This window comes from Helianthus annuus, chromosome 9 (genome assembly GCF_002127325.2).
Source record: "Helianthus annuus cultivar XRQ/B chromosome 9, HanXRQr2.0-SUNRISE, whole genome shotgun sequence".
In the NCBI taxonomy this organism is placed as follows: Eukaryota; Viridiplantae; Streptophyta; class Magnoliopsida; order Asterales; family Asteraceae; genus Helianthus; species Helianthus annuus.
Genome location: NC_035441.2, coordinates 17,463,741 through 17,535,829, shown reverse-complemented (window position 1 = coordinate 17,535,829; position 72,089 = coordinate 17,463,741). Strand labels below are relative to the sequence as shown.

Here is a 72,089-nt window from a genome sequence, read left to right as displayed (position 1 = left end):
ACCTAATCATACGTTGCCATGTCATTTCCTCTCTATAACTTTCCTCTTGTCTAAAAACGTACGGGGTGCACCCCTCTTAGGGGAATTGTTTTTTTATTAAAAAAAAGGATAGTTTTCATTGGTTGAAAAAAATGGTGGCTGGTTGAAAAAAATGGTGGCCCACCTTCTCTCTCCTTCCTTCTTCGGTGCCTCCTCCCCGAAATTGGTCCCTGATTTGGCTCCCCGCCTGGATGGCGGCACCGCCCCGCTCGGCAAAATTGGTCCCCGCACGGGGTCACCGAGGGTGCCCCGCTCCCCCTTAGATATTACTATATATATTACTTCTTGGCTTGTCAAACTATTTGACATGAGACAAAAGTCTGTTAAGTTCCCTATTGGCTGCAACTAGGGGTCTAATCGTGCCGAGCTGAGTCCGAGCTCGTTTAACTTATGAAAGCTTGTGCTAGAGCTCGGCTTGAGCCTTGTTTCTGAAGCGCGAGCTTGGCTCGTAGGTAGTTTTCAAGCTCGAGGTTAGCTCGATTGGACCCTATGTGTATGCATGTATGATAGTACTTTACCATTTGAGTTTAAAGATTGCATTTTATACATATGTACACTTGTGTATACATTTTAAGCTTCATTTTGTGAATGTAACGTTATGTTTTGTTAGGCAATTATATGGTTCCGGTTCCAAGTATGATTTGAAGACGTCCATTTGGGTTGCAAGTATGAAGACATTAGTTCGGGAAGTTATTGTATATCACTTTCATCTTTAGAGATAAATGTATTTGTGTTACATTCAAATTTTGTAATTTTGTGTTACTTTGAAATCTTTGTAATTTATATTCTTGGGTTATTTTATATTGATTTTAATTTAATTTGTTTTTTATATATTTATTTTCATTTTTAAATAATTTTAAAAAATTTGTTTATAATGAGAATTAATTGTGAAGTTTGACTATTTTTTTTTTATAAATTGAACAAAAAATATTTTCTTTAGCTTAAATACCAAGAGATGCGGTTCTAAATCCGCATCTCTTGAATAAATTGAAAAAAAGAAGTAGTTTTTGCTTAAATTGTCAAAAGATACGGTTTTATAACCGCACCTCTTGTAACCGCATCTTTTGGCTTATAGCCATAAGATGCCATGCTATAAGATGCGGGTCTAAACCGCATCTCATAGTCAATTTAATCGCATCATTTGATCACTTTTGTACTATTGGGGGTGCTTTGCGGGGAGGGGTTCGGTGAGGCGAGTCCCCGAGCGGGAACACCGCCGCCGACCTCTCAGGGAGCGTAAGTGGGGAGTGGGGAGCGGCGGGTGTTCACCGCATGAAGGGAGAGAGGGAGAGGGTGGCCCACCATTGATTCAACCAATCAAGTATTTTCCTTTTTTTTCTTTTTTTTTTCTTTTTGATTTTTTCAACTTAATTAAAAAAATAAAAAAACAAGTCCCTAGAGAGGAGTGCCGCCATCAAATTGAGGGTGTGGGGGGAGTTGACGTGGCGCGTGCTGATTGGGTATGTGTAAGAGAGGTCACTCCCCCCTTAGGGTGAGCGGGGCACTTCTCGGGAAGGGGTGCGGGGTTTGTAGTCCCCGAGCGGGAACACCGCCGCCGACCCCTCGGGGAGTGTTTGCGGCGAGTGGGGAGCGGTGGGTATTGCACAAAAAGAGAGGAGAGAGAGAGAAGATGCTCAGAGAGAGAGAAGATGATGAGATGTAAATAAGAGAGGAGTGTCGCCATCAAATTGAGGGTCTGGGAGGACTTAAGAGGGAGTTGACTTGGCGCGTGCTAATTGGTTTTTTTGTAAAAGAGGTCACTCCCCTAAGAAAGTAGTGCCCCTCTCACCCTTAGAGGAGTGCCCCTTACACTCTTAATTTTAACTCATAAGTAAGATAAAATTAACATAAACATCATCATTCCAAAAACTCTGCAACTTTTTCATTCCATCATTCTTTAAATAAATATGTGATAACAAAAGTTTTCTTTAGAGATAACCGGCCCACTACCCATGATCTAGTAATAAACAAAAAAAAAACAAATGTAAGAAAATAAATCTCCAAGACACACATGAAAATAAATGAAAACAATAAATTTACATGACTTCACACGCATAAACATAGAACATTATATCCCCTTAACTTGGTTAACAAGTAATCACACACAATACAATAATTAAATATAATGAAACTAAATATATATAATTATTTAGAATAATTATTCTCCCTAAACCGAATTTATTATTTATATACGTTATAAATAATTTAACTAAACTCTAATTTTTGGGCTTCGTGTGTGTATGGACTTAGACATGTGTAGTGGGGCGTTTTTTTTTTAATTTCAAAAATATCGCTGAACCCCCCCCCCCCCAAATTACATAGGGCGTTGTTTGGCGTGTTTTTTGAAAAAAAAAATTGAATTGGCGTTATATAAAAAATGATGTATATGTCCATTGATGTCTTCTCCATTCATGTGTTTGGCCAATAAGAATATTACAACTGATATTATTTAGTTTATTTTTATTTTTTTAAATAATTGGGTAATTATTGATGGGGCATTATTGGGCATTATCCCACTACACCTATTTGTGAAAAACGCCCATAATGCCCCTTTGCTGACTGGGATGATACGTGTCGCACAATGCCCATAAGTGGGAGCATTATTCATGTAAACCACTACACATGGTCTTATAATTATAAGATAAAACCTATTTAACTATTATATATTTATAATTCATAATTATCTTTTACAACCTCCTCAACAAATTTCATCCCCAAGTTAAAGGTGATATAGGATCATGCTAATTACACACGGCCAAAATAATTTTCACACCCCTAAGCGCCGCGCTATGGCCAAAGCGGGGCGCTTAGGGCGACAAAAGTTGATACGAGGTTTCGACTGACTGACAGACATAAAGGTGATACGAGGTTTCAGTCGCCCCGTGAACCCTAAGCGCCGCGCTTTGGCCATAGCGCGGCGCTTCGACCCCAAATGCTGCCTTTAAATCACTGGCCAAACTCGAGATTCATAACTCGGATTGTTTTTTGTCGATCTTCTTTGCTCTATTAGTTACATTTTTTGAAAAAACGATGTTGTGGTTCAGTAACTATCTTTTCGGTCAATATTCTGACGAGTCAGTTGTTCCTGATTCTTACGAGGGGACCGCTATTTCTGACTCGTTTGAGAAACCGGTGTCGTCCAACTTGAGGGAGACAGAGGTTGTATCTGGCATTCGTTATCGTGATAACACGGTGAAGCTGGATTTGAATACCCCTGTGGAGGACCCTTACGCACAACAAGGTTATTCGAATTTCGGTTACGTTGGCGACTATAGCTTTGTACAGCAGGAGTGTTATCCAAATGACAGTTACGGTTGTCAACAAGGTTATTCGAATTTCGGTTACGGTGGCGAGCAAAGCTTTCTACAGCAGGAGTGTTATCCAAACCAGAGTTACGGTTGTGAACAGAGCTTTGAACATCAAGTCTATTCGAACCTCGGTGACGATGGTGAGCCGGAGGATGTGTCTGTTGACGAGGAAGGTTGTTACCCGGTTACATTTTCGTTTGATACAACGCAGACCTTTTCGTCACGTAAAGAGTTGGTTCGTTGGGTACAAGACACGACAAAAGACAATGGTTACCTCATTGTGACAAAGAGGTCGAATAAAAGAGGAGAGAATTACAAGATTTGGTTTCAATGTACTTTTGGTGGGGAGCATAATAGTGTAGCTACACAGAGGAAAACGGGTAGCAAGAAAATAGGCTGCTCGTTCAAGATGATCTGGTTTTCGGAATCATCCGGAAGTGTTTGGAGGATCGAGGTGACGAAGGCGAAGCATAACCACACTCCTATTGAAAACTTCGAGGGTCACGCGTATGCGAGAAGGCTTTCTTCGGAGGACAAAAAACTGGTTAAGGAGTTGGCAGAGCAAGATATTCGCAACCAAAGTATCTGGCGAACGCTGACAAAAAACAATCCGGCTAGAAAGCTTATTCCGAAAGATATACACAACGCTGTTCAGAAGATCAACGCCGAAAAAAATGTCGGTAAGTCTCCGATGCAAAAACTTGAAAATATTCTTATCGAAAAAAATTACACTTATTACATGCGCACAAATGAGATATCGAACGAAGTTGAAGACGTCTTCTTTGTTCACGAAAAATCATTCACTATGTGGTGTGCCTTCCCGCATGTGCTAATGATTGACGCCACATACAAAACGAACATGTACAAGCTGCCATTTGTTCAGGTCGTAGGCATGACGTCGACAAACAAATCGTTTACGGCTGCTTGTGTGGTAATTTCCGCTGAGAAGTCAGAGAACTACCTATGGGTGTTGCAGAGGATCAAGTCTATGCTGGCAGGATGTATGGAACCACGCGTGATTTTAACAGACAGGGATTTTGCGCTAATGAATGCGTGTGAACAAGTTTTTCCAAAAGCGCATAAGTATCTTTGTCGGTTCCATATTCAACAAAATATTAATAAGAACAGCAAGAAGAAATTCTCTGACAAGGAGTGGAAAGAATTCGTACGTACATTTTGGACATTGTGTGAGTCTACGACCGAGGAAATATACAGGTATAACTTGGAAAACCTTGAAGCACAGCTGAAAGAAGCTGACCGTGAACGTGAGTATTTCTTACATAATTATGTTCAAATTTTATATAATAACAAAAACGGACTATTTACGTTTTTTTAATTTTAGAGGTTTTTGATTATTTGAAGAAATCCTGGTTGGATCCGTACCGTGAAAAGTTTGTATCTTGCTGGATTAACCAAACTATCAACTTTCACCAGACTACGACCAACAGGGTTGAGAGCATGCATGCAACATTAAAAAGTCACTTTCCAAGTCATCACAACACACTGGATAAACTTGTACTGTATGTTGATCATGTTGTTGATAAACAATACGCCGAGATTAGAAGTAGCTTTGAAACAAGCCTCCGAAAAGTGATGACGCACCACAAGAATCAGCCCATGCTTGCGGCCCAAACGAAGCTGAGGAACCTCACCTGGTAGTTGCGGTTGTGTTCGTCGACAATGGGCATTTCATACATGTAGAGCTTGGAGGTTGTTATCCAATGCCTCCCCCAAACCTACTCTAGACAGCGAACAGAACAGAGCGCGCAGCAGCCTGGCATACATTATACAGGGATCAGATCAACACGTACGAAATGCTTACGTATCGTGCCCCTGACCTTAATGTAACCCCATATGTTCAAGATGTATCTTGAATGTGTTTAATAATAATCATGTTTGTGTTTGTTCAATATACGCGTTACATCACGTTAAAAATCGAATGTCACCGACACGACCCAATCAGATTCAATACGCACTTGTACGACCCGAAATGACAATATACATCATAATACTGCAATTAATGAAAAAATATGTCATGTTCATGTACGGTAGGCGGCTGATACACATAACACTTCTCACAGGAGTACTTGTGATTTCAAACCTAAATGATACGAGATAACGGAATAAGACATCACACGTAACCGATTTGATCCGGAACTTGCCGTATAGTCCATATATATTAAAAAATGATGTATAATGGAAAAAACGGAAAATTTAGACTATTTATGGACGCGTTTGTGAATTAAAAACAATTTTAAAAAATTTAAAAAATGCCCAAAACGCCCCGCTATGCTCATAACGCGGCGTTTTGGACCCAAAGCGCCGCACTATGGCCATAGCGGGGCGCTTTGGTCCCTCGTTATACACTGAAGCGGGGCATCATCCCCCCCACTTCACCCAAACAACAAAAACACACACAAAGGTGCGATCCTCACACACTCGAGCCGGATTCGAAGATATTTCGAGATTTCAACCGCTAACAGACAGAAGTCAGTCCTTGTCTGTTGACCAAAGCCAAAGCGCCCCGCTTTGGCCATAGCGAGGCGCTTTGGATGTGCAAAAAGATAACAGCCGTGTGCGAATAGACCCAGCCGTGATATATTCTGATTATTATCAGCACTCTTATTCTTGGACGGTTCCAGTGATGAAGCTGTATTTCAAATGATGATGTCTGATAATGATTATGACTGATTATGTTTAACGTGAAGATGATGGTACTGTTTTAGCAGGTCAGGTCGCACACTTTAATCAATGCAGCACACCTAACAAAATAGGTCGCACACTCCTCCCTTTTTGAATCCTGTACACAACAGATATGAACCCGTACACTAGATTTTAAACCATTCAAAAATCAAATCCCGAAAATCAAGGAACGGATTTCGAAATTTAATTCTAAAAGATTATTTCCACCAATAACTTCCAAACAATCAGCAAACAAATTCTTTTCTTCTCAAAACAGATCAAATATGAATTTTTTAAATTGTTCTTGACGTCATCAACAAGTTCTTCGTGTTCTTCAAAAAATATGAGTTTTTAATAGCGAAGACTCAACCCTTTTAAAAACTTCTTCGAATCAGCACACTGAAACAGCCAATATTCTTCGAATGTAAAACTGCAAAACAACATTTTTCTTTTCTGTTTGTTCCTCGAAGCAACAAACAGCAACAGTTCTTCGTACTTCGATCTTCAAACAATGTCCCATTCAACCGAGCCTTTCGTGAGACTACTTAGGCTCTGATACCAATTGTAAGTCCCAAAAATTCAATTGGATATCACAAAACACTAATCAAAGTGCGAAAAACTAAGAAAAGTGTAGAAGTACAAGAACTTGTATCGATTATATGATCAAACTGCACACGGTTTCTAAGAACCGTCTGGTAGACAAACAAACAATTCGAAATATGATAAGAAGAACAATGATGTGAACAGCAACCCTTAAAAAACCTAGGCTCGCCCTATTTATAGTTACGGGTAACCTAGTTACAAGCTGGGGCAAGCTCATATGCATACTACTAACCAGGCCCAAAACATTTAGTTATCCCACATGGCTTATCATAATATTATCTAACCCACTAGGAAACTAAGTCCAATAGCTTATAATTCTGTTTGATAAAGATAAGCGTAAACCTACTCAATTATATGGCTTTATACTATTTATACTAATTGATGGGAGCAAAATGGTTCAAGAAACCTTTCGAAGAGCTTTATAACTGCTATTTAACAACTAGTAGGTTTTTTTTCCAAATGGTAATAATAGGTTGTTAATCGCTAAAAGAAATTGCGGTTAACCGGTCTCAAACTGATCACACATCCTCAAAATTAAAAACCAGTTACAAACTTGACATGAGTCGCCCGAACTACACCGGTTCATGACAAACTATAAGAAATAACGATAGATAACCGAGTCATATGGATACAGATTCACCACCAAATGAACAAAATTGGACTCAAACGTTACAAAATGAGCGGCCAGGGACTCAAGATGTCAAACTTTTTTATTTTGTTCTCAAGTGGTTAAAACCACTAAAACACAGAGACTCAAAAAGTAATTTACTCTTATTAATATCTATATTAATAAACCATTAATATTAATATCTATTAATATTATTTTATTTTAATTTTATTATTATTAATATTTTAATTTTAGAGAAAAGTGTCTGTATAGTCCCTGTGATTTGCCCAGATTTCACCTTTAGTCCCTACATTTTCAAAATTATAGCTATAGTCCTCAACTTTGGCAAATTCGTTCTCGGATAGTCCTTGGCGTGGATGAGGGTTAATTTTTTGAGTTAAGTTGGTGTGAAATGATGTAGGTAGGGTCTGAGTAGGGTAAGATGTAGACAGCCTTACCTCTACCCGGTAGGATAGAGAGGCTGCTATTATAGAGACCCCCGGCTCGATTACATCTAACTTCCTAATGAGTGTAGCAAAAGGATTACCCTCACCATCGACCATTTTATATTACCAAACAATCACAAACAAACAGAAAATAGTGAACAAGAAAACTATAACATATATACAACAACAAATAGGGAACAAGAAACCACAACATGCAATTAACACAGAGCAGAATCACAACAAACAAAGGCAAAACTGTGCCAAGGGCCAAATAGTAGGATCGTCACTCTGAGGTGCCTACCCAAGTCTTTGCACAGAAGCCAGGCCTATGTTAACAATAAGAAATCAGACACAAATAGGACTATCACCAGTATACACAAAGTATTGCAACATATAAACAACCAACCAATCCTGACAATGCAAACAAAGTGAACCCTCTCTGATTTCCCAAACAACCACTGGTCGAAACTACCTCGGCAACAAACAATGTCTAATGCAAAACAAACAGAATTAAATAGAAAGAACAAACTTATAGTGGGAGCATTTAACACCTAGCAGGATCAATCTTGTAACCTTCTAGGGTTACAAAGATATGATTAGAAAATAAGAAGATATAGCCAACAATCTGTTGGTTTGCCTTGTAACCGTCTAGAATTACAAAGACCAGCAAGATATTTCTTCACTTTGGAATCGGCAACTACAAGTACAACAACTACCCAGATTCCATAGATCTAACCCAAGATCGATCAGATCTGAACAAGAAACCCTAAAGAAAGGGATCTTCACAAATCACAGCTCGTACTTCGAAGGGACTCGATCTTCCAGATCTGGAATCGGCAAATACAAGTACAAGACCTAGCCAGATTCAATAGATCTAACACAAGACCGATCAGATCTGAACAAGATCTAAAAGGAAACCATAACGGATGAACGATTGAAAGCCCTAGAATCACAGATTTAACCCCAAGAGCTATATTAGCTTTGATTCCATGTCAAAGAACATGGATCTAAACTCAGATTTTTTAAGAACAAAAAGTACTCATACCCAAATATTTTATTAACCCCTGAAAGGATAATTAAACGATTACAGGCATCACAACCATCAACTAAAAACTCTTCACAGGATTATCAACTGGATAATCTCTTGAACAACAAACGGATTACAACAAACACAGATTCAAGATGTATCGATTTCAAACAAGAACAAACCTAACTGTTTGTGATGAGAGAGAGTGTAATATGACTGAATAACGAAAATATCAGTACACAACTCTCTATTTATATGTATATAACTAGTAGTTGCCCACCCACGTTGCGGGGCGATAGCAAATAATTCTCAATCATATAAAACACTAATATAATTTTGCTAGAAAAAAAATAAAATGATGATAAGATCGTAATTTTCGGCTCAGGGTAAAATGTATTTTTTCAGGATTAATGAGCGAGTATTAGGCAGCTCTTTGACACAGGAAAAAAAATTAAATGGAGTTAACCAATTAAAATAAAAAAACTTTTATAGGTTTGCTAAAAAAATGAAACGATGGGAAAACGTATTTTTTAACTAAGGGAGAAATCATAATTTTAATTCAGCGATAAATTCGTAAACTAAATGGACCAATGGGGGATGCCAGGCAGCTGCCAGCATGACTGTAATTTTACACTGGGGCAAAATTGTAATTTAACTAGGAAAACAAAGAAAAGGAAGGAGAAAATGTAAATTTAAGTTGAGGGCAAAATCGTAACGTAGCTGTGAGAAAAAAAATCTAATGGCAAATCTGTAAATTTAAACGGGGCAAATTCGTAATTTTGATCCGAGAGGAAAATTAGAATTTTTAGCTGGGAGCAAAAACGTTAATTTATTTTTAAGTGTGGGTAAAAACATAATTTTGAACTGATGGCAAAATCGTAATTTTAAGGGAAAAAACTAATTGCAAAAGTGTAAATTTAAACGGGGCAAAATCATAATTTTGAACGAGGGCAAAATTTAAATTTTTAGCTAGGAGCAAAAAACGTAAATTTATTTTTATGTTGGGGTAAAACCGTAATTTTAAACTGATAGCAAAATCGTAATTATAAAACGGATAAAAGCGTAAATTTGTTGGACCAATGGGTGAGTGCCAGGCAACTGCCTGGCACTAGTACCTTTGCCGCCCATTTCAACCAATAATTGGCCAGCACTATTACCGCCATCTTGATAATGTAGATATTGAAAGTGAAAATGAATATAACGTATAATACGCTTAATGTCATGAATGCATCATAATGTGGTGACTCTTCACATATGTAACCTCCATATATTTATTACCTTTGTATTAATGTAAGAACACTATATATAGAGGTTTTTTGTATTGTATGTTGACAACTCAATGAATAAGAATTCACATTCTCCATATTCTCTTTTTCTACTTGATCTCTATAGTCTTGTTCTCATGTTGCTAATAGACCGTTGTTTTACAACACGTTATCAGCACGATGCCACTACGTTTACAAAATAACATCGGTGGACCTTAATCATGATACAAGTTGTGATTGTATACGGTGATACTGGGTTTTGCTGACATTCAAAGCTGATGTGCAAGGACTGCTAGAAACTCCACAAACATCAGCGGCCAACTCTCTTATAAGTTCTAAATTGATCAGGTGAGCTACTTACTCTTTGTCTTTTTAGTTCTTATTTTTTTTCCATGGTTTAAATCATAACATCACACTTCACCTCTAATTTCATTAATGGTGAAATTCACCATCTTAGGTTATATCTAACAAAAACCTTACTAATCTTGGTTTATTAAATAATTTGTTGAATGGTAGCGATCTAGATTTAAATGGGTTACAAAATCTTGAAAGTATTGATTTATAATATTCTTTCTATAGAAAAATTGCAAGAGCCCGGATTTTTATTTCGCTTTGAACCACCAAAATAGTTGAGTCGGCTCTGAATTGGATGCGTTAGTCATATTATTATAATTAACATATACCATCATATTTAACAGTTCTTTAATGCTATTAATTATACTATCTCGGTTACAAAGAACTTCTTATAGTAAATTAATGAGTTAATTACTGTTTTCATCCCTATGGTTTGTCAAAAATCACTATTTCAGTCCATTAGTTTAAAAATTGCGATTTCAGTCCCTATGGTTTCACTTTCGTAACCATTTCAGTCCCTGTGGTTTCACTTTCGTAACCATTTCAATCCATTCTTCTGTTAAGTACAGGGACTGAAATGGTTACGAGTTGGACTGAAATGGTTACAAAAGTGAAACCATAGGGACTGAAATCGCAATTTTTAAACTAATGGACTGAAAGAGTGATTTTTAACAAACCACAGAGACGAAAACAGTAATTAACTCTAAATTAATTAATAATACTTTAATGCTATTATGCTATACCTTTTAGAAAGAATTTCTTATATGTATATATCTTGTATCTACATTTATATATAACCGTAAACTTTATTATTTCAAATATGCATTTTGAGTTCCTAAACTGTGTAGATGTTAATTAATTATTATAAATAAAAGTTTCTTTTCGATTCAATAGTAAATTAATAAAATTTTGAAATGTAAAATGAATGAGATGATAGAAATTAGTTAATAACACTTTTATCTAACACCTTAGAAGAAAATTGAAATCCTATTTTTTTTCCTTTCACAAATTGCATAATGTTACATTAGTGTTTGATACTTTAAGATGACATCTTTCATATGGAATTATTAGTGTTAGCAAGATAGACTTTTTTTATGATTAGTGAGAAGGTTATCTTCTGTTTAATTTTATTTCCATTTTTGTGATGAGATGCGTTAGGCTTTATCCCAGTTTAAAACTATTATTATGAATTTAACTTGAAAATTTAACTTTATGAAATATATAGAAAATTGTTTTTAATCTATTTCTTTTGCTTCTACTTCAACAGCATATGCCTTGAATGATATGAATGATCAAACCATATTGACATATTATAAAAGTTAATATGATTTTTTATTACACCTAAAGTGCATTATTTAAATTGTTGATTTATGAACCAACACTATTTTCTCACATGTGTGTTAACTGAATTGCATATTATTTCAATGTTAATTAAACCATCTAAGATGTTGACAACTGAGCATGATATTATCACACATTATTTGGTGTAAGTAATAGGTTACTTTATTTAATATTATATTATATTTTATTCAAGTTTCTATATTATTTATGTTTTAAAGGAGAGTGACAAATATTTTATATGCATGTAATTGGTTATGCCAAGATAGGTTAATGCATGATTTATATATTTTGCTTGAAAGTGATGGATAAAATTATTGTGATTGTGTTTTGGTTTTAAGAACTAGAACCTTGTATTCCGGGCACAATTTAATGCTTTAAGTTATGTGTTAAACATAATAAAAAGTTCATGAAAATCAATAAAGAGCGGGTTTGTTTTAAGGCTATGGGATTGGATACTTGTTTTTCAAGTTTTCTCTTTTAGTTACCACTTGCATCTGTTGTTGGATATCGTCATTCTAAAGGGAAATCAAACGAAAAGTTTTCATAAAGTTTTATTATACCTTATTTATGGTAACATGTTATAATATCATGTATTGTATATTATGTATTGTATATTTTGAATTCGTATATACTATAATGTATTTCCACATGCTATTATTCGTTTTATATTGTTAGCATTGAATAGAGCAACAAAACCAAAGTTGTGGTTTATTATAACTCTCATGAAAGAGTATATATATGTTTATATATGACACCTGAAGTACCACACTCTTCGAATCTCATTATCAAAGGTCGTAAAATGTTAGACCGGCAATATTACATGACTCAGACATATAATTACTTCTCAATTGATGTTATGTGAAGAGAAGTTTATCAATAAGGGAAAATTGGATTAAAAAAAATTATTACAATTATCACACATGAGATATGCTCATGAAGTAGCAATATCGTTAAGAGAATATGAAAAGATTGAAATGATTTTATATTCGTGTGACCGAGTAAATGATGAAAAGCTATGAAATTTTTTCTAGTTGTTTAATTCACTGAAGTGAATGTGATTATATAACGATCATTGAAAATGTCATGATCATGGACATAGTTGAGAAATTTGTAATGGTCATGTTAATAATGAGATTGATCATTAGAAGTGCTTTGATAGACAAGTTGATAATGAGATTGACTATTAATGTAGACCAACTATCAGAATTGTAATAATGGTCGTAATGAGATAGACCACTATTGGAGTGATTATTTGAGAACAAAACGTGAAAGGATAAAAGTGATATAAAATGATAGTTTGCAATGATAATGCATTGTTTTCACGTATAATGCAACTAATACACATACAACCGAAACCAGAAGTTTATTAATCATAATTATTTACTTAATTAGCATCACCGGTTAGACCACACCAAATCAATGATGACGCGAAACTTAATGAAGAACCAAAAGATTCTTCCTTACAATTAAACATGTCATGTTTGCTCTTAAGGGAAATTCGTTATTTACCAACCAAAGTTGGTTGGGAATCCCTAAATATTCTGGAAGTGACTAAAGGATACGCATATCCCAACATGATACCATTTAGTGTTTTTAATCGATGCATAGTCTAAATGGTTATCAAATCCACAACCTGAATCTTGTGTAACAGTGGCTTATCTAATGTGATAGCAAGCATATTAATCCAGATTGGTATATTTATTTTGGTAATAACGGTGAATTCAATTCCCAAGTTATTAATGATTATTGTAATAAATGTTAAACTTCATATAGCTTATGTTTATACAAGAATTGCTTTGTTGAGACGATCACTAAACGTTCACAATTGATTGCAAAGCCAATGATCATGAGAGCAAGAGTTCATATTTGTATTTGGGTACATGTGATTTTACATGTACAAAATTAATTCACATCAAGCCAATATGTCATCATACTTCCCCCATTATAGTTGGTTTTTGGTCAGGAAACAAATACGTCACTTTTAAGATTTTGGTTATGCGGTGTATATATATAATATTGATCCACCATTAGCACAATGCTGGGACCTCTAAAAGGGTTGAGAATATATGTTGGGTAAAAAATAATTATCTATGATTAAATACTTAAAGCCATTGGGAGAGATTTGCTTACAGCTCATTGGTTTTCACTTTAGTGAATGAATGTTCCCAAGCAGTTGGAAAGTGAAAATTGGAATGAATTATCATGTCATCTTGATCCTCAAAGTATAAACGGTGAACCAGAAGTTCAAAGGATAATTCATTTACCAATATTAAAGAACAAATTACCAGACAAGTTCACTGACCTAAATAGAGTGACTAAGTAAGTCACATAATCAACTGTTTATGTTCCAGTCATATTTGTGTCCCAACGGGACAACCACATATTTTGTGATGAGTCTATTGCATGCCTAAAGCATGGTAGACTAGTTGATTCCAATAATAAAATTCTTCGAAAATTGGAGCAAGTAATTAAGATGGTCAAGTCGAGGTAATAGTAATAAGATCTCCTGAAGAGACAGTAGACATGATGGTTCAAGAAAAACCTCAGGTACCTGAAAATAAATAGATCTCGATAAGCTGTATCATGTCTAAGATATGTATGGAATCGAAACAAAATCGACATCCTTATACTTTTGTATATAATATAGCGCTTGAAATAATGAAATGACGAGGATCAAGATTTAAGATCTGCCTATGAATGAAAATACACAAATGATTGGCCAAAATGGAAAGACGTAAAGTATGGCAGATTCAAATTCTCTAATGAAATGGAAAGTTTTCAGACCAACAGTCCATACAACTGAATTTGTAAAGTATGTTGGATATTAATGGGCCTTTTATGCGAATCATGTGAGAATCAAATTAAATGAGATAAGGCAAATATGGTGCACAAGGATTTTCACAAAAACCCATGATTGATTATAATGAGACACATTCTCTAGTGGTGGATGTAATGACTTTTGAACATTTTATTAGTCTGGTAATATAAAGAGAGAATTGATATGCGTCTTATGAATGTTTTGTATCACTTGATACTAAAAGTTTACATGAAAGTCCCTCAAGGATTTGAATTATCAAAAATCATGTAAAATGAGTTCTCGAGAACGATATGATCGTTGTATACAAATTCATATTTGAATACGTTGAATATAATTGGAACTCCTGATGAGTATCGTAAAGCATTTAAGTTCTTAGAAGGTTAGTTGAAACATCTTAAGGATGTAATTCTTGTGCACCAATAACTATACATAGAAAACTTGTGTCTGGTTATTATGGCATCTTAATGTACAATGTATAAGCATGGTACAGTATTGATTAAATATACAAAGGACATCCTTGCATATGATATAGATATCAATGAGGAGGTATATGTAATAGAACTCCTAAAGAGTGAATGCACATATATTGTTTGTCAAAGTTGAAAGAAGTATGTATATGATTGCAAATGCCTGAAGCATTGATTTGAAGTCCTCAAGAATGTATCTTTATAAAGTTAAAGATAATATGAACTAAAATAGTCAAGTTGAGTGTTGTACAACTCATGATATATTATGATAAAGAGTAGTATAAGTTTGATAATATTATCCATCTTTATCAAATGTTCTTTCTTAAAAGTTCACTGTAATCGCAATTTACAGTGATGATGTCTAAGCATCATCAAGAGAAACTGGCGAGCTTTTAGAAGGGGATTTTTTTAATGACCCTAGCACAGTCTAATTATTACTCGACTTGAAGTTCGAATATACTTGTAATCATACTTTTATTCATCTATCAAACTACATCTAGAAGATGTTGGTGGGGACATTTTAGTATGTAGAGAGCTCAACCTTATAGTATGTTAAAAGTTGTTCAGACATGTTTTATAAGAAATGATTATTAACATCTCCTACCAAAGTAGAGATTCTCATTTCAAAAGTACCATGGCTAAAGTGCAATTGTGCATTAATTTAACTTTCTAGCTATGCATGATAATATATATTTTTTATTTGAATTGATCAACATGATATAGCACATGTCCAATGAGGAGACATTTGAATGGTAAAGCAGATATGTCGATACCCTAAAGGTAAGAATGATATGTGTCTATATTTTACTAACCAATGAAAGCTAGTTCTAGTCTTGTAGAAATAAAGAACGTAACACAAATAGTCTTGGATCTTATGGTATTTGTTCGCAAGAGGAAGCACTAGAAGTCTCACAAGAAGATTTTACAACATTACTCAACATAAAGGAGGATTGCACATCAAGGCATCAAACGACAAATCATTCTACAAAAGGTTTGAGCAACTTTCGAGGATGATTACACACTTTACTTAAAGGATACCTATTATAATGAGGGGGAGATTTATTCAAGTTGCACTCCTTTTCCCTTAACTAAGTTTTATCCCAATGAGTTTTCTTAGTAAGGTTTTTAATGAGGCAACACACCTGATCCAAAAGTATCAGGGGGAAATACGCGCTGGACTCTTTTTTCCTTAGCTATGGTTTTATCCCACTGGGTTTTCCTAGCAAGGTTTTTAACGAGGCAGCATCACCTAGCGTATTAAAAGAACAGTAGACTATTATATTTCAACATGTGGATAGTCAAAGGGGAGCGATATGAATGCATCATAATATGGTTACTCTCCACATATGTAACCTCCATATATTTATTACCTTTGTATTAATGTAAGTAAACTATATATAGAGGTTCTTTGTATTATATGTTGACAACTCAATGAATAAAAATTCACATTCTCCATATTCTCTTTTTTTACTTGATCTCTATAGTCTTGTTCTCATATTGCTAATAGACCGTTGTTTTAAGTGTATATGCGCAAATAATGTGCCAAGGCCATAGTAGGCCCACATCTCCTGTCTTCGGTATCATCAATCCTCAGCCCTTATATCCAGCCCATGATATGTAGCCCATGACATCTACACCTTGTAACAACCCATTTCCACTCCAGCATATTACCTCGCAACATATTAACCATACTAGATTATAGAAAAGTTATAATGAGTGACTTTTATGTATGTTACATAATTATTGTAACAATTTTTATGTAACTCGTTGAATGAACGAGATGTTATCTTTTTATCACTAGAAACGTTATAACGGGCCACTAAGAACGTTATAAGGGGCCACTGTTACGAGCATATGTGTAGAAAACCATAATTATTTTCTCTGGTGGGATATTTGTGATGCCACTTAAATTTTAGCATTAATCTGTCATGATATATTGATTATCGTCAATCCGGCCGTGGGTGAAAGAAAGTTATATTTTTTCTAGTATAGTAGTGTTATAACACTCAACAACTTAACAAATAATTAATTAATGAAGAAATGAAAAGATGCAAGATTTCAACACAAGTGATTTGGAATATTATTAGAGGATGGAACAAGGCAATGTCATGTCTGGAATATTATATTGCTTACTAATGGAAAATACCCTGGTGTTGTGTATCACGACCCATGAAGGACACCTAGCTTCTATAAATAGTAATACAAATGATCGAGGCTGCAACATATATCAACTTAATTAAATATTATAGTTTAAATGATGTCGACCATGTATCCATTTCCATCACATGTTTCTGTCCAAAGCTTTGTTACAGTAAAGCTATGTGATAAGGGCATGTATGATTTATGGAAAACACAGATGCTCTATCTCTTAAAGAGCCACCATATGCTTGGTTTAATAAAAAACCGTGGTACAGTGGACGATGATTGGAAAAGATCGGACGCGCTTGTTAGCGGTTGGATTCTTGCTTCCCTCTCTGAACAAGCGGCCATAATGGTCTTGAGTCGGCTCAAATCCAAATTCCCTCAACAAACAGATTTCACAGCCAAAGAAACATGGGATGAAGTGCAAATCATGTATGGTCAACATGAAGCAGGTATTTACTTATATATGCTCTTGTTACCGGTATTTATATATATAGAGTCAGGATTTAGAGGAAACGATAGAAAGTGTGAGAACGGTGAGAACGCTTATGGATCGTCCGATCAAAACAGTCTATGGACTAGATTGGCGCGGTGGCATTTTAGTAAATAACACAAATTTTATTACGTGGACGCGCTTCATTAAGGGTAAAAAAGTAAAAAACCATTTCTCACATAAAACGCTATTGAAAAATAAAACGCCAAATAAATACAAAACACCAATTTTATCACTGCGTACTTTTTTCTGTGTTTTCATTTAATCTCTCTGGCTACAAAAACGCAAAGCTTACATCCGGATAAATGTTAATTACATTTTTTTGTTAAAAAAATAACATCTCGCCTAAACTATACACCAAAAAAAAAATTCTATAAATATAAACGACTCACCACCCTACCGTTTATCAAACCAAAAAAACACACAGTGGTTGCTAAAAAAAATACAACTCAATGTAAAACGCCAAAAAATACAACGGCAAACATCTTTTCTTTAATTCTCAGTAATGTTCTGCATGAACCTTCATTGAATGATTTGTTACGTGAGTGTAGTAAGATTTTGCTGCATGAGATTGACAAAATTGAAAAAAGAGGGACTGATGACACCCATATGTCATACTATAACTTTGTTCCTGAAGAAGGTTTGGATGATAAGAAAAGACCTATACCAGTGTAAATGCTACTTCGGCCTCGATGATTATAATGAAGACGACAGGCAGATAGCATCCACCCATACGGGGTCGATCTATGTCTCCAACATCCACAAAGACACTTCAACACATGAACAAAAAAAAAAACAACGCCAAACCCAAAACGCCATTTATTTGTCACATTTCTTTTAGTTTCAAAAGAAAAAAGAAACTGATGACACTGAAGATTTAAAATCATAAATTGCTTCTACTTTGTTTTTTTTCTTTATCTATTATTTGTTCTGTAATTTCAGTTAATAAACAAAAAAATAATATTAATGCTATAATGAAAAATATAATAAAACGTCAAAATTAGCAAATGCGTGTAAAACGCCATAAGGCCATAAAAACGCCCTAAAAAAACTAACAAACTATAATAAAATTAATTTGAACAATTAATATTATAAAAAAAGCGTGAAACAATGTGTAAAGAATATAAAACAAAAAGAAGTCCAAAAGTTATCTAACCGCCATTGGAAAACAAAACGCCATAATTACAGCCGTCTAAGATTTGGCGTGTTACACCATGAAAACAACAGTTGAGTCTGAAAACAAAACACGGTAAACTGCAAAAAACAGTAAAATGAAATGACGGAAAACATAATTACTAATATTTATTATATTTATTTATCTTTTTTCAAAATGCCATAATTACCTTTCATACGTGGGAAAAAAAGTCAATATAAAAGAAGACCATGAGAACCCAAGCTCAAACACGCAAAAAAATTGGCCAAAACGCCAAAAACTTTAAAAATGGCTAAGGTTATTGCATGGAGGTTTGAAAGGAAAGAGAAACGATTGATCATAAAGTTCTCTGATAGAAGAAGGGTAAAGGTAAGGACAATCAAAGCCATGCTTGGAATGAATGAAAAGGTTTAGAAAGATATCCTGGCCCTTGGGGTTCCAATATACAACGATTGTGAAAGAACGAGAAATGTAATAAAAAGACTGAAGAGAAAATTTCCGGCAGAAGATGATGAAGATGATAATGATATTGAAGATACTCCTATACCAAAATTTAGCAGTTGGGTATTGCATGAGAAAGAACGAACACTTCAAGTGACTTATGAAAACGGGGTGCAATATTCAAGGCCAATGAAAGAAATGTTGAAGACAGTGTTGCTATCTATCATTGAACAACTCTGTGATTTAACACCTTCAAACGATCCAAAATCAAAGGATGCAGCTATATTCAAGAACAGGTTGCAGCAAAGAAGAGACGAGCTAATGGCGTTATGCGTAAAAATGAAATTTGATGATGAAGAATCTGAAGAAACGGATGAACAAAGCGATGGGTACATCTCTTATGTAATCCCACCTACGGAAGACTATTAGTTTATTTTGATTTTCGTGTTATTGCAGTTTTATAAAATATTAATCTATGGTAATTAGTTATTAACAAAAAAGATACAAAACGCCAAAAATGACATCGAAAAAGCCATAACGCCAAACAATTAACTATGTGACACAAAAAGAATTAATTCGACGAAAATAAATCTGAGAAAAAACAGTAAAACGCCAAATAATTAATAATTCTACATAACGCCAAATTATCTTGCACGCAAAAAATAAAGCAGCAAGTTAAACACGAAAATCGTGAAAGGAGAAGAATGCTAAAAAGACAAAAAAAACCCTCGGACCCTGATCATGCCCCGCGCCACGTGTTCGGCCAGGATGTGTTCTCACCGTTCTCACACTTTTTGCCGTTTTCTCATGATCCCGTTTCTATATATATATATATATATATATATATATATATATATATATATAGGGGAATGTTAATTTAAGAAGAAATTTAATGTGAGAAGAAAAAGAAAAAATGGCATAATGGGAAAATATTAGATAGTTTATAACTCTTTCCATTAATTGTGTTATCTCTTATTCATAAAGCAAAAGAAACATTTTATCCTACATATTTCAAAATTTGTCCTACATATATCTTACTTTTACTGAAATTTACCCTACGCATATCTAAATTTATCATACACATTTAAGAATTTATCCTACACATACTAAAATTTATCCTACACATGTCGAAAATTGTCCTTCACCCAAAATTATTTTATCTTGAAAGAGTATTCTTAAAAGTGAGTTACAAATTCAATTAGTTAGCTAATTAATTACAATTAGAAATTTACCTATATGCCCTTGTTAATAACATTAAATACACATATTAAATGAAGTAAAATAAAGCATTTCTATTGATTTAAAACTTATTCTTTTTATTTTTACAAAATTTGTCTTTTCATTTGAACCCTCCACTATATATATATATAAGGGTAAGATTAAATGAAAAGTTTATATTGTCTAAGTAGGATGAGAAGTAATCTTAACCATTCATTTTTTAAATAAATGATTATCATGAAAACGTAGGAAAAAGATGAGTGCAAAGGTATCTTAAGAAAAATCTTCTTTGACTTATGCTCTCCACATGCAAGCAACATGCATATTTCCCCCTTATTTTTTAAACATTCATAACTTTTTATATGACCTTATTTTTGATAAAAATTTCACCAAAAATCTAGCATTTTTTTTATCTTTAATTTGAGTAACATATTGCTATATAAAATATGACGACTAAAAACCCACAAAAGTGTTTTGTAATTCTATGTTGTATAACATTTTTTATGCTCAATTTTTTTACTAATTTTTTTGTGGTGATATTTTTTTCTTAAATTTTTTGTTTCTCAATTTTTTGTGTTGTATTATTTGTACTAATTTTTTTTGTTGAATTTTTCGGTTCTGTATTTTTTTGTAGTACATTTTTTTGTGCTAGAGTTTTTTATACTCCATTTTTTGTGTTGTATTTTTTAGTGTATTTTTTGTGCTAGATTTTTTATACTAGCTTTTTTTGTTGTATTCTTTAGAAAATAAAAGTGGTGTCACATATCATTTTCACATTCTTATATATAAGGACCAAAATGCCCTTTCTTCCAACTTATAAGGAGTGACACATGGCATGATCACAATCATTCTTATGCTTTTTAGACAAAATCTACTTTTTTTGTGGATCCTTTCTATATATATATGGGGAAAACTTCTAAAATGTGAGGAGAGTTCATTGGAGATCACTAAATATGGGGAACCGGGGAATACTTTTAAGATTCAACTTTAAAAAAAATATTTCACCGCTTTCTTATAAATACATGTAAAAACATTTTTAATAAGAAGATAAAAAAACTAAAAAGTATAAAAAATGTTTAAAAAACAATTTAAAAATATATATCTTATAAAATTAATTTAACATTTTAAAAATAATTTTTTAAATTTTGTCTGCGCTTTTCCATATAAAAATGGGTAGAAACTATTCACACAAAAAATCATTTTTGTAAAAAAAAAAAAATTTAAGCCTTTTTTAACTATTTCTTTATATATTTAGTTTTTGATTTTTTATTAAAAATGCTTCGAAAAGTACATACAAAGAAAAGCGCCTTAAAAATAAATAAAATGATTTTTAACATGCTAAGTTAAATTGTTTAGAGTGTTCCCCGTTTCCCCACATTTTTAGTGTTTTCCAATGAACTTCGCACTATATATATGAGAACCATATTAAGGTGTGAGAACTTGAAAACTACGTCTTCCGAAAGATTTTTCAATTTTTTTTCCTCAAAAATCGTAAAAAAATCACTTATTCCAGTAAATAAAATGTCGTATGCAAAAATTTATATGGGGTGTAAAAAAAATTATCGGTAATGTATTATTTACATGGTCATAATTTTTTTTACATAAGACGTAACTACCGACTCGACAATTTTTTTAACAGATGTGTTTATAATATTTTTATTTACGTTTGTTCAAAAAATGGTGGCCCAACTCATGCGGGAAGTACGAGTTCTCCTGATTTTCTCAACTCGTGGTGGTTCGTGATTGAACATTCATGTGTATATATATATATATATATATATATATATATATATATATATATATATATATAGGGGAAGGTTCATTGGGGAACACTTAAAAATTGGGGAACAGCGGGGAACCGGCTCAAACGAACTCCGATTGGACTCATTCCAGCGGCGTTGGAACCGGCTCGTCGAACCCTAACTAAGATCTTTTAACCCTAAACCCTAAATCCTAACTCCTAAACTCTAAACCCTAAAGCTAAAAAAATTAGGCTAAAACCTAAGATAAACCGTATAATCTAAACTATAAACCCTAAAAACTAAACCCTAAAGGCTAAACCCTAAGCTAAACCCTAAATCTAAACCCTAAAGCTAAACCCTAAACCCTAAAGCTAAACCCTAAACACTAAATCTAAACCCTAAAGCTAAACCCTAAAGCTAAACCCTAAAGGAAAACCCTAAAAGCCAAACCCTAATATATTTAGGGTTTAGGGGTTATGATTTAGGGTTCAGGGTTAAAAGATCCTAGTTAGGGTTCGACGAGCCGGTTCCAACGCAACTGAAATGAGTCCAATCGGAGTTCGTTTGAGTCGGTTCCCCGCTGTTCCCACTTTTTAAGTGTTCCCCAATGAACCTCACACACTATATATATATATATATATATATATATATATATATATATATATATATATATATATATATATATATATATATATATAGGTACAGGATCCTGTAAAAAGTGCTCAAAGTGTAAAAAGTGTGAGAAGTGTATTATAACACTATATATAATACTATATAACACCATATAAACACCGTATAATAATATGTAACACCATATAATACCATATAACACTATGTAACACTATATATCATTATATAACAAATATAACACTATAGGTTGTCTGATAGCATGTCTATGATAGATGTATAGTGTTATATTTGTTATATAATGATATATAGTGTTACATAGTGTTATATTGTATTATATGGTGTTACATATTGTTATACGGTGTTTATATGGTGTTATATAGTATTATATATAGTGTTATAATACACTTCTTACACTTCTCACACTTTAGGCCCTTTTTACACTATCCTTACCCTATATATATATATATATATATATATATATATATATATATATATATATATAGAGTAAGGTTAACATACAAAAGGCCTTATCATACATCACGTACGAGACAATGGTAACCGTTGGATAGGGGTATAATCACGCATGGGACCACATAATCACGCATGGGACTATAATCATGCACGTTCTATGATAATAACGCACGTTATATTTTTTGTCATGTATGTTAATTTAGGTTAAGCCTTGAAGTACATTATACTTTCTATATATATATATATATATATATATATATATATATATATATAGGATAAAGATGATTACAGACGTCTAATTATTGCGAGAACAAAAACAACAACTCTAAATCACGAACTTTCGGGATTTAAGGTTCATATTTCTTAAATTTTATCCTACTTACATTCATATTGTATTATATATACATAAAAAAATCATATATTTTCCCTACACATAGTCTACATACATATAGGTAATTTAGCCTACACATAACCTATATGTGTGTAGGTTATTTAAAAACTGAAGATTTTTCATATTTTGTTTTAAAAGTTAGTGTGAGAAACAATAAATCTTATATTTGTAACATTTTCATTTACTTTTTAGGTTTTTAGAATTTAAAAAATGTATGGTTGATTTTGTTCTGCGTGTTCTTTTAATGTTTAGTGTTCTGCATAGAATTTTTCCCATATATATATATATATATATATATATATATATATATATATATATATATATATATAGGCGAGGGTTGTATTGATAACACTAAATATTACGAGAACGAATAAAAAAAGAATCAAAATCAATTTTTTAATACAACCTGATTATATTATATTGTATGTTAAATTACATACTTAGCTATAGTTTCCATTATCCCTTTATTTTTTTATTTTTTTATTAAATTACAAGAAAGTGATTCACTCATATAGTTAGCTTTTTCTTTTTTATGATGTTTTTGTAATTTACTCATTTTTAGTGGCAATTGTAACCATCTCACAAGATTTCTTATTAAGCACCAAAGTTTTGTTTTTTACCATTTTGTCCTCCTCAACATATATTGTTACCCCTTGAATTTTATTAAATTTTTAAGAATCCCCTCAACTTTAATAAAGTTATTATTACCACTTTTAAACCATTTTACATAGGTACAGTGCTATAATATTTTTGATGTTTTAAATTAATCTCTTATACTTTAAATAATATAGGCTTTTAACCGAATATTTTTATTTCCTCTTATAATTTTAGTTCAGTAGTTCTTCTACATCTAAATTCTTCTATTGGTAATGCTCCGATACCAATTGTTCGCAACTAATCAGAAATTTAATTGACCAACACACACAGAACAATAGATATATTCATAACAAATTAGTAATAAGAACTCTGGAAATGAAACTATTAGAAAAGGAACGAAAGAACATGTTCAAGAGAATCGCCCATTACTAGTAGCCGTTAACCTGACTAAATGAGCTTATAAACAACTTATGATCTGGGCTAAAATCACTAATAGCTCGATCGTACATTTACCAAAATTAATATTAAAAAAAAACTATATGATGGAGCCAATAGAAATAGCAAAAAACTATAGGTTAATAATGACATATAGGTTGTTTGAGTACTAATCCCTTCAACTTGATTGGTGAATAAATCAGAGCAATGTGGAGGTGCAGCAGTCTTCCACCTAGAAAAGAGGATGGAGGAAGTGGATGGGAGATCAAAGAATAATCAACAATTGTACCTTGCAGCCGAGTATGGTAGATTAGACACTTTGCGCATTATTTTAAAGAAAACAAAAGTTGAAATCACAGACGCTATCACCATAAATGGCAACACTGCTCTCCACGTAGCAGTAGCCAACAACACCTTTCTAGAAAGCATGTTGGAGCTGTTACCCTATAATAAAGCGCTAATGGGCGTGCGAAATTCGGATGGAAGCACCTTGCTTCATGTTGCTGCTGCATATGGGAATATAAACGCTGCTAAGATTTTGGTGTGTAGAAGTCCTGAGCTGTTGTCTGCAAAGGACAATGAAGGTTGCACACCACTTGACATAGTTCTTTCCAACCCTTGGCATACGGAAACGTGTCTGTTTTTGTGGAATTCTGCATTGCCAGACATAGAACAACTGGATTCTAGATTTGAGCATTTAGTTAAGGCTATTTCTCACGGATATTTTGGTAAGTAGTGACTAGTAATATACATGTGTGTGTATATATATAGGGTGGGGTGTGTGTGGGGGTGGGGGGTTTGGTTAATTTAAGTTTTTGTGGTGTAGTGAGTTTATTTTGTTGTGTTCACATTGGTTCTCGCACTTCTCATAATAGAGGTTGTTCTCACATGAACCCTAAACTTCATATGTATATATAGGATAAGTGTGAGCACGACAAAAAATACCTAAAAAATTAAAAACACACAATTTTTTATTAAAAATGTCTAAAGGGTGATTCATGCATTAACCGTACCATATAAATATGGCTAAAGGGCTGTGGTGGGGTGGGGTCGGGTGGGGTGGGGCCGGGTGAGTGTTTTGGTTTTTAGGTCGTGGTAGGGTAGGTTTAGTTGTTGTGTTCACATTGATTCTTGTGGTTCTCGCAACAATGGTGGTCGATGCATGAACCCTACCATACATACATACATATATACATATATATATATATATATATATATATATATATATATATATGTATATATATAGGTAAACAGTACTCTACAATATTGCTTATCGTACATTACGTACACTTCAATCTCAGCCAACAGATCATCTTCCCGCATTTTAAAATTGCATGTTTTTATAACAATTTCGTATGTGATAATTTTTTATGAATTCGCATGTTGTTTTTTTGTACCAATTTCGCATGTCATAATTTTTTATGAATTCGCATGTGATAATTTTTGATGAATTCGCATGTTGTTTTTTGTACTAATTTCGCATGTGATAATTTTGATGAAATAGCATTTTGTTTTTTTGTAACAATTTCGCATGTGATAATTTTGATGAAATCGCATGTTAAAAAACCAACATGCGAAATTGTTACAAAAAAAACAAACAATATGCGAATTCAATGCGGGAAGATGATCGGACGGCTGAGATTGTAGCGTACGTAATGTACGATAAGGGCATTTGTACGTTAACCTAACCCTATATATATATATATATATATATATATATATATATATAGAGAGAGAGAGAGAGAGAGAGAGTGGTTAACATACATTAGACGTAATCCTACTTCACGTGCGCGACAATGGTAACCGTCAGATAGGGTTAAAAGCGTGATTATTTTCTCCATGCGTGATTAGTTGCTCCATTATACACATGCGTGATTATTGCTCCATGCGTGATTATCACAAAAACACTGATCCATGCGTTATAATATGATCCATGCGTGATAATAACCCTGATCTGACGGTTAGGATTGTCGCGTACGTGAAGTAGGATTAGGGCTTTTGTACATTATAGTTTCTCTCTCTCTCTCTGTATATATATATATATATAGGGGAGAGTTCATTGGGGAACACTAAAAAAGTGGGGAACAACGGAACACTCTTAAAAATTATACTTAACATGTTAAAAAAAATGTTTTTCTAACTTTTTTTCAGCGGTTTTTCTTATAAATACAAGTAGAAACATTTTTGATAAAAAAAATCAAAAACTAAAAATATAAAAAAATGTTTAAAAAACAGTTATATCTTATAGAATTAACTTAACATGTTAAAAATAATTTTTTTTAAAAATTTTTCAGCGCTTTTTTTTATAAAAAAGAGGAGAAACTAGTCTAACAAAAAAATTTATTTTTTCTAAAAAAACATTTTTAGCCTTTTTTTAATTGTTTTTTTTAATATTTTTAGTTTTTGATTTTTTTTTATTAAAAATATTTCTACAAGTATATATAAGGAGAAGCGCCGAAAAAGATTTTAAAAAAAAAATTATTTTAACATGTTAAGTTAAATTTTTAAGAGTGTTCCCCCGTTCCCCACTTTTTTAGTGTTCCCCAATGAACCTCACACTATATATATATATATATATATATATATATATATATATATATATATATATATATATATATAGGGTATATATATATATATATATATATATATGTTTGTGTAACAGAATGATATGGCACTTATATATATTGATTTTCAGACTTAGCGAAGAGTTATATACAAAGTTACAGTTCGTTGAAGAGTGCTGCTGTGTTGATGGCTATAGCTCAATATTGTCCAGCTGATTTCAGTCCCCATCAAATCTACTTATACGAAAGTTCGTACAAATTACATCTATTTTCTTATAATTCTTTACAATACGATATTTTGATTATTCACCCATACACATATATTGTTTGTATTCCAAGTGTGGAGCACACCCATTTGGCATTTCGTAAACAGAGATAGTTTGGCTATCGACATGGATCATGGCTTTCTCAAGTTAGCAAACCTAGTTCTCAGAGCAGGTATGTCTTGATCGTTACAACTAATTTGGTTTCATGTTTTCATGAATAAGAATATAAGATCATAAGGGTGAAGGGGGCAACCCCTAATTAGGTGAGTGAAAAATTTTTTTAATCCAATCATACGTTGCCATGTTATTTCCCCTCTATAACTCCCCTCTTGTCCAAAAACGTACGGGGTGCACCCCTCTTAGAAGACTGGTTTTTTTATTCAAAAAAAAATATCATTGGTTGAAATAAAGGTTGGCCCATCTTCTCTCTCCTTCCCTCTTCGGTGCCTCCACCCCCAAATTCTTCCCCGATTTCACCCCCACCTTAATGGCGGCACCCCCCATTTCGGCAAAACCGGTCCCCGAAAAACTCCCCGAAGGTGCCCCGAACCCCCTAAGATTCATAAAAACATAAAATGTGAAATGTAGTTAAAACTCCATTTTCAATATCTCCAAACAACAACAGCCTTATCAACCTATCAATAGGGTTTGGTGAGATTGGGATTTATGCAAGCTTTATTCAGGGGATAATAGAGTGACTTCTTTTAGTAAGACCTTCAACTCCTAAAGCATACCAAAGACATAAGATTTCGGAAAACATACATAGGCACACAACTACTAATAAGGTAAAAATAAATAATAATCAAAATAAACACATAAATAAATAAGTCTTTCTTATAGTAAAACTACCACCAAGTGAAAAAGTGAAAATCTGTAAAAATGCCATATAACACTTCATAGAAGATAGAAACGGAAAGTTAAGCTCCTAAGACAAGAACCTCAAACAAAATTAGGCCAACCTCCTAAAAATTCTTAACCTGAATTCTACGTTTCCGCAAATTTCTATCCTCTACGAAAGAGTGCAAATCTAGTAAATCCTACCTAATCGCTCATCCAAATTGATTCTCGGCCCACCTCTAATTCTCCTTCCCTCTAAACAAACCTCTATTTAAAGAGACAATATATAGATCTCTGCAACAGTTACCAAAACTTAAACCAATTGTATAGGACAACCTATGATGAGACCATACGTGAGCAGGCATGAAGTAGCAACATAACCAACTGTAAGAGACAAAGTAGATCCATAACCCAAATAAAATGTATATGGAACTTAATTTACATGCTTGGTGCGATTATGAAAATTGATAATTACCTTCGATACAAAGTCAGAACTTCACCTGGTGATAAGAATAACAACAATGTACACAAACATGTATCGTGATGCATAATGAACTTCACCTGGTGATAAGAATAACAAAAATGTATACAAACATCCGATAGGTGATGTAAAAATGTAAATAGAGCTATGTTTGTGTATATCCAGAACAAGTATGGAACCTTAAATAGAGATGCCTACAATCACGAACCATTAATGCGAATTAAGAAGTTATCACAAATAACAACGCTCTCTAACATACGCAAACTCTCTTTTCCTTTGTTTGCATGGTGGTAATGCAGCATTAACAATAAGACAGTGGTTACTTGATGCCTTTTCTAGTAATTGCGTTATAACATGTTTCTCTTTTTTTTTTTTAATTTTGAGTAGTTGTGGTTTCTCCTTTTAAAATGCTTCTTCGGATTTGCATGAAGCTATCAGGTGATGTGAATTAACAATTTACAATTTAAAATCATATATGTAACCAACATTTTCATGTGAAACTAATTATGTCTGTTGTTTCAGTATTCAAGAATTACAAAGAGAAAATGGAAAGACGGTCGGTTGCTAGAGCCTTGTTAGACATTGTTTGTGAAAAGATAAAATTTTCAAATGACACCAGCTCTTACCCAGCTTTTTACACGGAGCCAATTATAGAAGCTATAAGGCGAGATGCAAGCGATGTTGTAGAGAAAATTGTCAATTGGTTTCCAAGTGCAGCTATGGTTTTCGATGAAGATGGTAACAACATTAGCCAGGCTGCTTTTAAGAACCGTGCGTCCAGGGTTGCTGCTCTAGTAATTAACACATCTATAGCTAAGCATACAAGTCTCTCTCAGAAAATCAAAGACGACCATTGTGGGAATAATTTCCTGCATTATGTTGCAAGATTAGGGCCTTCCAAGAAACTCAATCTTCTATCAAGTCCCCCTTTCCAGTTGCAGCTTGAGTTAAGATGGTTTAAGGTAAACACTCACTCAATTTTTTACTCAGAAACAGGGCTGTAAACGAACCAAACATTTGGCGAACAGTTCGTGAACCGTTCGGCGGAAAGTTCGTTTGTGTTCGTTCATTTATTAAACAAACGAACACGAACAAGAAATTTCGTTCATTTAGCTAAATGAACAAACATGAACACAGTTTGCGTTCGTTCATTTATGTTCGTGAATGTTCGGTAATGTGTTCGTTTGTGTTCGATAGTTTATTAGTGTTTTTATATTTTATTTAAATATTACATGATCCTGGAAAAGAAAATATTTAATAAGTGTTGGTGTAATAAAGATCTATTCATGAACGTGTGTTTGTGTTTGTTTGTTTCTATTTGTATTCTTCAACGTTTGCTTTCGTTCGTTGCCTAAAATTAACAAACAAACACATACAAGTTTATTTCCTTAACAAATGAACATGAACATAAAATCTCGTTTGGTAAATGTTCATGAACTGTTCGTGAACATATATATTTTTTAACAAACGAACATGAACAAGGTCTCGTTCGTGTTCGTTCGGTTTGTTTGCAGCCCTAGTCAGAAAAGATGATGATCAATTAACGATCATGCATGTAAGATATCCTGCAGTTAGCTCAGGAAAAGGTGCCTGAAGGCCTCATGGAGAAAAACTGTTTTGGAGAAACACCTGAAATGGTATTTACAAAGGAGCACAAGGAGTTGTTGGTTGAGTGTGGAAACTGGATGAAGAGTACTGCAAACTCCCACGCACTTACTGCCACAATAATCATCACAATCATGTTTGCCGCAGCAATTACTGTACCAGGAGGAAATGATGAAAAAAATAAAGGAGTCCCAAATTTTAACGGCAAACCTGCATTCATTGTATTTGAAGCGTCGATTGTTATAGCCATGGTGACAGCATATCTTTCTATGTTATTGTTCTCGACAATCCTGAATGCTCGTTTCACGGAACAGGACTTCCACATCCGTCGACCTCTAGCCTTGATGGTTGCTTCGGTGAGCCTATTATTGTCCGCCATGTTCTCTATGGTGGCCTTCGGGGCAGCATTGTCCCTTATTTTCGGGATGGAGATTCCATGGGCTCTTGGTTTTATAGCTGCATTGATAGGCATACCCATGGCGATTTCATCCAATTTCTACTCTAATCTCCTCCATGACTGGATACATAACGAGAGTGAGTTTTCGAGTATTACTTTTTCCGGCCGTCTCAATTTGTTGGGTCGAATCTTAATTTGAGTAATGCCATCATCTCATATCATTATGTAATAATTATACTTCAAAAACCCATGTATGGATGACATTTATAAAAGTTTAAATAAATTAATGAATATGTTGGTATTTTAGAGCAACTCTAACACAAGATAACAAGAACAATATGAAAGACTCAAATGCTTGGTTCTCTTATTCACTGAATTGATAAGTGCGTACATAACAATGAAATAAACCTACAATTTATAGTAAAAGAAACAACGGCTAAAAGCAGAAAACTAGGAAATTTAACGATGATGAAGAGTGTGAAACCCGAACATTAAAATGGGTCTTGTCAAAACATCAACATGTTATAGTAAAGAATGGCATCAAACTCATGAGCATTACACTGAACATCAACACACTAACATTTATCAACTTAAGCTAGTTGATCGGTTTAACACTCATCATGAAGAATCATTCAACAAGCATATGATTAAACATGCTCGTATAGTGTGCAAACACTAACCTGACATATGAATGTGCGATAAAAATGAAGAGAATGATGCTTCGAAGAGGAAGTAAAGATTGCTGCCAACATTCTTCTGATGTTGGCTACATTAGGGCATTTATAAGTGTCATAAAGGTCGCACACTTAGATCCTCTAGGTTGTATTGTGGGCTGAATGTTAGGCCAAGTCCACTCCATGTGTGGCCCAAGCGAGTTGAAACGAAAGAGTGTGTGTGGTCGATGTGGTATGTACGGGCAGAGAGGTGAGCAGCTAAGTTTTCATAATTTAATTCTCAAATAGCATATCACACATGTACATATATATTTGGACAATGATTATCATATAACTCTCGTTCATTACATTCACACAATTAGCTTCATATAATAATATCATAAAAGGAAATGTGCATGAAAACCCGAAGTGTCACATTATCCCTAAGTTCAAAGAAATTTCGTCCTGAAATTTAGTGCGCAACCACTGATAAGCTAGTGTGTTTAGATGTTTTTGCGGGGTGTCACATCATCCTACTGTTGGTTTGGAATTTCGTCCCAAAATTCAATAGTAACCTCAGTGCTGGAAGTATTGTTAAACAACTAGGGATACTTGCGCATCATCTGGTCTTCCCGTTCCTAGGTAAACTCTGGGCAACGACGCGAGTTCCGACGAACTCGAAATATACGTATCTGATGTGTGTTGGTGTATATATAATTTAGATATATAATTAAGCCCTTTTACACCTTTTTCCAAGTTTTAAATTTATAAAAACACGATATTCACTAACACTAAACACATATATGGGCAAGTGCACCCATCGTGGACGTAGTATAGTGTTGGTAAGATACCGAGGTCGTCCAACGACACAAGAGCTTTTAATACCGGTTTATCCTCAACGTCTAATCAAATCAAAAAGTGAGAAAAAATGTTTTTAAACTAAGAAAATAAAAACTAACTAAATGCTGAAAAATAAAAATAAAATAAAAACAGATAGACAAGATGAATCACTTGGATCCGACTCGTGTATTAGTATAACCTTTGATTATTTTCGCACTTTTGCACTTGTTTAAGAGATTATCTTAGTTATTGTAGTAGGCCTCTCTTTTGAAGGCGACGTTACCCTCAACCCAGTAGTTTGAGTCAGCAAGGATACAATCCTAAAGGGTTGGATTATTGGAAGATAATGAATTAAGTTATTAATGCAAATTATGGTAGGCCCCGCTTTCGGCGGTGACCTTACCCTCGGCTAAGTAGTCTGAGTCAGCAGGGATACAGTCCTAAATAGCCGGGTTATAGTATTAATATTAGTTAACTTATGAGGGGGTCAAAGAGTTTGGATCCCCGCCATCCAATACCTATGGGCATTGAAGGAGATCCTACTAAATTTGACCCAGGTCCCAAGCAGGACCTCTAAACGCTGAACAAGGGCAAGACCCTTACCAAACCGTTCCCTTAACCCCCGACCAGGTAGCCAACATACCTCCATATAGACCATGGAGATATGAATGGTGAAAATCTTTTATTTTATATAGACAGTAAAATAATGCCAAGACACCACGGACAAACGATAAGGAAAGATCACCTTCAACATAAGCAACTAGTTATTAAAGTCATTAATACAAAACCAAATAAAAAGTGCAAAAGATTAAAAATAAAAAGTATTATATTAAACACTTGTCTTCACCAAGTGATGTAAGAGACTTAGGCAAACATGGCCTTGATTGTCAAGAACTCTTATTATCAATCTTTGATCCCGAGACGACTCACACACTCTACGATGGACAATGGATGATGGTGGTGGATGATGGTGTTATGGTGGTGGTGGGTGGTGGATGAAGTGTGAGAGAGGTGGTGTGCCAAGGGATGAGATGGAATGAAGCCAAGCACTCTTATTTATAGGCTGAACAGAAGGCTGGGCACGGCCCCGTGTCCGCTGGACACGCCCCCGTGCCCGTCTGACACTCTCTCTCCTCATTAATTGTAATTCGCAATTACAATTAATGCGCCTGCTGTACTTTCACCACGCCCCCGTGCTCACTGGACACGGCCCCGTGGTGGGCAATAGAAGCTTCTACAAGTTTGTCTTTTATGCTGCTTCTTGGGCACGGCCCCGTGCTGGCTGAGCACGGGGCGTGTTCAGGCTTCTGTTTTCTCTTCTGTGCTTTGGAGGATGCCGTTGAGGGTCCGGGCAGTCTACTTTTATTCCTTTCCTTGTATTTATGCTAGAATTAGTTGTCTTTTTGCTTCTTTTGTGAATTTGAGCTCATTTCATCCTGAAAATACAAAAGGAAGACAAAAACACTCTTTTTCCAACATTAGTACTTAAAAAGGGTTAGTTTTATGCCTTAATTGTTGTGATTTATATGTTGCATTTTACACACATCAAATACCCCCACACTTGAACTTTTGCTTGTCCTCAAGCAAAACTCTTTAAAATGTGGCTTACACTCCCAAATGGAATAGGTAGAAGAGAAAGTTTTTGGCTTGTCATAGAGTGTCGGGAATCCAAGTTCTTTTTAGGTTTTATTTTTATTTATTCACAATCCTATTCGTTATGATTTATTGAGAACGTTTCATAGGATAAATTACTTATTTGGGCATAACATGCCTTTTTTTAAAATTTCATTTATATACAAGTTCACATACCTCACGGGATAAATCACTCAACACTCGGCCGAAGGTGTATTTTTAGTGAATCACTCGAGAGCGGCATGGAACTTATGCCTTCCATAGGCTTGCCAAGCAATCAATCCTCCTCCTTTTTAACTTTTTACCTTTGGAAATATCAAGAGGACTTTTTGGGTGAAGGGTTAGGCTTGGGTTAAAGGTGGGTGGTTGGGTTAGTGGTTAGTAAAAGGGCGAAAAGCGTAAAAAGCGTCGGTTTTCGTAACACACTTTGTTTTTAGTGACTTTTTATTTTGAAGTATTTCTCCAAACAAGCTTTTATTTGTATAGGTTTTGTTTGTTTTCAACTTCATCATCATTTTTTTTTCATTAGTCACATAAAATAGCGAGCTTGCGAAAAACCGAGCTTGTTACTAAAATAAAGGGTGAAAAATAAAAAAGGGTTTTTGGTGGGTAAAAAGGGTTTTAGGGTAATGAAATGAAAGGTTTAGGCTCAAAGGGGTTAACTAGGGGGATTTTGGGTAGGTGGTAAAAAAAATGAAAAATAATGGTGTAGAAGGAAAAATGGTTAGTCCTAATGCGTCCATCATTTACTTACTTGGGTTTAAGTTGGTAAGGACCGGGAATGTATCGTCGTGGCAAGTTCTAGAGTTGTAAGAACCAAGCGGCTATTCACACAAGAAATGAAAAATGAGCATTTAGTCTAAAGATGTAAATTTGTATGCTCAATAAAGGCTCAAAACTCACTTTTGTGGGAATGGGTTTTTAATGTGACTTGTTATGCTAGACTTGTTATGCTGTTTCGTAATTTTCTTATGTTGGTTCTTTGTTATCACGACGCTCTCGGTTGTAAATTTCATAAAAATATAACCTTATTAAACTTGTAATTCCTAACTTAAACTTTAGACAAGTGAAAATGAAAGAAATTTTTTAAAAAAAAATTGGGGTGTTTAGCGGTTCCAATAGAGTTTTGTGTAAGGCTTGTTGTTAGGACTTGCAAAAATTCAAAGTGTTAGCTCCCCCCCCCCCACACTTAAATTACACATTGTCCTCAATGTGTCCCAAAAATAAATTTTTAGGTTGATTGGATGTGTGGTGTGGTGTTAAAAAGCAAAGATTTATGTTACTGGCAGCCTGGACACGACCCCGTGGTGACCGGGCACGGCCCCGTGGTCAGGTGCCAGTAACAGAAATTAAAGAAATGAGACAGAAGCCTGGATACGGGGGCGTGTCCGGTAAACACGGCCCGTGTCCAGTTACCTGAACTGGGCGTTTTTCTGCAGGTGGCTCAGCACGGGGCCGTGTTGGTTGGGCACAGCCCGTGTTGAGCCTTCTGTGATGAAGATTTATGTCAGGTTGCTCTGTTCTTTGTGCATGGGGCCATTTTTCTCGTTCCCTTTTTCATCCATTACCACCATGAGTGTGTTTTATTCCTGCAAATTAAAACTAAAAGATTAAACTAAACTAAGGATAGTTCCGCGGAATGCCTCCGTGGTGCGCCACGTTTATAAGGGTCCTTGGCTAGACCCAATGCGAGGTTATATGTTTTCTGAGTGGGATGCTTGGCGTCCCATGTTACACCGTCGGAGAGCAGCATCCAAGCTTGAATTAATAACCTTCATGTAATTGACCGGGTCTTCGTCCTCTATTCTGTTCCCAACTCCGAACTTTACTTCATCATCCCCATACCTCAAGGTGAGTGTTCCGTCATTCATATCTACCACTGCTTGGGTGGTGGCAAGGAAGGGTCTCCCTAATATGAGGGGGACCTCGGTGTCTTCCTCCATATCGAGTATGACAAAGTCGGCTGGATAGACGAATCTGCTTACCTTTACCAAGACATTTTCGATGACACCTTGTGGAAATTTGTCGGATCGATCAGCGAGTTGTATGCTCATTTTTGTAGGGCTCGTGGTTCCTAAGCCGAGTCTTTTAAACATTGATGAGGGCATGAGGTTAATGCTAGCCCCAAGGTCGGCTAGGGCATTACGAACGGGGGATTCCCCTATTGCAGGGAATCGTGAAGCTTCCGGGATCGATTTTCTTTTGGGGAAGTTTATTGAGTACGAGGGCAAAGCATTCTTCGCCTAAATTGACTAATTGCAAATTTTCAATTTTCTTTTTATGTGTAAGGAAGTCCCTCATGAATTTAGAGTATTTGGGCATTTGGGTTTGGACCTCGATAAAAGGAATATTGACATGCAATTGCTTTAATAGACTTTCGAACTTTGCGAATTGCTCATTGGTCTTTTGACGAATTAACCTACCGGGGTATGGAACTCGAGGAGCTTTGGTAGGCTCTGGTGATGGAGGGGAGTTCTTCTCGTGCAGAGGTGTGGGTACTGTTTCTTCTGTTGGCGGCGACGCTTCTGCAGGCCCTACGGTGCGGTTTCGTAGCGTGATGAGGTGAAGTTGCGCTTTTGGGTTTGTTTCGGTATTGCTAGGTAATGCGCCTTGCGGTCTCCCGGCAAAATTTTGAGCTATTTGATTTAATTGTTTTTCTATGTTTTGAATACTAGCTTGTTGATTTCTAAAATTTGATTCTAATTGTAGAAATCTTTCCGAGTTTTTCTTTTCAGTGTCGGAGATGAGGCGAGATACAGTATCTTCGAGCCTTTCTCGTCCACTTTGTTGTTGAGTGAAATTTTGTGACTCATTTCTTGGTTGTTAAAAGTTTGTTCGTTGGGTTTGTTGGTTACTACTATTGCCGGGTTCCCTCCAACCAAGGTTTGGGTGGTTTCGCCATCCTTGGTTGTAAGTTCCCGTTGGGGGACCCGACGGCCTAGGTCTATTATCAATGTAGTTTACCATTTCTTGTTGATCGTTCGTTTCTTTCATACAACTCCAATGTTCATGTGACCCACCACACCCTTCACAAGCCATAACCGAGACTGTTTTTGTCATTTCCAATTTTTTTATTTTTGAAGAAAGGGCCTCGATTTGGGCTTGTAAAGAAGTGCTTTCATCGACCTTATGGGCACCCGGGGCGATAGATTTATTCCCCCGGGGGGTGTGCCATTGAAAATTGGTTTGAGCAATTTCCTCAATTTGATTATATATTTCGTGTGGGCGTCGATTACCTAAAAGTCCCCCGGAGCTAGAATCAAGTGTCTGCCTTGTGTGTGGCAACAATCCATTATAGAAAGTGGATACTTGTTGCCATATCGCAAGGCCGTGATGTGGACACTTGCGTAATAACTCCTTGAACCTTTCCCAAGTTTCATATAAGGATTCCCCGTCCTCTTGTGAATATGTATTAATTTCAGTCATTAATTTAGCAGTTTTAGCGGGAGGGAAATACTTACATAGAAATTTTTGGGCTAGTTCATCCCAGGTGTTTACCGATCCAGCTGGGAGGGCGTTGAGCCAAGCTTTCGCTCGGTCTTTTAGTGAGAAAGGAAACATACGGAGGCGGGTGGCGTCATTTGATGCTCCGTTGATCCGAAAGGTATCACATATTTCTAAGAAATTAGTGATATGTAGATGGGGATCCTCGTCCGCAAGCCCATGGAAGGTTGCGGAGTTTTGGAGCATTTGTATCAAATGCGGCCGGAGTTCGAAGTTATTAGCTTCGACATTCGGAGCATTGATAGCGGCGCCTAGATTACCTACGGTGGGTCGTAGATAATCCATAAGGGTACGTTGGTCCGCCATTGGAGGTGGATCACCCGAAACCTTCTCTTGGTTTTTAGCTTTTAATCTTTTTCTGAGAAAGCGTTCGGGTTCTTCTAGTGGTTTTTTTATGTCCTTATTAGAACTGGAGCTCATACACTACGTAATATTGGCGTCGGGTTCCAAGTCCTGCAATAAAAACAGAAAAGAATATTGGTCAGAAGGTTCACCACGGCCCCGTGTTCAGCGAACACGGCCCGTGGTCGGAGTTACAGTTAATATTTTCCAGACCCCAGTTACTGGAAGATGGGCACGGCCCCGTGTTGCACCGACACAGCCCCGTGGTCAGCCTTCTGTAACTTGGAAAACTAAAAACTGCCAGTAACGATGCTGGGCACGGCCCGTGTCCGACCAGGCACGGCCCGTGCTGAGCTCTGCAGAAGCTGAAAAACTAAGAAAAATCCTAGAAATTAAAAAGAAAAATAAAAATATGATTAGGCCGTTGATTCCTAACTTTCTTAAAATCCTTGTGTCCCCGGCAACGGCGCCAAAAACTTGATGTGTGTTGGTGTATATATAATTTAGATATATAATTAAGCCCTTTTTACACCTTTTCCAAGTTTTAAATCTATAAAAACACGATATTCACTAACATTAAACACACATATGGGCAAGTGCACCCATCGTGGACGTAGTATAGTGTTGGTAAGATACCGAGGTCGTCCAAGGACACAAGAGCTTTTAATACCGGTTTATCCTCAACGTCTAATCAAATCAAAAAGTGAGAAAAAATGTTTTTAAACTAAGAAAATAAAAACTAACTAAATGCTGAAAAATAAAAATAAAATAAAAACAGATAGACAAGATGAATCACTTGGATCCGACTCGTGTGTTAGTATAACCTTTGATTATTTTCGCACTTTTGCACTTGCTTAAGAGATTATCTTAGTTATTGTAGTAGGCCCCTCTTTTGAAGGCGACGTTACCCTCAACCCAGCAGTTTGAGTCAACAAGGATACAATCCTAAAGGGTTGGATTATTGGAAGGTAATGAATTAAGTTATTAATGCAAATTATGGTAGGCCCCGCTTTCGGCGGTGACCTTACCCTCGGCTAAGTAGTCTGAGTCAGCAGGGATACAGTCCTAAATAGCCGGGTTATAGTATTAATAGTAGTTAACTTATGAGGGGGTCAAAGAGTTTGGATCCCCGCCATCCAATACCTATGGGCATTGAAGGAGATCCTACTAAATTTGACCCAGGTACCAAGCAGGACCTCTAAACGCTGAACAAGGGCAAGACCCTTACCAAACCGTTCCCTTAACCCCCGACCAGGTAGCCAACATACCTCCATATAGACCGTGGTGATATGAATGGTGAAAATCTTTTATTTATATAGACAGTAAAATAATGCCAAGACACCACGGACAAACGATAAGGAAAGATCACCCTCAACATAAGCAACTAGTTATTAAAGTCATTAATACAAAACCAAATAAAAAGTGCAAAAGATTAAAAATAAAAAGTATTATACTAAACACTTGTCTTCACCAAGTGATGTAAGAGACTTAGGCAAACATGGCCTTGATTGTCAAGAACTCTTACTATCAATCTTGGATCCCGAGACGACTCACACACTCTACGATGGACAATAGATGATGGTGGTGGATGATGGTGTTATGGTGGTGGTGGGTGGTGGATGAAGTGTGAGAGAGGTGGTGTGCCAAGGGATGAGATGGAATGAAGCCAAGCACTCCTATTTATAGGCTGAACAGAAGGCTGGGCACGGCCCCGTGTCCGCTGGACACGCCCCCGTGCCCGTCTGACAATCTCTCTCCTCATTAATTGTAATTTGCAATTACAATTAATGCGCCTGCTATACTTTCACCACGCCCCCGTGCTCACTGGACACGGCCCCGTGCCCGTCTGACACTCTCTCTCCTCATTAATTGTCTTTTATGTTGCTTCTTGGGCACGGCCCCGTGCTGGCTGAGCACGGGGCGTGTTCAGGCTTCTGTTTTCTCTTCTTTGCTTTGGAGGATGTCGTTGAGGGTCCGGGCAGTCTACTTTTATTCCTTTCCTTGTATTTATGCTAGAATTAGTTGTCTTTTTTGCTTCTTTTGTGAATTTGAGCTCATTTCATCCTGAAAATACAAAAGGAAGACAAAAACACTCTTTTTCCAACATTAGTACTTAAAAAGGGTTAGTTTTATGCCTTAATTGATGTGATTTATATGTTGCATTTTACACACATCAGTATCCTACTATGCTTGAGGGTTTTGATTTCTCGATCCGTGAATTCAACCGATTCCTCAATGACGCGTAGTTGGTCATCGATCGTGAGCTCCATAAAATGAACAATAAGGGTTTCATCTAACAGACACTTCTTCAGATTCGACACGTGAAAAAAACGTTGTGCACTACACTAAGCTCATCCGGCTATATGCTACCTTACCGATCTCTCGGTAATTTTGAAATGCCTAACGTATTGGGGATTAAGCTTGCCCCTTTTGCCAAAACGTACCTGAAGAAACACGTAACTAATTTTGAAGGTTTATTAGTTGGGTTTATATTTCAAACATGAGGGTTAATCTTCTTAATCTTTCTTAAGCTCCAATGTGACCCGATCTTCCTGCAAAACAGCAACACCGTTAGCTCGTTAAGAGGGGAATATGGGGGTTTCCATCTTAACCAGACTCCGGTGTGAGAATAAGTAACTACTTTGAGGAAATAAGTGTGTGTTATGAGTAAAAGTAGAGAGAATAGAATGTTTTACCTAAGGATGGAGGTCCCTATTTATAGCCGGAGTGGTATAGGAGGAGACGGGCTGATGGGCCTTCGGCCGGAAGGCGATAATAAGGAATATCCTCCTTGTCTCACTTGTATCGACCGTTAGTGGCTTCTAGGAGATCTTCGGTGCTGGCGCACCTTGATTGGAGCCACGTGTCTGGGTTGTCGACCTTGTTGTCCTTCTACCATCAGCAAGTGAGTGGAGATCATGGGGCAGATGTTGTCGCCCCCTGATTGGTGCCACGTAGGCGTCCTTGTGTACTCTCTGTCTCCTGTACAGCTGCTAATCATGGAGCACGATAGAGCACAGCCTGATGGACGTTGATTGGCTCGTTCTTCTGCCACTCGTACCTTTGGTACCTGCTGAAGTGGCCCTACGCCATAACTCTTACGCGACCCTTGTTGTGCAAGTAACTGTCTCGCGTAAGGTTGTAGGAGTTGAGGGCTCTTATTCAGAATACTAAGTGTAAAAACTGATGCTATCCCTTGTTTGGGTCTCGTGCGAGGATCAGGTTCTATGTAAGTAGCCCGCGCGAGGTCTATGGATTAATCAGGTATTTTGAGTAAGGAGTATGGTCTAGCGCGCGACCTGAATGGTCTGCGTGGCTTTTTGGGACCATATCCATTCAAGTCCCCCTAGTCCAGTGCTGCTTCCATGCGCGAAGTAAATGGTTGGAGCTCTGGAGTTATAGAAAAGGAAGTGTATTAGCCTTTGGAACTATTTGCTAGCTCTTGGTAGTCGGCGCGCGTGTGAGTGCTTGCCTACTACTATGGCGCGGCTACCAGAGTTGGCTGTTGGTTTTGAGTTTTACCGCACAAGCTCATGGATAATGATGAATGCGACGTAGCCTTTGCTAACTTCTGTATGAAGTTTTGTAATAACTTTGAGCGGGAAAACTCTCAATATTTGAATTCTGACAGGTTGGTGCAAATGTCGTTGATGGCGACGGTTGAGTTGACTGCTGACATGGCGATCATCATTCTGTCATTGATGGTTCGGCTCTTCTTCAGGCGAGTAAGGCCCACGTGCGCGTGGTAACCTTCACTCCGAGAATCCGCCTTACGTGGCGATTGCTGATTGGATACGCGCACGGTGATCTCGACACGTTTACCCATCGCATTAAATGCAATGGGTATATATATCCGATGAAGGGAGAGAGGATTACACAATCACTCATTTGCTTTCTCTTATTCTCTCTATTAGTCAAACTTTCTTCGAATATTCAAAGGTTTCATAACAGATCTTCAAGTTTTTCTTGAGCATTCTTTAAGTTTCCCAGAAAATAGGTAACTCTTCATATTGAAGTACTCATGGCTGAAGAAGAAGTCCAAGTTGAAGAAGGTCCGCTCGCTGTCTTTAAATGGGATCAGGGGTTATTTGAGCAGATCACCAGGGGATTCCGGTTTCCACCAGAGTGGGATGCAAGATATCCTCGGCAAGGTCAGACGGACGCCGACGCACCGCCGGGGTATATCACCTTGTTTGAAGATTTTTTTCTTGCAAGGGAACTTCCGACTGTCGGTGACGGAGTTCATGGCGTTTGTTCTTCATTTCTATGGCTTCCATATTTCTCAAATGAGTCCCATGGGCATGGTTAGGGTTCGAAACTTTGAGTTCTCATGTCGATCTTAGGGGCAGGAACCCACTATCGAGAAGTTCCAGGCCTTTTACCAATTGATCAGGAATATAGGCTTCTATTCCTTCGGTAACCGTGGCTCCGCTAAGAAGATTCTGCTAAACCCTCCAAAAAGCTTTTACTACTGGAAGATAAAGTTCTTCTTCATCAGGGAGGAGGTCATACCGATCGCGATGATTTTCCGCGAGTCAGACACGATTGAGAAAGAGGAACTCCCTATCCCCAATGGGGCTGATTGGCATCTAAATCTTGTTGCGAAGCCCAACCGTATATTTGGTGAGAATGTGTTGGTTGCGGCCCAAATGAGCGATAAATGGCCGGAGACCAGCTACGAAGTGCTAGTTCTGAAGTTTGAAGATAGAGGTATGTTGTTTGCTTTTTATCTTCCCTTGTAATCTTCCTGCGCCTAACTGTTTGTTTTTTATGACAGGGGCACACCTTTATCAAGCAGCTTTTCCCACGTTTGGTGGGTCTATGGGTGTGCGCCCGCTACGATCTGGGAGCCCTACTGGTATGAGCAAATAAAGGGCAATTTCGTCTATCCCCCTGCTGGAGTCTTTGCCAATCCTCCTTACGCGACTGAAGGTGCACTACTTCCCAAAACGAGACCCTTGCGCGGCGTGACTTCTGCTGGAAAGGAGATCTTGTTTCTTTCCAGCAAGAGGTCCGTAGGCTCGTCACAAGAAGACTTTGAGCTCATGGTCTAACATATTTGCAGGTGTGTTGCGCAACTTGGGGATAGACCCGGAAGAGAGGCCAAAGAAGGCTGCAAAGAAGAAGACTAAGAAGGTGACCGTTGACACTGGCGCTTCCAGTAAGAAGGGCGGAACTAGCCTCGTAGTTGCCACGACGCAAGATAAAAGTACTCTTCGATTTTGGCAGAGTAACCTTGAGGATTACGTTGTTGCGAGTGACTCACTGGAGGGTTTATCCCGTATAGGTGAGAAGAAGAAGAGCAGCGCAGCCGGGTCAAAGAGTTCTGGAAGCGCGGTGTCTAGGATCCCTGAAGCTGGCATGACCCCCTATTCGATCGCATTGGATGAAGAGGAATAAGAACATGAAGAAGAGGCTGCTGCTAAGTTGGTTAGCAGGAAGAGATCCCGAGAAGAGGCTACTATTGGAGCCAAACCGGTGCAGAAGGTTGTGGGCCCGGTGATAGGGAAACAGAGCTGCTTGCGCTCTCTTTACAAGTTTTCTACAGGTTAGTGTTGTTGCACTTAATACACTTTACATTTTACTTGGTTAAATTTTCTAATGTTTAAAATCCTGCAAAGGATATGAAGAAAACCCCTGACAAAATTAAGGGTGTTGAGCTGGAAAAACCGAAGGAACCAGCGGCGAAGAAGATGAAGTTTATCATCGAGCCTCCCAAGACAACTGAGAGGGAGGTTGAGAAAGTGGTTGTAGAGCCTGCGGGCAGTGTGATCCTTAAGAAGGAAAAAACAAAAGGAAACCAAGACTGCTGCTACTGAACATGCTACGGCCTAGGGTCCGGAGGTCACGCGCATCACAGGGCTTGACCAGCCCCCCAAGGAAAAGGAAAAGGAGGCTGCTCAGCCAAAAGAGACTGAGGTTATTAAGCCGAAAGCAACTGCGCAGCCTGACGCCCCCGCCCAAACGATACATGTGACATCCGTGGCTGAGGGGTCAACTGCTACTGTACCAGAGCAGGCAGCGCACAAAGAGACTTCTACCGCTGCAGGTGGTGTAGATGCTGAAGGTGCTTTCGCGGCTGGTCAGGAAGGTGCTGGAAGCCAAGGGTCGATGCCACAAGCTCCCATAGGTCCTAAGGATACCTTGGGGGATATCTACCACAAAACATATACCGAAGAGGCTCGCAGTGATGCTCCCCACCAACCTGTTTGGGGTTTAAAACAGAAGGATACATTTGTTGAGTTCGTGTAAGCCCTCCTAATCCAAGATCTCACTCAGCTAATGCAACCAACAGGTGTGCGGAATCCACCTGATGATCCACCACTGTAGATGAAACACTAGAATGCAGAGATTTGTGAGAGAAATCAAGAATACACAGAGTATGCTTGATGAGGAAGATGAATGACGTCACACACACAGTAGCCGCCAGACAAACACACACACAATGATTAGGGTTAGAGAGGTGCACAGAATTTCACACAGACTCACTGTCTTGTCTATTTCACATAAAGGTATATATACAAGACAAACTCCGGACTCCATGACATACTTGAAGCCCGAACAAAACACACTACACAATGTAACACCTCGAAAATTCCTGTCCAATAAAATAAGGACACGTGTCATGAGAGACAGACGTGTCAGAAAAACCAGATTAAATAAAAAGGTGCGTGGTAGGATTTACAACAAAAAGGGCGTCATGTTGTTTAAAATACCTCTGAACGACCCAACGGCGACATGTTATTAAATCACCTCTAAGCGACCCAAATTTTTATAAATCCCAAGATCCTTAAATCAATTGATAATCATCTTATACGATAACCGGTTGTTTTCGAAAAAACCAAGTTTCATCTTTTATATGGACTTGGATTTTGGCAGGATTAATTCTACTAAATTACTAATTTAAATCCTTGTGAATAGAAACCAATATAATTAATTCCCTTGGCCAACTATTATGAGAATCCAAGACTCATTCTTGGTAATCTCCGTCACTTTGCAAGGCCCTTGTAAGTTGAAAAATTGAATGGGAAACATGTAAGAGCATGTTAGGCATGCAATGGCTGGTCAAGATGGCCCCACATCTGAAAAAGATGGACTAAATTCGGAGTTGGTTTGAGTGCATGGTCAAAACTTAAAAGTTCACATTTTTTTGTCCTCTGGTCATCGGTTACGGACCGCAAAGCCTTAGGATTATGGTCCGTAAGGAGGGTACCTGATCATGTTTCAGCAAGGTCGGTTACGGACCGTAACCATTTTAGCTTACGGTCCGCAAGAGGTCCTTACGGACCGTAAGGCCTCAAGCTTACGGTTCGTAAGATCGTCGCTGGCAGCAGATTTTGGACAGCTGCCTGTTCAGCCCGTTGCACCGACTTAGAAGGATGGTTTTCGAAATCAGGGGCTTGCTAGGCAGTATTTAGGCTCTTAGGAACACCTGGTGTGATCTTGCAACTATCCTAGACTTCCATGTCTTGATCCTAGAGCATCTTGGTCCCTATATAAGGAAGTGAAGTGGTGAACTTTGATCTTTCATTGTGTCACTCACTTGGAGCTTATTTCTAGAGCTTCCTTGGACAGCAACAAGTGCTCATTAAGTCCCTAATCCTATTTAGGATCCTCGTTAGTAACCTTAACCTCCCCTAATCCATTTTAACTTAGTTAATTAAGTAAAAGTCAAACCGTCGTAATTAAGGTTTGACTTCGTGATTAATCATAATGTGCTCTGTCAAATCACGAATTAAAAATACCTTTAAATAGGTAATTAAGTGGGTAACAAACCCTTAAAAGGGTATTTCTAGATTCCCACTCTAAGCATGTCAATTGTCGAGTCAAAGCTAACCATAAAAAGTCAACAGAATGCTTAATTTCAAATTAATACATAATTTGCAATGTAGGATGCATACAACCTGTTTTATCATTAATATAATTTGGTAAATGATGTAAGAACATGTTCCAACATGTTCAACTCGACAATTTTCTGTTTAGACCCGGTTCGGAACCGAAAGTCGCACAGTTTGAGTTTCGCTTTGACTTTCAGTTCTGACCCGTTTTAGTCAAGATTGAGATTGCCTTAGAGCTTCTTTTGGACCTAATAACATGTTAGTGTATCCTCCTGTGATTATACAACATGGTTCACTAGATACCTTGATCACATGCATGTTTCCGTTAAATGCCCATATGTTGACCATTATGCCCGAATGTCTAAAAATCACAATTTTTGAAAATATAAAAAGGTAGACATCTTAGTTACTGAAATATAGACTTGTCCCCAAAATTTGACATCAGTTTGAGGTCTAGATTAAGAGTTATGCTCATTAGCGTAATTAGAAGCTTTCTTAATAAATAATTAGCGTAATTAACGCATAGCCTACCTAAACCCAAATTTTATATCAAAACTTTATGCCCACTATTATATAATAATATTTTGGGAATTTTAAAGATTTTTATTTATTTTTAGGCTGAGCATAACTTAAGGTTCTAAGCTAAATTTGGCTTATGCCGGTTTTGCCCTTTTCGGCCATAAAATGAGTTTTACAAAACCTTTTGACCCCAAACATTTTTCTACTGATTTATTATGTTAAATATAATCATTTGAGCCTTCTGGAAATATAAAAATACCAGCTTTTCTTTTTAAAACCCGTAATCGGCTCCAAGTCGCCTTTTTAGGCATTTTTACGACATAGTGTATGTCAAAACTAGTCTATATGCATAAGGTCAAATACCTACTGATGAATTTAGTAAAATTTCATATTATGGCAGTAAACTAAAGATAAAAACTCAGATTTCCCGTTTTTACCTTTTTAGCTTATGTAAAATTACCAAAATGCCCTTATGAGGCATAATTGGCGTTTAAAATCATTTGGGGCATAATAGGGCATATCTTACTGATATTACCACATATTTGGTGCATATAATCTCAGGAAACTTGCAAATGACTTATACGGTTACTCGTTGCGCACTTTCGCGCTCGGATCGGCTTGTGTGACTAGTTCACGTATATTAGCCGAAACGGGTCAAACCATATCATCTTAGTCTCTAAATCCAGAATGTGTTTAGTTTACCCATATTATAAAAGTATCCAAGCTTGTAGGGTCTAAGTCACATTCCTTCCCGGTTTTCGCATTCCTCGCGATTAAACCATATTTACTCTTTGAAACTAACCGGTCTAGGCTTAGGCTATATTAAAGACCCGTTACGATTCTAATAGGTTATTATAAACCTTCGTTCCAGAATAGGAGCCCAGTAAAAGACACTGCATTTTTGCTCTTGTGGTTATACTTGCTCAGGTAAATACTTTTAACTTATTTTCCCTTATACGGGCTTGGGGGTACGGTATATAAAATACCGCTTGGTCGGGAAATTGACCCCAACTCATTAGTAGTTGTGTACTATCAATGTGACCCGTTTGAAAACTTGGTTTTGTTTGTTTTTACGCCTTTGGGAACTTAATGACCATGTCCCGGATATCCTTGGCATCATTTTTGGCCACGACCTTGACACCCGGGTGTAGGCGTACACCCGGTATTATGTCCATATTATTAAGGTATAAACGTTGGCATCCCGCCGCGGACTTATACTGAGTGGTGTGTCAATTAACCTTAAACCCGACACGACTCGGGCGACTGAACGCACAATAAACATGTAAATCTTTTACAAGTTTAACTTTGATTAATTATTCCCAAGTTATAAAAAGTTTTGTGCCTTGTGCATTTAAAATCAATTTTTCCAAATGTTTTCAAAATGAGTCAGTTAAATTGTATTTACCAGTGCAAACTGACGTATTTTCCCCAAAAAGATTAAGTGCAGGTGCTATACGTAATAGGTTGGTTTCTCCTTAGCATCATAGAGTCTCGCAAGCTTTGGGATGCATTTATCTGTTGAACAATTTCCTTCTTTTTATTCCAATCCGCCTGTGGATCTATTTCGACTATTTGTGATACTTGATATTACATTTAATGGTTGAAGTAAATCTAATTTCATTGCTTCCGCTGTGCATTATAATTTGTGTTGTTTGACAGATGATGATATCAACTACGTCACGATACTCCCCCACCGGGCCCACCGGTGACACGTGGACATTCGGGGTGTGACAGGTTGGTATGAGAGCCAACACTGAGTGAATTAAACACTAGCCTTTTGTGTTTAATCTCAGTGCAAAATTGCACATTCTTCGAGTTCCAAGTCTAGACATCGAACATAGGACAAACTCTGTTTTGTTTTATTTTGAGTCTTTTGATTATTATATTGTTGGTGTTATCTAAATATTGTATGCAGGTCAACATGCCACCCAGATTCCTTCGCGGTCGAGGCAAGGGACCCGTGACGGGTCATGATCACGAAGCCGGGCCTTCGCACCAGCGTACTCCATCCATTACTATGATCACGAGCCCGCAAGAGCCATGGAGGCTCTATATTGAACCTGGAAGACGATCTGTCTCCCTTAGCTCTTCACCTTCTTACCAACACTCCTTTGGACCCCACTCGGAAAATGAGCCCAACCAGCAACCATCCTCTTTCATACCTTTACAGAGATCCAACTCTCATCACTCTTTTGGTAACCCAACCCCAGTTTTCCAAAGCCGATTCAACCCGGCCAACATTTTTCCAGAACCTGGAGGTTTTAACCCACTCGGACCGGAAGACCACTTCTCTGGGGAAAATGACATGGACGAGGATACTGACCCCATGGAGCCTGCTTCAGGGACGCCGAACCATCCCATTGAGATCTCAGATGGGTCATCATTCCATGGATCGCCGTATCGCGGACCAGACAGTTTCCAGGAGAGGTTCAACCAGTATGACTGGTATTTCACCCCATCCGAGCACTCATCGTCCCACCAGCAACAGCAGTATCAGCAACAACAGGATCCTTCCCAGGATTCTCGACTTAGGGCAGTCACGCCGCCGCCACCACCACCAGTAGAGCAGCAACCGCCTCCAGAGCCGTCGAGGCGGAGAAGGTCGAACGCACGGATGTCCATGCGAGGTGGAGTTCGAATCAGTACTCCCCAGCCTTCAAGTGGCAGCCATTACCCGCCACTTCAGGAAGAAGAGGACCCACAGATGGGTGGTCCATCAAGCCCTATTCCAGACATCAACTCTGTACCTCTGGCACCACCATTGGGTTTCGATAACCCAATTCCTGCATACGCCGGGTCAGCAGCGTATAACCCCTTCGAGCAGCCGGCGCATACCCACTACAACTACAACTACGGTTATGCGGAGGTAGATCCGTATCAAGTAACTCGGGATTACAATGCTCTTCACCCTGAAGGACCATACGGAGGGTCATGGACTACTAGTTACCCGACTTATGGGTACCAGCATCAGCCACCTCCTCCACCGGTGTATCAACCGCCACAGCCACAGCTTCAGCAGGATGTTCTTGATAGGTTGAACCAAGTTGAACAGGAGGTTCGAGAAGACCGCAGGGAGCGGCAAGGCTTCTTCAAGGGTCTGTCAGATTTGCTAAAGGGGAAGTCTAAGGGGAGGGGTATTTGAAAACCCTTGTTATTTTTATTTAAGTTGTAATTCAGTCCCTGCGTGGACTTGTTGCTTCAAGTATTCAGCTCCTGTGTGAGCTTGTTATTTTGTATTCTGCTCCTGCGTGAGCAAGTTTGGTTAGTTAACCCCTGCGTGGGTTTGTCCTAGATTTCCGCCCCTGCGTGGGCATTTATTTTAATAGAAGTCCCGTTTTGGGCAAATGTTGTACTTGTTTAAAACAATTTATGAGATGTTTTAGTTAAGTTTTCATTTTATTAATTATATGCATGAAATATGAAAATTAATGAAAATTTAAAAAGATCTGCCATTATATTAAAATTGGTAAAATCTAAAGAGAACCAAGACCTAGCCTTTTGATTTATAAAACAATGCCAAGATGGTAGTTCCATAATTAGGTTAAGATCCATAATTAACATCTCAATTTAGGACTACTCTGCGTTAATTAATAAAGAATCTTGGAGGTAAAACCTAGCCTTTGTGTTATTGCAAACCTGGCCAAGATGGTACAACCCACATAATAGATTCCAATTATTGTTAACATCTATTAATATGTTAACGATCTTGGCAAACTGTGAATCAGTAAAGTCACACAAGCCATCCCTCATAAAGGGTTAATTTTAAATTCCCTAAAATTATTTAACCACTTCTTTGAAGTGAAGTGCCTGTGGGCAATAATTAAACGTCCTCTGTGATTAAGGACAGTGGTAGCTTATGACTCCCTGTTAATGAATGGTAACGAATTATGATTCAACCTAAAACACCTAGATACTATGAAAATATTGGTTTATTAAATATTTTAACTGTCCCTGTGACCAGGCCTTATGTGCTAATAATAGAGTATCATAGGATAATAATAAAATCCTAAGGTTCTAACAAATTAACCTAAAAATGGCAATTTAAAACTTTGGTTAATAAAACATAGAATACTATAGGAGCCTTTAAGTGAAAACCTTGTCCATCATTTATATGTAGCAGTTGAAGCTACATGGCTGGATCAGATGAAGTTAATAGCCATCCGGTAGGGAACCGTGATGATGCGAAGTTCCTAGTAACTGGTGCCGAGTTAAAAGCAATTGTGAATGATGCAGTTGCAAAAGCCCTAGAACGGCAGTACAGTGAGTACAGTGAGACCCGTAGTAGAACCCTATCTGCGCCACATGCTAAACCAAAGAATCATTCTGAGGCTCACAATAAACCACCACCTACTCCACCCAAACCTAAGAAAGATGATGACCGACATTCCTCAAATGAAAACAGTGTTCACCCCAAGAAGCTTGTGTTTGATGAAGCCCCACGTGCTAAGGGTTGCACATATAAATATTTTGTATCTTGTAAACCTCGAGAGTTCACTAGAGAAAAAGGGGCAGTAGACTGTATGTCATGGCTCGATGAGATAGAGACAGTTGTAGACATCAGTGGTTGTGCTGAAAGGGATATGGTTTAGTTTGCATCTCAATCTTTCAAAGGTGAGGCTCTAGCTTGGTGGGGAGCATTGATCTAGGCTTCTGGAAAGGTTGCCTTGTATAATATGTCTTGGGAGCAGTTTGTTGCTCTTGTCAAAGAAAACTACTGTCCTCAGCATGAGGTTGAGCGAATAGAATCCGATTTCCTATCTCTGGTTATGAAGAACCTAGACTGCCATGCGTACCTCAACAGTTTCAACACTTTATCCAGATTGGTTCCTTACCTGGTAACCCCTGAACCCAAGAGAATCGCGCGTTTTATTAGGGGGTTTAGCCCTAGAAATCAAGGCTAGCGTGAAGGCCTCTAGACCTATCACATTCAGATCTGTAACCGATTTATCTCAGTCTCTCACTCAAGATGCAGTGAGATTAAGAACATTGAAGAATGCGGATTCTGACAAGAGGAAACGTGAAGATGATAATTCACGTCGATCGAGCAAGAAACATAGGGGAAACCGTGACAGTAAGAAGGGATCTGAGGCCAGGAGGAGCGAGCATCAGTCGGGCGATAGGCCCAAGTGCAAGGTTTGTAGGAAGCACCATTTTGGGAGGTGCAGGTTCGAACAGAAATCCCAGCCCAAGATGTGTGGGATATGTAAGTCTTCTGAGCACGGAACTCTTGAGTGCAAGAAGTTGAAAGATGCAACTTGCTACAGTTGCAACGAAAAGGGGCACATCAAGACCAACTGCCCAAAGAATGTCAAGAAGACTGAAGATGGGAAGAAGACCAATGCCAGGGTCTTTCAAATGAATGTTCAGGAGGCCATCCAAAACGACAACGTCATAACTGGTACGTTTCTCATTAATGACGTTTACGCAAGAGTATTGTTTGATTCGGGAGCAGATAAATCTTTTGTGGATAATAAATTCTGCAAACTGTTAGGATTGCCTGTTAAAGCCTTAAGTGCAAATTATGAGGTAGAGTTAGCAGATGGTACTTTAGAAACCGTCTCAACTATGTTAGATGGATGTGCTATATCCATTAGGAACCACTCTTTTCCTCTATCCCTACTACCCTTTAAGTTAGCCGGTTTCGATGTAGTACTGGGCATGGATTGGTTATCGCATAACCAAGCTCAGATTGTGTGTAACAGAAAGCAAGTAATAATCAAGACTCCATCTGGTGAGCCTCTCACCATTCAGGGAGATACACATCATGGATTGCCTGAGCAAGTGTCTATGCTCAAAGCGTCCAAATGTTTGAAGAATGCTTGTGTTATCTATATGGCACAGGTGACCATTGATGAGCAAAAGCCCAAGATTCAGGACATTCCCATTATATCTGAGTACCCTGAAGTTTTCCCCGAAGAATTGCCTGGTGTGCCACCAGACAGGCAAGTGGAATTCAGGATTGACATTATCCCTGGAGCTACACCTATTGCTAGAGCGCCTTATAGGCTAGCACCAACAGAGATGAAGGAATTGAGAACGCAGCTAGACGAATTGCTAGCCAAAGGTTTCATTAGACCTAGTTCGTCTCCTTGGGGAGCGCCGATCTTATTTGTCAAAAAGAAAGATGGTTCGATGCGTTTATGTATCGATTACCTAGAGCTTAATAAGGTTACTATCAAGAATAGATATCCTTTGCCCAGGATCGACGATTTGTTCGATCAACTTCAAGGAGCGAGTTACTTCTCCAAGATCGATTTAAGGTCAGGGTATCACCAATTGAAGGTTAAGGATGAAGATGTGCACAAGACTGCGTTTAGGACTCGTTATGGTCATTACGAGTTCCTAGTGATGCCTTTTGGACTCACTAACGCACCTGCCGCATTCATGGATCTCATGAATCGCGTTTGCAAGCCATATTTGGACAAATTCGTCATCGTCTTCATCGATGACATTCTCATTTATTCCAAATATCAAGCTGATCACGAGAAGCACCTCCGTTGTAGACTGGAATTACTTCATCAAGAAAAGCTATATGCAAAATTTTCCAAATGTGAGTTTTGGTTGAGAGAAGTCCACTTTCTTGGACATGTGGTTAGTGAGCGTGGTATCCAAGTGGATCCCGCTAAAGTTGAGGCTGTCATGAATTGGCAGGAGCCAAAGACACCTACGGAAATCCGCAGTTTCCTAGGTTTAGCGGGTTACTACAGAAGATTCATCGAAAATTTCTCAAGAATTGCAGCACCCCTAACCTTACTGACTCGCAAGAATAGCAAGTTCAATTGGGGACCTAAGCAGCAAGAGTCATTCGACATTTTGAAGTAGAAGTTGAGTAACGCTCCCGTGTTGACGTTACCTGATGGGATTGATGAATTTGTAGTTTACTGTGATGCATCAAACACCGGGATGGGTTGTGTGTTAATGTAAGGTCATTGCCTATGCTTCACGACTATTAAAGGTGCATGAGAAGAATTACACCACTCATGATTTGGAATTGGGTGCCGTTGTATTTGCACTAAAGTTATGGAGGCACTATTTATATGGAACCAAGTGTGTGATCTATTCCGATCACAAGAGCCTCCAGCATCTGTTCAACCAGAAGGAATTGAACATGAGGCAGCGATGTTGGATGGAAACTCTGAACGATTATGACTGTGAAATCAGATACCATCCAGGCAAGGCCAATGTAGTCGCAGATGCATTGCGCAGAAAGGAGAGGGTGAAGCCAATCAGGATCAATGCCAAGAGCATTGAGGTCAGGAACAGTCTGAATGAAAGGTTGTTATCCACGCAGAAAGAGGCAATGTTAGAAGCTAACTACCCTAACGAGAAGCTAGGAGTAACTGAAGAGCAGTTATCCTATGGCAAAGACGGAATCCTGAGACTAAATGAAAGAATATGGGTTCCTGTTTATGGAGGACTTCGAGACGTCATCCTTAAGGAAGCCCACAGTTCCAGATATTCCGTCCATCCCGGAGCGGATAAGATGTACCAGGATGTAAAGGCAAATTACTGGTGGATAAGCTTGAAGAAGTCTATAGCCACCCATGTGGCTAAATGTCTGACGTGCGCTCAAGTAAAGGCCGAGCATCAGAAACCGTCAGGTTTGCTACAACAGCCTGAGATTCCCACGTGGAAATGGGAAATGGTAAGAATGGATTTTATCACCAAGTTGCCTAAGACACCGAAAGGAAATGGCACTATTTGGGTGATAGTTGATCGACTGACTAAGTCAGCACATTTCCTACCTATTAAAAAGACTTTCAGTTCCGACATTCTAGCCCAACTGTACGTGGATAAGATAGTATCCCTGCATGGAGTACCAATATCTATTATCTCTGATAGGGATACTAGATACACATCTCATTTCTGGAAGAGTTTCCAAAAGTATCTGGGTACGCAATTGAATTTTAGTACAGCTTATCATCCTCAGACGGATGGGCAAAGTGAGCGTACTATTCAAACCTTGGAAGACATGCTTCGTGCATGCGTGATTGACTTAGGAGGAAGTTGGGATAGGCACCTACCTCTGATCGAGTTCTCATACAATAATAGCTACCACACCAGCATTAAGGCTGCGCCTTTTGAGGCACTATATGGTAGAAAGTGCAGAACACCCATTTGTTGGGCAGAAGTAGGAGAAGTTCAAATATCAGGACCAGAATTAGTTCTGGAAACAACGGACAAGATTACCCAGATTACTGAGCACCTAAAAGCTGCCCGTGATAGGCAGAAGAGCTATGCTAATGATAGGCGAAAGCCCCTCAAGTTCGAGGTTGGCGATAAAGTTTTGCTCAAAGTATCACCATGGAAAGGGGTAATGAGATTCGGCAAGAAAGGTAAGTTAAGCCCAAGGTACATTGGACCGTTCGAGATCATCGAATGTGTAGGATCGGTGGCTTATAAGTTGAACTTACCGGAGGAGCTTAGTGGTATTCATAATGTGTTCCACGTCTGCAATCTGAAGAAATGTCTAGCTGATGAATCGCTAGTCATACCACATGCAGATGTGCATATAGACGAAAGCTTGAAGTTTATAGAAAAACCTGTGTCGATTGAGGACCGACAGGTAAAGAAACTTCGAAGGAAGCATGTACCCATTGTCAAGGTCAGATGGGAGGGCCGCAGAGGTCCTGATTATACGTGGGAGTTAGAATCCACAAAGAAGGAGAAATACCCTCAATTGATTCAGTAAATCTCGAGGTCGAGATTTCTTTTAAGGGGGGTGAGGATGTAACACCTCGAAAATTCCTGTCCAATAAGATAAGGACACGTGTCATGAGAGACAGACGTGTCAGAAAAACCGAATTAAATAAAAAGGTGCGTGGTAGGATTTCCAATAAAAAGGGCGTCATGTTGTTTTAAATACCTCTGAACGACCCATGGGCGACATGTTATTAGATCACCTCTGAGCGACCCAAATTTTTATAAATCCCAAGATCCTTAAATCAATTGATAATCATCTTATACGATAACTGGTTGTTTTCGAATAAACCAATTTTCATCTTTTATATGGACTTGGATTTTGGCAGGATTAATTCTACTAAATTACTAATTTAAATCCTTGTGAATAGAAACCAATATACTTAATTCCCTTGGCCAACTATTATGAGAATCCAAGACTCATTCTTGGTAATCTCCGTCACTTTGCAAGGCCCTTGTAAGTTGAAAAATTGAATGGGAAACATGTAAGAGCATGTTAGGCATGCAATGGCTGGTCAAGATGGCCCCACATCTGAAAAAGATGGACTAAATTCGGAGTTGGTTTGAGTGCATGGTCAAAACTTAAAAGTTCACATTTTTTTGTCCTCTGGTCATCGGTTACGGACCGCAAAGCCTTAGGCTTACGGTCCGTAAGGAGGGCACCTGATCATGTTTCAGCAAGGTCGGTTACGCATCGTAACCATTTTAGCTTACGGTCCGCAAGAGGTCCTTACGGACCGTAAGGCCTCAAGCTTACGGTCCGTAAGACCGTCGCTGGCAGCAGATTTTGGACAGCTGCCTGTTCAGCCCGTTGCACCGACTTAGAAGGATGGTTTTCGAAATCAGGGGCTTGCTAGGCAGTATTTAGGCTCTTGGGACACCTGGGGTGATCTTGCAACTATCCTAGACTTCCATGTCTTGATCCTAGAGCATCTTGGTCCCTATATAAGGAAGTGAAGTGGTGAACTTTGATCTTTCATTGTGTCACTCACTTGGAGCTTATTTCTGGAGCTTCCTTGGACAGCAACAAGTGCTCATTAAGTCCCTAATCCTATTTAGGATCCTTGTAAGTAACCTTAACCTCCCCTAATCCATTTTAACTTAGTTAATTAAGTAAAAGTCAAACCGTCGTAATTAAGGTTTGACTTCGTGATTAATCATAATGTGCTCTGTCAAATCACGAATTAAAGTTACCTTTAAGTAGGTAATTAAGTGGGTAACAAACCCTTAAAAGGGTATTTCCAGATTCCCACTCTAAGCATGTCAATTGTCGAGTCAAAGCTAACCATAAAAAGTCAACAGGATGCTTAATTTCAAATTAATACATAATTAGCAATGTAGGATGCATGCAACGTGTTTTATCATTAATATAATTTTGGTAAATGATGTAAGAACATGTTCCAACATGCTTGCTAGGCAGTATTTAGGCTCTTGGGACACCTGGGGTGATCTTGCAACTATCCTAGACTTCATGTCTTGATCCTAGAGCATCTTGGTCCCTATATAAGGAAGTGAAGTGGTGAACTTTGATCTTTCATTGTGTCACTCACTTGGAGCTTATTTCTGGAGCTTCCTTGGACAGCAACAAGTGCTCATTAAGTCCCTAATCCTATTTAGGATCCTTGTAAGTAACCTTAACCTCCCCTAATCCATTTTAACTTAGTTAATTAAGTAAAAGTCAAACCGTCGTAATTAAGGTTTGACTTCGTGATTAATCATAATGTGCTCTGTCAAATCACGAATTAAAAATAACTTTAAGTAGGTAATTAAGTGGGTAACAAACCCTTAAAAGAGTATTTCCAGATTCCCACTCTAAGCATGTCAATTGTCGAGTCAAAGCTAACCATAAAAAGTCAACAGGATGCTTAATTTCAAATTAATACATAATTAGCAATGTAGGATGCATGCAACCTGTTTTATCATTAATATAATTTGGTAAATGATGTAAGAACATGTTCCAACATGTTCAACTCGACAATTTTCTGTTTAGACCCGGTTCGGAACCGAAAGTCGCATAGTTTGAGTTTCGCTTTGACTTTCAGTTCTGACCCGTTTTAGTCAAGATTGAGATTGCCTTAGAGCTTCTTTTGGACCTAATAACATGTTAGTGTATCCTCCTGTGATTATACAACATGGTTCACTAGATACCTTGATCACATGCATGTTTCTGTTAAATGCCCATATGTTGACCATTATGCCCGAATGTCTAAAAATCACAATTTTTGAAAATATAAAAAGGTAGACATCTTAGTTACTGAAATATAGACTTGTCTCCAAAATTTGACATCAATTTGAGGTCTAGATTAAGAGTTATGCTCATTAGCGTAATTAGAAGCTTTCTTAATAAATAATTAGTGTAATTAGCGCATAGCCTACCTAAACCCAATTTTTATATCAAAACATTATGCCCACTATGATATAATTATATTTTGGGAATTTTAAATATTTTTATTTATTTTTAGGCTGAGCATAACTTAAGCTTTTAAGCTAAATTCGGCTTATGCCGGTTTTGCCCTTTTCGGCCATAAAATGAGTTTTACAAAACCTTTTGACCCCAAACCTTTTTCTACTGATTTATTATGTTAAATATAATCATTTGAGCCTTCTGTAAATATAAAAATACCAGCTTTTCTTTTAAAACCCGGAAACGGCTCCAAATCGCCTTTTTAGGCATTTTTACGACATAGTGTATGTCAAAACTAGTCTATATGCTTAAGGTCAAATACCTACTGATTAATTTAGTAAAATTTCATATTATGGCAGTAAACTAAAGATAAAAACTCAGATTTCCCGTTTTTACCTTTTTAGCTTATGTAAAATTACCAAAATTACCTTATGAGGCATAATTGGCGTTTAAAATCATTTGGGGCATAATAGGGCATATCTTACTGATATTACCACATATTTGGTGCATATAATCTCAGGAAACTTTCATATGACTTATACGGTTACTCGTTGCGCACTTTCGCGTTCGGATCGGCTTATGTGACTAGTTCACGTATATTAGCTGAAACGGGTCAAACCGTATCATCTTAGTCTCTAAATCCAGAATGTGTTTAGTTTACCCATATTATACAAGTATCCAAGCTTGTAGGGTCTAAGTCACATTCCTTCCCGGTTTTCGCATTCCTCGCGATTAAACCATATTTACTCTTTGAAACTAACCGGTCTAGGCTTAGGCTATATTAAAGACCCGTTAGGATTCTAATAGGTTATTATAAACCTTCGTTCCAGAATAGGAGCCCAGTAAAAGACACTGCATTTTTGCTCTTGTGGTTATACTTGCTCAGGTAAATACTTTTAACTTATTTTCCCTTATACGGGCTTGGGGGTACGGTATATAAAATACCGCTTGGTCGGGAAATTGACCCCAACTCATTAGTAGTTGGGTACTATCAATGTGACCCGTTTGAAAACGTGGTTTTTTTTTGTTTTTACGCCTTTGGGAGCTTAATGACCATGTCCCGGATATCCTTGGCATCATTTTTTGCCACGACCTTGACACCCGGGTGTAGGCGTACACCCGGTATTATGTCCATATTATTAAGGTATAAACGTTGGCTTCCCGCCGCGGACTTATACTGAGTGGTGTGTCAATTAACCTTAAACCCGACACGACTCGGGCGACCGAACGCACAACAAACATGTAAATCTTTTACAAGTTTAACTTTGATTAATTATTCCCAAGTTATAAAAAGTTTTGTGCCTTGGGCATTTAAAATCAATTTTTCCAAATGTTTTCAAAATGAGTCAGTTAAATTGTATTTACTAGTGCAAACTGACCTATTTTCACCAAAAAGATTAAGTGCAGGTGCTATACGTAATAGGCTGGTTTCTCCTTAGCATCATAGAGTCTCGCAAGCTTTGGGATGCATTTATCTGTTGAACAATTTCCTTCTTTTTATTCTGATCCGCCTGTGGATCTATTTCGACTATTTGTGATACTTGATATTACATTTAATGGTTGAAGTAAATCTAATTTCATTGTGTGCATTATAATTTGTGTTGTTTGACAAATGATGATATCAACTACGTAACGATACTCCCCCACCGGGCCCACCGGTGACACACAAAAACCCTGAATTTTGCTAAAACATAAAACCCTGAAAAAAGTCTAAACTAAAACTTGGACAAAATGTCCAAGGTTAAACCTTGGACTAAGTTTCAAGACTTGACCAATAAAGACCCTACAAATTGGAAGGCATGCACTTATCACCCAAAGTGCATTAACAAACTCCCCCTTGATCAGTGCATGGTCTTCATGTGGTCTTGAGATCTTCATCCTTTCTTCGAGAACTCGCTTCCTGCCCATACCTTGTTCTTCACACAGAATTGAACTACCTTGATGAACTGATCAGCTAGCTCACGGTCTTCCTTAAGGTATTTCAGAGGCAGGCGACGAAGCTTCTTCAGATGAGCTTCCCTTAGGTTAACAAGCCAAATCAGATCCAGAATTTTTGCAATCTTAACAGTCACTATCTTCTCAGTAATCACCGCTTCCCCAGTCTTGCCATTATGATACCAATAACCTATGTTGTCAAATTTATCGAGATCAAACTTGCGCATAGGAAGTTTACGGAGGCATCTCGCTGGAGGATAGACCATCTTCCATTCATCCTTGCCAGTAAATTTATTTAAGTACTTTATTCCTCGACAAACTGCTGGCGTGAAAAGCTTCCATTTACTTTCTCGACTCTCATCAACGAGATGAGGAATTAATCCTCTGATGCTAGCAACATTCGTATCGTTGTTGAGATCCAGCTAAGCAATGTGATGAAGATCACGAGCTTGAAGAGTCTGAAGGAACTTGGCCCTTGGCCTGAAATACCGTACCCCATCGGTCCTTTTGATCATTACCAAGCGGTGTTATTCATCAAAATCCCAACTTCGAATCTGACCCGAATACTCACCTTTTGTGTTTATATACCTCTTCATTTGAGTTTCGTCGGGAAGATGTTTAAACCATTTGTGAGCTGCCAAACTAACTTCCTCGGGAACTCGAATAGGATTAAAGATTTCTTCAGGCATTTCACTACCAAACAGAAAGCCTCTAATATCATCACTGTTAACCAGTAGGGACTCGTACTCGATCATTTTCCCTTGCACAGTCTCAATGAATTTGAACTTACCAGCTAGTTCGTCATCAGGTCGCCAGTCTTCAACCAGTTCCTCAACCACTTCACCAGCTCCTAAAACCAAATCTACAGCAGGATCTAACTCAGAATCAGATAGGGCACATGTATCAACATCTACAGGACCTTTATCTCCCCTTGCAGTTGCACCCAAGGACTACCCCTCAACTTGAGCCGAGGTTGCAGCTTCAGGAGCATGTGCCCTCATTGACTTCTCCCCCTGCTTCGCTGCGTTGGGATCTTTGTCCTTGTTAAGATCATCTTTGATTTTCTTTAGCTCACCTATCTTACATTGAGCCTGAATCTGAAAATCCGAATTCTCCCCCTGCATCCCTTTTCTTCAAGAAAACAATTTCTTTCTGCTGCTTTGCGATCTGATTCTTATGTTGTACCATGACCTTAGCTGCATCCTGAAACTTGCCACGAACAAACTCTTGAAAATTCTGCTCTTGACCCGAACTTGATGGTCTCGAAACAGAAATTGTAGAAGGTCTAGGAACAGCAGGTCTAGAACCAGACGGTTGTGCACCGGATGGCCTAGGACCTGAGGATGGCAGAACTGGAGATCTCTGAGATCCTTTCTTCGATCGCACTGGCGGACTTGGACCGAAAGCAACCTTCGGACGGACTTGCCGTGTCTTTGGCGCTTGCATATCAGTGACAACACTAGGTCGCGGTGGCAAAGAAGAACTTCCTGATAAGGCAAACAAATTACCCGTACCCATTGGAGAAGATAACGACCCAAATAGTGGTACTGCAGGAATCTGAGAAGACATCATCGGTGTTACCGGTTGAATAGAAGTAGTCATGCTGGTAGCTTCCACAAAGGAAGTGAATGGAAGTGAAGAAGACAGTGACGGGAGAGCTAGAGATAACTCCAAATTTAGAAGACCTCTGGAATCTGATGGAGCAGCACTTGATGTAACCGTAACTGAAGCAACTGTCGGACTCGAAGACTGAAGATCCGAAACAGTGACACGTCGTTGCTTATACGTCTTGAGAGGAACTGGCACACGAAGGTCAACAGGTAGAGAGCGCATACCCATGACTGGTACTTGGGTTCTTTCCCTCCCGGAGAGGTCAACAGGCAGAGAGCGCGTACCCATGAGGGGTTGTACCGCGCTTATATTGTTGGGGAGGCTAACACCCGTGCCGCCAACCATCAGATTATGCACGTGTGGCGCACGATGGTTAAAGAGCGAGCTGATTGGGAGAAGTACCGGGAGCGGTTGTTGAAACAAGACCAAAACTTCGAACAGATGAAAAACACCTTTGCTGAGGAGAGGGCCGCCTTTGAGGCGAAGAGGAAGTCGAAAGAATGGGGGCGTGAGGGCCTGAAGAGCAAGCTCCAAGCTGCTGAGGAGCTATTATCTAAGGAGCACGCAGAATGGAAGAAGGTTTGTGAGAAAGATAGTCAACGCATGTATGCTGCGTGTTCCAAAATTACCGAACTTGAGGCTCAGATTACCACTCTTAAAGGGAAGGTGGAGGAAGTTCAAGCAGACAAGGATCGTGTTGAGGTTCAACAAACTTTTAACTCTTTTTCCTCTTATATTGTTTTACTTGTCAATATATTTCTAACTCTTTGTTTGGACACTTGTAGGCTGAGTTGAATGCGCGCAAGGACAAGGAGCTAGCTGCAAAGGATGTAGAGATTACGAAGCTGAAGCGCCGATTGTTTGAGGCTCATGATAAAAACGAATGATTAGAAATAGACCTCGAGGCCGAAAGGGTGAAGGCTGAGACCGCCGAAGAGGCGAAGAAGAAAGCCAAGGAGGCGTGTGATATCAGCACTTCCGCCCTTACTGTGGCTCAGAATAATTATGCCAAGGCCCAAACAATCGTGGACACGCTAGTCTCCAAGTCCGAGTGGATGCGCAATAGAGGAGTACCTGCAGTGAGTTTTTGCTCCTTTTTCCTTACGTTTCGTTTGTTGTTGTTTTGTTCTCATGTTGTCTCTCTTTTTGTGCAGATTGCCAACTCCATTTTAAATGCTATTGAGCTGGATACAGCTATTGCTGCTATGATAGATGCCTCACGTGCTGCCGGCCATGGTGGCGGCTATCTAGAGTGTGCTCAGCATGTTGAGGAAGTATTTGGCCAGCAGTTCGATACTCATCACTGCTCGGTGACTGATCAGGCTAACTCCATGCTCTCCCGCACTGAAGAAGTTTATGACCATCTTTCGCTACCTGTAATGGAGTTGGTCACTGATGCGTTAAAGCATGATGACTGGTGCACGTGGCTAAAGTCCATTCTTGATCCTCCAGAAACTGTGGAGCTAACGGACGAAGAAGAGGAAGCCAGCGGTGATGGAGATGGTGATGGTGATGGTGATTGTTATGAATAGGTTGTAGGATTTGTAGGTGGGTGCCTTGTAACTTTCCTGTTTTTAGTTTTAATGTAATCGTTGCGCTGACCCGCTTTTTTATTGGAATATATGATGTTTGCTTTTCATTCTTGTCAACTTACAATTATTGCACTATTGCTAGAAACTTTGGTTAAATTAGCTCGAATAAATGTAAGTGTGTCTTGTGTATGAGTGTTACTGCCTGGTATCGCGCTATGTTCGTGAAGGACCTTAGAGGCTTAACTCAATAGGTCGTAAGTTACTGAAGTGTTTTCGTGCTAATCAAAAGTTTTACATGCATTTGTAACGTAGAAGACATAGGATGGTAATCATAAGGCACATCCAACATTTGTATTAAGTAGCTGGAAACAGGCTCAAGGCCGTCATACATAATTGAAAGAAAAAGGCGCATGGCCAACATAGATAATAAAAAGGCATGTGGCCAACATAGTTAATAGGAAAGGCGCGTGGCCAACATAAATAACTGAAAAGGCGCATGGCCAAGGGTGATCATATGTAGCACTTGCGCAGTTGTTGCGCGTTCCATGTGCGTGGAACGATGTGGCCATCAAAAGTGCGCAATTTGTACGCCCCTTTTCCTAGCACTTCATGAACCAAGTATGGGCCTTCCCATTTTGGTGCTAGTTTTCCAGGGCGCTCGACATTAGAGGCATCATTGTCCCTGAACACATATTCTCCTGGGGTGTATGTACAGATGCGCACCCTGACATTGTAGTATCGTTCTAGCTGAGTCTTGTACTTGGCCTCTTTGATTCGCGCGATCTCGCGCCTTTCTTCGAGCAGGTCCAAGTCTAAACGGCGCTCCGCCTCATTATCATTCTTGTTGACTGCTGATAAGCGCGGCGAGGGGAGGCCTATTTCTGCTGGGATAACTGCCTCTGAGCCGTAGACAAGGCTAAACGGGGTTTATAAATATAACTTATGGATTCATTTACACAACACAAAACCACACAACTAAACTTGAAGCTCTCTCTCCCCTCTCCTTCACTCTCGGCCGACCACCATAGCACCACCACCGCCACTTTTTGATCTTGATCAAGCTATTCGAAGGGCATACAAGGGTCAAGGATTGCGTATAAGGAAGCTCGGTGCACTCGGATCGTGAAGGACCTCGCTACATTGCTTTTATCCACCCGATCTTCGACCCGTTTCTTCCCTAGCCTTGTGCTAGTTGTAAGTGCTTCGAAACACTCTCTTGTTCTTATTTAAAGTGGTTAATAAGAGGTTTAACGGATAAAAATCGAGAACACTAAAGATCAAAACTAAAAGACTTGAAGGTATGATGAACTAGTTGGTTAAAAAGAAACTAGTGGTATAAATCATGATAAATCTGAAATAAACAAACCATAATCTGCTGTAACAGACTCATGATCTGATTTTAATCATATTAGAAAGGTTGGCGAACGTATGGGTGCGTTTTAGTAACATTTAACCTTCAATCTGCAAGCTGATCTACACTTTCAGCCGACTTTAATTGGCTGAAAACAGATCTAACTTAACGAAAAATGTTTTTTCTGAAGCCTGGGTTTATGTACTATGAAATACGGTTCTAATGGCACTGGAATCATAATTTTTGGACTTCGTTTACTATTTTTAAAGCGTCGATTTGTAACAGCAGCTAATGCTGCATTTTTACAGCAGTAAATGAGGGTCATGTTATCAGTCATAACATGATTTCTGTGTAGATTTAAATCATAAAATTTATACTGTAGATGGTCACTGTTGTCGCCGTGATCCTCCAACTGGAATTACGTCAAACGGACTTACAATAAATTTTAAATAAAATATTCCGTGCACTGTGGTTAGAAAAAGGTAGATCTGAATGCAGTCCGGAAAATGATTTTCTATAAAGTATTGGTGATGATTTAGACCCCGATATTTTTACACAATAATATTTGGATCGTATAAGTTATTCTGTAAAAATTTGGGACTTTTTGGAATAAAATAACTATTTTATAAAATACCTGAAAACAGCCCAGTTTTGTATATTAAAACTGTAACGATATAAGTAGTATTTAGCATGTCTAAATGTCGGGATGGTTATTTGAGAACGAGCTAACATGACTTTACAAAAGAAAATGATACGCTTGTAAGCGTGGACACCTCCAGTTACAGAGGGAACTCTGGCGAAATTTTTCCAGAAATATAACACTTAGAAATATTTTTGTGACAAGTGTTATAAATATATTTTTAACTTGTTTTCAAAATATAAATTTCGCCATGATTTTTATTATAAAGTAACCAAGTGTCGGAGGTGGATTTTCGGAAATGAAAACTTGTTAAATATATACTGAGAATATATATTTCATGATAAAACGCTTGTGTGCTTACGTGAATATTTTGTGAACTAGAGATATATTATTTTTAGGGTAAAAATAATATTACTTGGAATGTCATGAATTTATGACTCCAAAATAATACCAACTCCCTCACAAATAAATATCTAAGTTACATTGGTATTGTTTTTACAACGCGAACTCTAAAATCTAACGCACGTGTTTTCGGAAAATACTCCAAATGGTGTATTTTGAAAAAGTATTATCTTGGGAAATTGTATGGAATAAAGATATAATATTTTTGGGAAAAATATGTGTATTTCGGAATCAGAACATTCTAGACAAGTGAGACTTAAAATATATTTTTGGAATTATAAGGCATACATGTATTAAGAACCCCCATCCTTGGGAAGGAAATACGCATATACAATACTTGAGAAGTATAACTATAAAATAGTTGTCTAACTATTATTCCAGAACTAAATACCATTATTATAAGTTGGAATAATATCAAAATCGTAACTCAGAATCATACGTACTAAGACAAGGCACTACCCGTTCGTCTAATAGGCATTAGACCATTGTAGGTAGCCGTGCTTGCCGCGAAGATTTATGTTACGAGTACGAAGACGCAATACTGTGAGTTCATGTCCCCTTTTTCTCTTAACTGTTTTCAGTTTTCTAAACTTCGGGGGTGAAATACATGTTACTATGATTACAAGTACTTTTATACATGGTATGTTTAGCGTAAGGAGGGTTCTTACCTAGATCATGTGAATGGGTAGGCTATTATCGTAAGACCATTAATCCTTGTATAAGGACCGAGAGGCATGAGTGATAGATCTATCGGGTGTTGCGAGCCCCACGCATGAGCCAGCGTGTGGCTGCATGTGGTGACTATGTCGTTCCGCCGGAAGGACCGGCATGAAATACGCGTTACAGGTTTGAGTGCTTCCTATGCCATTTCACTTATTAATGTATTAGATACACATTAATTGATCTCTTTTTCCTTATTGCTACATACCAGGAATTTTCATTCATACAGACATTTTACAAAGGATTTTACTTACTCACTTACACATGAACTCGCTCAACAATTTTTGTTGATTTTTCCAACTTACATGTATTTCAGGGAACTAAGGATTCTGGCACGGTATGCTAAGTTTTCCCGCTGCATAAGAGTTTCGAGGTCATCCAAGTTTAGGGGATGTGACTTTTACCTGGACGAGTCACAGTCCTTAAACTGCATTTATTTCATGATGATGTTTGTGTCTTTCAAACGATGTTTTTATGTTATCAGGTTGTAGTTTCCGTCGCATGAGTCAACGCCTTGAGACTATGTTGTGTTACTTTTGTTTTATAACTTAAATCAATGGATGATCTCGCATGGTTTTATTTTCATATAGCTTTGTTATGATTAAGCTATGGTATTAAGAAGTCACACCAAATTAACCACGCTTCCGCAAAGCCAGGGTGTGACAGAAATCCTCCACCGCCTAAACCGAGTGGAACGAGACTTTGAGCAAGAACGTAAAAGTAATCGTGGATTCCTTAAAGGCCTAGCAAACCTACTAAAAGGGAGGAAGAAACGAGATCATTAGTCTCTTTATGTACTATAGTAATTACTATTACAATCAAGTCCCTGCGAGGACATTTGTCTTGAGTATTTTAGTCCCTGCGTGGACGTTTATCGTGTTTAGTCCCTGCGTGGACAATTGCATTTCAGTCCCTGCGCGGACTTATCTTTAGTCCCTGTGTGGATATCTATCTATGTATTTGGTCCCTGCGTGGACTTGCTTTCTGTAAACCTCTGAGTAGGTATTTACTTATTTAAAAGTCCCGTTTAGCGCAGTGTGTAATCATTATTATGATTATTGGAATGTTAAGTTTATGAATTTCATTTTTGTCATTTTAATACATTATTTGAAATAAATCAAAAACCGTTCCTTTTAAATTAATTTACTTAAATAAAGAATCTAAATGGTGAAACCTAGCCTGGTGTCATAATAAGACCCGGCCAAGATGGTAAGACCTGATTAAAAGGTTCAGATTCCTGTTAACCTCTGTAAACACGTTAACATCCTTGACAGATGTGATTCGTTAAAATCACACACGTCATTCTTATATAAGAATCCTTCAAAGGATTCCAAGACCCAAATTAATGATCTATAAATCATGGGCTAAATCGTCAATAAAGATGATCATTTATCAAACATCCATTAGTGATGTAGTGCCCACGGGCCATACTTATTGTCATATAAGACAAAAGACAGTTGTAGTCTATGACTCCCTGTCAGAAAAGGTAAAAGGAATACGGTTCAAACTTCCATGCCCTGATTCTCTGTAATCCCAGCTTATATTATAAAAACGTCCTTGTGACTAGGCTTTTGTGCCACTAGCAATATTATTTGTAATTAGGATAAGTTATATTAAAATCCTAAATAACAGTGAGTAACAAACTAACCAAATATGGTCTATGTTTACCATGGTTAATGAATTGCCATAAAAGGCAATTCCATAATAAACTCCTAAATAAAACTTTGTCATTATCTTCTGTAGCAGATTCGAGTTACAATGGCTGAACCAAGTGGAGATAATAGTCATTCGAAAGAAGATGACAATAATAACGCTCAGATTCATTTAACGGGCGCTGAACTAAAGGCTTTGGTAGACAACGCTGTTAAAGCAGCCTTGGATCGGCAGTACGAAGAATACACCGAGTCCCGAAGCAGAACCCTATCTACACCACACTCAAAGCCAAAAACCCACTCTAAATCTCACAGCAAACCACCCTCGACTCCGTCTAAGCCTAAGAAGGACAACGATAGGAACTCATCCAATGAGAATAGTGTCCACCCTAAGAAGAAAGTGGTCGATGACGCACCTCGCGCCAGGGGTTGCACGTATAAGTATTTCGTATCTTGCAAACCCCGAGATTTCACTGGGGAAAAGGGCGCTGTGGATTGTATGACTTGGTTAGACGAGATGGACACTGTGGTGGACATCAGTGGTTGTGCAGAGAGAGACTTGGTGAAGATTGTTTCACAGTCGTTCAAGGGTGAAGCCCTAGCGTGGTGGAGATCTCTGGTTCAAGCCTCTGGGAAGGATGTTTTGTATAGCATGACATGGGAGGAATTTATGGCTCTCATCAAGGAAAATTACTGCCCTCAGCACGAGGTTGAGAAGATAGAGTCTGACTTCTTATCGTTGGTCATGAAGAACCTAGAATGCCAGGCATACCTCACGACATTCAACACTCTGTCAAGATTGGTTCCGTATCTTGTAACACCGGAACCCAAACGGATTGCGCGCTTCATTGGGGGTTTGGCCCCAGAAATAAAAGCTAGCGTAAAGGCTTCTAGGCCTGCTACCTTCAGATCCGTGGCAGATATATCTCTGTCTCTGACGTTTGATGCAGTGAGGCAGAGATCGTTGAGGAATGCTGATAGTGAGAAGAGGAAACGTGAGGATGATGATTCACGTAGATCCAGCAAGAATCATCGGGGCAATCGTGACCACAAGAGAGGGTCAGAGAACAAGAGAAATGACCAACAGTCGGGCGACAAGCCCTTGTGCAAGGTTTGTCAGAAGCACCACTTTGGAAGGTGCAAGTTTGAAAAGAAATCTCCACCGAAGGCATGTGGGATATGCAAGTCCTCTGAGCATAGGACTCTTGAGTGCAAGAAACTCAAGGATGCAACTTGTTACAGTTGAATGAGAAGGGGCATATCAAGACGAACTGCCCAAAAATAGCGAAAAAGGCTGAAGAAGGTAAAAAGACCAATGCGAGGGTCTTTCAGATGGATGTTAAAGAGGCTATCCAAGACGACAATGTCATAGCCGGTACGTTCCTTATCAATGATGTTTTCGCAAGAGTCTTATTTGATTCTGGAGCAGATAAATCTTTTGTGGATGATAAGTTCTGCGAGTTATTAAAATTGCCTGTTAAAACCTTGAATGTAAAATACGAAGTAGAGCTAGCTGATGGGACTATGGGGACAGTTTCAATTGTTTTAGATGGATGTGTTATATCCATTAGGAATCACTCATTTCCTTTATCCCTGTTACCCTTTAAACTCGCTGGTTTCGATGTAGTATTGGGTATGGATTGGTTATCGCATAACCAAGCCCAGATCGTGTGCAACCAGGAGCAAGTGGTAATCAAGACTCCGTCTGGACAACGACTTACCATCCAAGGAGATACTCGACATGGATTGCCTGCACATGTATCTATGCTAATGGCATCCAGATGTTTGAAGAAAGGATGTGTCATTTATATGGCACAGGTGACCATCGGTGAGGAGAAACCCAGAATTGAAGACATCCCAGTCATCTCTGACTATCCTGAAGTTTTCCCAGAAGAACTGCCTGGTTTGCCACCAAATAGGCAAGTGGAATTCAGTATAGACATCATTCAAGGAGTCGCGCCGATTGCGAGAGCACCTTATAGATTGGCACCCACGGAAATGAAAGAATTGAGGATGCGGTTAGATGATCTACTAGCCAAGGGTTCTACTAGACCAAGTTCATCTCCTTGGGGAGCGCCAATCCTGTTCGTCAAGAAGAAAGATGGTTCGATGCGTCTATGCATCGATTAACGTGAGCTGAATAAAGTTACAATCAAGAATAGGTATCCTTTGCCCAGGATCGACGATCTGTTCGATCAGTTGCAAGGAGCGAGCTATTTTTCCAAGATTGACCTACGGTCAAGCTACCATCAATTGAAGGTCAAGGACGAAGACGTGCACAAAACTGCGTTTAGGACTCGATATGGTCATTTCGAGTTCCTAGTGATGCCTTTCGGGCCCACAAATGCACCTGCCGCATTCATGGATCTCATGAATCGCGTATGTAAACCTTATTTGGATAAATTTGTCATTGTCTTCATCGATGACATCCTCATCTATTCAAAGAGTCAAGCTGACCACGAGAAGCATCTTCGATGTATTCTTAAATTGCTTCATCAAGAAAAGCTTTATGCCAAATTCTCTAAATGTGAATTCTGGCTACGAGAAGTTCAATTCCTTGGTCACGTAGTCAGCGAGCGTGGTATCCAACTAGATCCAGCCAAAGTTGAAGCCGTCATGAACTGGCAGGAGCCGAAGACACCTACAGAGATTCGCAGTTTCCTAGGTCTAGCAGGATACTACAGACGCTTCATCGAAACCTTTTCAAGAATTGCTACACCTCTAACTTCTTTAACTAGGAAGAGCATAAAGTTTAATTGGGGCCCTAAGCAGCAAGAAGCTTTTGATATCCTTAAACAAAAGCTGAGCAATGCTCCAGTGTTGACATTGCCAGACGGAATGGAAGAATTTGTTGTTTATTGTGATGCATCGCACACCGGTATGGGGTGTGTGCTTATGCAGAGGGGCAAGGTGATTGCCTATGCTTCACGACAATTGAAAGTGCATGAAAAGAACTACACCACCCATGACTTGGAGTTGGGTGCCGTTGTATTTGCATTAAAGCTTTGGAGGCATTACCTTTATGGCATTAAATTTGTGATCTATTCTGATCACAAAAGCCTTCAGCATCTGTTCAATCAGAAGGATCTGAATATGAGACAGCGACGTTGGATGGAAACTCTGAACGATTATGACTGTGAAATAAGATACCATCCAGGCAAGGCCAATGTAGTCGCAGATGCCTTGAGCAGGAAAGAGAGAGTGAAACCAATAAGGATCAATGCCAAGAGCATTGAAATCAAGAACAGTCTGAACGAACGATTGTTAGCTGCACAAAAAGAAGCTGTGTTAGAAGCTAACTATCCAAACGAAAAGCTGGGGGTAACTAAAGAGCAGTTATCTTATGGCAAAGACGGAATTCTGGGATTGAATAGAAGGATATGGGTTCCTATTTATGGAGGTCTTCGTGACGTTATCCTTCGGGAAGCCCATAGTTCCCGATATTCCGTTCATCCTGGTGCTGATAAGATGTACCAGGACTTGAAGGCGAATTTCTGGTGGATAGGCTTGAAGAAGTCTATAGCCACCTATGTAGCAAAGTGCTTGACTTGTGCGCAAGTAAAAGCTGAACATCAAAAGCCGTTAGGCTTGCTACAACAGCCTAAACTTCCCTAATGGAAGTGGCAGATGGTAACGATGGATTTCATCACCAAGTTACCAAAGACAAAGAAGGGAAACGATACAATATGGGTGATAGTTGACAGACTGACCAAGTCAGCACATTTCCTACCCATAAAAGAGACTCATAGCTCCGATATATTAGCCCAGTTGTTTGTAGACAAGATTTTAGCCCTTCATGGCGTGCCTATGTCGATTATCTCTGATAGGGATACCAGGTACACGTCACACTTTTGGAAAAGCTTCCAGCAATCCTTGGGCACGCAGCTAAACTTCAGTACGGCTTACCACCCTCAGAAAGATGGACCAAGTGAGCGTACAATCCAAACACTGGAAGACATGCTCCGTGCATGTGCAATCGACTTAGGTGGCAGTTGGGATAACCACATACCATTGGTCGAATTCTCCTATAACAACAGCTACCATACGAGCATTAAGGTTGCACCTTTTGAAGCTCTATATGGTAGAAAATGTAGAACGCCCGTTTGTTGGGCAGAGGTTGGAGATGTCCAAATGACAGGACCTGATATTATATTTGAAACAACGGACAAGATTGTCCAAATTCGCGATTGATTGAAAGCTGCCCGAGACAGGCAGAAAAGCTACGCAGATTTGAAGCGTAAGCCTTTCAATTTCGAGGTAGGCGACAAAGTATTACTTAAGGTATCACCCTGGAAGGGGGTGATGCGATTCGGTAAGAAAGGCAAACTAAGCCCGAGATATATTGGACCTTTCAAGGTAACCAAACGTATCGGATCGGTTGCCTACAAATTAAACTTACCGGAAGAGCTCAGTGGTATCCACAATGTGTTCCACATCTGTAACCTGAAGAAGTGTTTCGCTGACGAATCACTGGTTATACCGCATACAGATGTACACATCGACGAGAGCTTAAAATTCGTTGAGAAACCTGTGTCGATCGAGGATCAACAGGTCAAGAAACTTCGCAGGAAGTACATACCGATTGTGAAGGTGAAATGGGATGCCCGTAGAGGTCCCAAGTACACGTGGGAGGTAGAGTCCACGATGAAGGAGAAGTACCCTCATCTATTCCAATAAATCTCGAGGTCAAGATTTCTTTTAAGGGGGTGAGGATGTAACACCTCGAAATTTTGCGTCCAATAACGTATTGACACGTGTCTTGAGTTTACACGTGGTGTTAAATACTGAATAAAGAACTAAAGTTGACAAACATTGAAAGTATGTAAATTCAATGGTTAAAAATGTCAACAAGGGATAAATACACTGTACAGTAGCCCTAAATAATGCTCGTACCTTCAAACGGATAAATCATGGATCGTACGGAACGAAATGCGGAAGAAAGTGAGCGATTACAAACTACAGGGGTTGATTGTGTCAACATATTTAAGTTATAC

At 38.3% G+C, this 72,089-nt stretch overlaps 2 protein-coding genes and 1 non-coding gene across 3 annotated transcripts; all 3 read left to right on the top strand.

Moving 5' to 3' along the window:
• Positions 1-17,181: 17,181 nt before the first annotated feature.
• On the top strand, positions 17,182-27,988 carry LOC110877250 (death-associated protein kinase dapk-1). Its single transcript, XM_035976838.1, has 5 exons — positions 17,182-17,551; positions 24,874-25,398; positions 27,366-27,482; positions 27,574-27,672; positions 27,912-27,988. Exons 1-5 carry the CDS (start codon positions 17,212-17,214, stop codon positions 27,986-27,988), a joined length of 1,158 nt encoding a protein of 385 aa, XP_035832731.1. The 5' UTR covers positions 17,182-17,211.
• A 1,199-nt stretch (positions 27,989-29,187) lies between these two features.
• On the top strand, positions 29,188-31,057 carry LOC118481983 (ankyrin repeat-containing protein ITN1-like). The gene is made up of 3 exons (XM_035977354.1): positions 29,188-29,256; positions 29,341-29,780; positions 30,390-31,057. The coding sequence occupies exons 1-3, from the start codon at positions 29,226-29,228 to the stop codon at positions 31,017-31,019; spliced, it is 1,101 nt and encodes a 366-aa protein (XP_035833247.1). The 5' UTR covers positions 29,188-29,225; the 3' UTR covers positions 31,020-31,057.
• A 6,213-nt stretch (positions 31,058-37,270) lies between these two features.
• LOC118482355 lies at positions 37,271-37,377 on the top strand. The gene has a single exon (XR_004868398.1). It is a non-coding gene; the product is annotated as a small nucleolar RNA R71 (small nucleolar RNA).
• The last annotated feature ends 34,712 nt before the right edge of the window (positions 37,378-72,089 follow it).

Excerpts from the sequence above, each read along its gene's own strand:
- LOC110877250 (XM_035976838.1), top strand. The coding sequence starts at position 17,212 with ATGATGTCGACCATGTATCCATTTCCATCACATGTTTCTGTCCAAAGC. Across the intron at positions 17,552-24,873 it reads GTATGGTCAACATGAAGCAG|AGCAATGTGGAGGTGCAGCA; the intron begins GTATTTACTTAT and ends TGAATAAATCAG. Across the intron at positions 27,673-27,911 it reads AAACCTAGTTCTCAGAGCAG|GTTGGCCCATCTTCTCTCTC; the intron begins GTATGTCTTGAT and ends GTTGAAATAAAG.
- LOC118481983 (XM_035977354.1), top strand. The coding sequence starts at position 29,226 with ATGCTTCTTCGGATTTGCATGAAGCTATCAG. Across the intron at positions 29,257-29,340 it reads GATTTGCATGAAGCTATCAG|TATTCAAGAATTACAAAGAG; the intron begins GTGATGTGAATT and ends CTGTTGTTTCAG. Across the intron at positions 29,781-30,389 it reads TTGAGTTAAGATGGTTTAAG|TTAGCTCAGGAAAAGGTGCC; the intron begins GTAAACACTCAC and ends GATATCCTGCAG.